Source organism: Nilaparvata lugens, chromosome X (genome assembly GCF_014356525.2).
Source record: "Nilaparvata lugens isolate BPH chromosome X, ASM1435652v1, whole genome shotgun sequence".
NCBI lineage: Eukaryota > Metazoa > Arthropoda > Insecta > Hemiptera > Delphacidae > Nilaparvata > Nilaparvata lugens.
In genome coordinates, this window is record NC_052518.1 from 53,738,918 (window position 1) to 53,811,006 (window position 72,089).

Consider the following 72,089-nt stretch of genomic DNA (forward strand, 5'->3'; position numbering starts at 1 on the left):
TTGTTTCGTAAAGATCCTTCTGATGATATTGTTGTTTATGAGCTCAAAACAATCACATATGGTTTGAAACCGTCTGGTTTTCTTGCTCAACGTGCTCTCATTCAACTGGCGAAAGATGAAGGAGATAAATTTCCGTTGGCAGCAGCAGCTATTCGTGATGATATATATCATGACGATTTTCTCACAGGTGCTAATTCGTTGGAAGAAATCTGTGAAATAAAATCACAACTTTGTAGTCTTCTAAACTGTGCTCTTATCAAGTTGAATAAATGGAGCAGTAATTCTCCTGAGTTTTTGGATATTCGTTCTGAAAACACTCAAGTACCACTTCATATCAGTGATGAGCCTAATTCAAATGTGAAAGTTCTTGGCGTAATGTGGAACCCAACTACTGATTGTTTTCATATTAAAGTCTCCGTTCCAGAGTTTCAAAAGAAAAACTCTAAGCGCACTGTTATGTCCGTTATCGCACGTCTGTATGACCCTCTCGGTTTTATAGCTCCAGTAATATTCAGAATGAAATGTTTTTTACAAGAGCTGTGGAAGTTGGACATCGATTGGGATACGCCGATTCCTGTTGACTACAACGAATGCTGGAACGAGCTGATGAGAGAGCTTCCTGCTCTAAGTTCAATTTCAATTCCTCGATGCGTTTATGGTGATGCTTTTTCTTGTCAAATACTTGGGTTTTCCGACGCATCGCAGAAAGGAATCTGTGCTTGTATCTTCTTGAGAGTTGTGTCGTCAGAATCTACGGTGAAATGCTTCCTGTTGAAAGCTAAAACTAAAGTTGCGTCGTTGAAAACTCTGTCTATTCCTCGATTAGAGCTTCAAGCTGTGTTGTTGCTTTCGCGATTGTATGTTTCAGTCCTTCCTTCACTGGAAAAAATCAATCTTCAATCTACGTTTCTGTTCAGTGATTCAACTATTGTTTTATCTTGGTTGCATATACCTCCTTACAAGTTGCAAACGTTTGTTGCAAATCGTGTTGTGAGAATATTAGAGTTGATATATTTCTAATATTTCTGATTGGAATCACATTGCTACTGATTTCAACATTGCCGACGTTGGATCAAGAGGCCTTTCTCCCCAAAACTTGTGCAATTCGCAAGATTGGTTCAATGCTCCAACGTGGTGTTCTAATTCGTTGTCATGTTGGCCGTTGTCATCTATGACTTACCCTGCTACTGAAATTCTGCCTGATGTGAAACAAAATAAAGGTGTTGTTTTGAATATCACTGAAGAGACTGCTGTTATTCAGATAACACGTTTCTCCTCATACATGAGATTGTTACGTTCCTGTGCTTATGTTTTACGTTTCGTGAATAACTGTAAAGCATCAATTAGTGGTGTCTGTCGTAAATCAGGCACACTTAGTGTTCAAGAGTTGAAATGTGCACAAATTTATTGTGTTAAAATTGTTCAAAAGTGTCATATTAATCGTGAACTCGACCTATTGAAAGAGGGTAAACATTGTGATAAGAGTTTCCAAAAATTGTCTGTATTCTTGGATTGTGATGGTGTGATTCGTGTTGGTGGCAGATTGGTTAATAGTGCTTTAGGATATGAAGTCAAGCATCCTTGTTTGATACATAAAGATAGTCATTTTACTAAACTCCTCCTTGAGTATTATCATATTTCTCATCTTCATGCTGGACCAAGAATAGTGCGTGCTCTTATTCAGCATTATTTTTGGATTGTTGGAGCACACAGTGTTATCAGAAATGTGATTTTCAATTGTACTCGTTGCCGTTTATTCAATGCAACTCCTGTTGCTCCCGTCATGGGTGACCTTCCCAGCTCTCGTGTTGTTCCCAGTGCTCCCTTTCTGAAGGCTGTGGTCGATCTAGCTGGTCCTTTCACTGTCAAAGAGTGTATTCGGCCCAAAGCTCGTACGTACAAGGCATACTTTGCACTGTTTATCTGTCTGGCAACAAAAGCTTGTCACATTGAGGTGCTTACAAGTCTTTCATCCGAAGAGTTCATTAACACTCTCCATCGTTTTGTTTCTAGGCGTGGATTGCCTAAAGAAATATTCTGTGATCAAGGGACGAATTTCAAAGGTGCTGTGCGACAATTGAAGGAAATTGTTGAATTTCTCAGATCATCAGAAAATCAATCCAACGTCTGTGATGCGATGTCATCTAAAAGCATCCAATTTCGTTTTAATATTCCACATGCTCCTTTCATGAATGGAATCTGTGAGTCTAATATTAAAAATGTGAAATTCCATTTGTTTTGTGAAGTGGGAAATTCGGTCCTAACTATTGTTGAGCTTTCCACTCTGTTGGTGAAAATTGAGGCGATACTCAATTCGAGACCGTTGTATGCGCTCTCTTCATCTCCTGATGACTACGAGGCGCTGACTCCCGGACATTTCCTTGTTCATCGCCCTCTGTTGGTGGTTCCTGAAATTGACGTGAGTGATGTCAACGAGCACAGACTGTCTTGTTGGGAAAAGGTTAATCGCTTCACTCAGAGATTGTGGAAGAGGTGGGAGAGTGAATACCTCCACACTCTTCAACAGAAGAATAAGTGGTTTGAGAGTGACACAAACCTTCAGGTAGGGCAGTTAGTATGGATTAAAGAGGACAATTCATCACCCTTGTCATACCCGTTAGGTGGAGTCACCCAAATCATAAGTGATGCTAAGGGTGTTGTGCGCTCAGCTCACGTGAAAACTAACTCTGGTGAGTATGTTAGGCCAGTTAGGAAACTTGCCCCCATACTTCCCTATTAGTTTAACCCACACCCCTAGTTTTCCGTTTTCCTTTCCTATTCCTTTTCCCTTCGTTTTTCCTTTCCTACCGTTCAGTGCATGTTGTTTTGTTTTTCTTTTACCTTTAAATTTTAGTTTTTTTTTTTTTTGAGTTTATGTTCTTGGAAATGGGGCATTCCAAGGCGGGCGGAGATGGTGGATTCACGGAGGCTCGGCAGCCTTGATTGTGGGCTGATTAGTTTGCGCTTTCCTCCCCTTCCCCCTCTCCCAAAGAGGCAAGATAACCTCTCTCCCTCACCCCTCCTTCATCCTTCCCGTTTATCTTTCCACCCAGCACTTCAAGAATAGTGCTCGAGAAGTCAGCATCGTTTTTCGTTTTCGTTCCGTGGCGTTCGAGCTTGAACGCAATTAATTATCTCGTTTCGTTTCGTGATATATGTTCAATATCATATAGGACTACGCATAAAGACTGGATATCGTCAGCAGTAACTTCTACACACGAGATACAGTCCACTTCCTCGCCAGTTCCAAGGTTAGTGCAAATTAAAGACTTACTTTTGGGGCTGTCGACGTTTTCGTGAATTAAATCTTAACTGTACCCTAATCCATAGGTTTGGGGACAGGACGGGATTACCACCTACGTTTTGTTTTACATCATGGAAGGTCTTCCATTTTTTACGTGCATTCATTGTTCATTGTTGTCTGATTCCAGCTATCAGATCGCTATATTTTCATTGGTTCTTAGGCTTTCAGTGTTTCAATAATTGTGTTGAATTATTATTATTAAAAGTAGAAACTTAGAGCCAAGAGTGTAACTTAGTGGAGCTATGGATCCTGAAACACATGTAGTGATCTCTGTGTCTCCATCAAAAGCTCGGAAGAGAAGTCGCCAGCCAGATAAGTGGAAAAAACCATTGTTAAAAAGCAAAGGTAACCGGTCTAGTACTTATATTAATTTGATAATGTAAGAATAATACTAGTTGTACTACTACTTGATACTGTGAAATAATATTATTCAGGGTGCAACACTCCTTCTCTGTAGCTTGATAATACGTTAGAATGGGTTGACCAAGAGAATACTGTTCACACAATCATTCAAAAAATCTATAAGATCACTGAAAATTCATTTACCCAATAGGTACACTCCAATGGATTTGCCAACAGCCCCGAAATGTGAAGAGAAGCATATTATTAAATCGTTTAGATGTGGCACACTCTCAATGAAAGACATTCAACAGTTTCACAGTAGATTCTACAGCAATAGGGATTATAATTCGCAAAGTTCTTTTTTTAATACATTGATACAATTCCTGTAAAAAGGAGACAACCTAATGATAGCTCAATGACAATTCTCTTGATTACAATCTTTTCTTATGAAATTTCGAAGATGTTTGATATTGGAGGTTTTCAGCTATATGTGGTGGAGATTTGAGTAAAAAGGACAATATCCAAGTATGTTGGGACCAAAGAAGACAAGATCCACTATGAAAAATATTTGGTACCAGAAACAGCAATCTCCAATTTTATTTACTAATAATCTAAAATACTACTGTCTTATTTATTGAAATGTTTTTGTAATTGTTAATAACGTATTAAAAAAAAAATCAGATCTTATACTCTGAGAGAACAGAAAATTTACTTCTACTGAAAAATTTACTAAAATGGAGATTGCCCTTTTTGGTTCTAGTGGGCTCAATAGACGTTTATCACATGAAATAATATCCAACCACAGCATATTCCGTCTACAAAGGTAATGTTACATTGGTAGCTGACAGTGTGGATTATATTCAAATCAAAAATCCTTATTTAAAGTAAATTGAAACTCTGGTTCTGTTTTGCTACTCTGTTGATCAACTCGAAAAATAAACATAACTCTAATTCATATTAGAAGAAAAGTGAAGATTTAATTAGTTGAATGATGTAATAAAACTTTTATCATCTTCACCATCTCTGAAATTAAGGGAGTTCATGATAGACTGTGAAACATAAGGCAGATATTTTGGGGGAAGACTGTGGTACCGCTGGAACTGGAACAGGTGACACCAGATACTTGTGGATGAGAAAACTGCGTGAGGTCTACTGTTCACAGAACTACTAGTAATATGATGTCACAATAAATATGCCACATTCTTCATGAAGAAAATGCTACTTTCAGTTCCTTAAACATTTACAATGGAAAATGAGACTGAATCACCAATCGACTGAATCATTTTTAGAAGGAGTCTATCAATCAATATACTTGAATACTATATTCGTTAAAACAATGATATTCCAAGTTAATAATGGATCAATTGGATGTAGGATAGAATCTAGTGACTGGGAAATGGTCTTCTATTCCAGTTAGATAGTCAAGACATAATTTTTTAGGCTTCAGCTAAAATTGTTTAGCAAATGCCAGGTCCGTCAGGGGTCAGGATAAGATTATACAGCTGACTCTAATCCTGGTATTAGCAACTGCTAGCTTCTATCCAATCGATTCAATGAGTTGATAAGTTATAAATATTAAGACATTTATGTATAAAGCAAATAGATGAGGTCTACAGAGCTGAAACTCTATGCTCAAAATACAAGACGATTGCTGCCTTTAGCATACATAGTCCTTATGCAGCAAACCTTCATAGCAAACCAAACGCACGTTTAGAATCTTTCGTATATGGAAGTGATGAATTGGATAAGTATAATTAATAGGCTACATAGAGTACCGAGTACTGTTCTTTTCAAGTGAAAATCTCTTATTTATTCACTAATCGTGAAATTAAGGAGTTTACTATCATAGTTTCAACTATCCAGAGTGTTATTGTTCTAGCCATTCAGTAATAGTTGTCTAGTTGCAGTAGGCCTGTAGGCCTAAATCTATTGTAGACTACAATCCCACCTCACGAACATAGACACAGCATGATCAATGTTCAGTTTCGAGCGATTTCATGCTCACAAAAAGGGCACGCATTCAGATCTTCACAAATATAATAGACGCAACGTAAAAGTGGAACCAGTACTGATAGATTCATACAGTGGTGCCAGTGACTTTCTCAACGTCAAACCATGCAGTATTCATGTTGGATGCTGTTATCATCTGAGATATATTATAGAAAAGATATAGTTTTCGTTCTATAGTATTCGTTTGATACTATGATTTGTTTGCTGAGCTCAATAGGTGGGCAATTGGTTTCATTGTTATTGTTTTTGCTTATTTTTAATAAGTCAGTTTTTTATTTCAGATGATTGTTGCTGTCGAGTAACACTTCTTACTATGAAACATTTTGATTGCTGCAGAAGCTGTTGAAATGTCGTCTTTTTTATGATGATGAATTTGTCATCATCACGATGATCATGGCATGTGAGGGGAATTATGGTTGGGGGGTCGACTTTTGTGTTATCCCTGGGGTGCCGAATAGTTGCAGCAGCTTGGGAAATGTCCCAGGGGTCAGTAAGTCTGTCAGGTGTGTGTGTATGTAATTAGTGTTCTAAGGAAATCGACTCAGCTCAATAAGAGGCCTGAAAAGCACTAGTTCCTGGCTGGTTTGATCATCATTGTCGATTCATTATTGTCTGTTTAAGTCATCAGTCTGTTGTGTCTGTGCTGTAATGTGTCAGAGGTAATTTGGGGCCGGGGTGAATTAGGTCGATTGTAGCCTAATTCAGGTTTTTTGTAGATAAAACTGTAACCTAACTCAAAGGTTTTTGTAAGGTTTTTATAAACCAGACTCGTAGATTCCCGTAAAGTATAATGTGAACCGAACTTGCAGGTTTTCGTAGAGTTTACTATAAATCGCAGACTCGTAGGTTTTTGTAGAGTTACCTGTAAATTGGACTCGAAGATTTCTTAGAGTTAACTGTGAACCCGACTCGTAGGTTTTCGTAGAATTACCTGTAAACCTGACTCGTAGACTTCGTAGAGTTAACTGTAAATTGGACTCGTAGATTTTGTAGAGTTTAACTGTAGGCCCTAACCTAGTTTGATATGTTAGTAGTCTATAACATGGATAAAGGGCGAGCTATTGCATCTCTTCGATCACAACCACTCGACCACAGTTTTTTAACTGGTTAGTTGTAAAACTAGAGCGCGCCTAATTGTAGCGGGATTCGAAGGTGAACTTTGGTGTCACATTGTAAAAATTTCATATCAAAATCCTTAGCATAATCAATCATTCAACTTCAATTTATTTTGTCCATTCAAATAAATTTATTCAACCGTCAAAATATTTACAATTATATTTTTATATGATTTTGTCATTGCCATCTCGATCATACTGTTAACTGTTCCAAGGAGGATAATAAACTGTTCTAATACTCTGTTACAGAATGTAGTATCTGTTCCATTTTTAAATTATCACTATAGAAGTACTGTTTTGATTTGAATAAATTATTATTATACAAGCTTTACTAACTGATCTTCACCTTCCAGTCTTATGTTTTGTTAAGACTTTATTATGAGTTCAAAATGTAATTATATTTAGTATACTGTTGAGTGTTTTTTGAATGTGATAATTGAGTTTCTTATCTAAAATATTTAAAAGTGAATCTCAATATAGAACTATCTTTTTGCAAATATTTCTGTAATAGCCGGTCTTGAGCTGTTCTTGAAGGTAAAACTAGTTTGTTTTTTTAATTTTCTATAATAGAATGTTTATAGTTTATGTAGTCTGTTGAGATTTGATGTATTTATTTTTACACTTATTCTTTCTTAAATGTATTTTTTAAAGGTAGGCTAGTGTATAATACAAATACAGTAAAGCTAAAGTTTATCTAATAAGCTCAATTTTTTATGTTGCATGATTCAATTAAGCCTATTTAAATTGTGCGAGCAATTAAATTTTGTAGAAATTGGGCAGCAAGGATTATAATTTACAACTGAAGCTTTCAGTTAGGTAACTATTGAAATCACGTAACCTATAGAGATTTGGTGAAAGACTCCAATGTTGGCCATAAAATGTATCATTTATTCAGAAGACAAAATATTTCAATAGAGTAGTAAAAGTAAAGAATAGAAATAATGTGATTTTTTATAATAATATACAAAAACCATTTAAAGTAAATGAAAGGTTAGTCAAATTTGTAGGTTAGGATTGGAGTGCAAGGATGCTAATCTATTTAAAACTTTTATTCATTTATTGGATAGAACAAACAATACAATAGTTGGTGGAGAAAAAACAGGCTATTGCCTAAAACTTCTTCAATTTCCTAATTCTCTCTTGAATTGTCCAAATATTATGTTGGTTAGGTATGTCCATTTTAATTTATACACTAAATCATTAATCTGAATATACAAATCAGAATAAAACAAACAATTGATATGATATTCAAGTCAAGTCAACTCCATACAACAAATATTTTTACACGAGTAGGTAACTTGAGCATAAAGAGTAACATAAACTAAATTCTACTTAGAACTGTGCTTTAGTAAACTAGGCCTATATCCTGCTCAATTATAAACTTCCTATTGCTTGAAATTTCTAAAAAAAGTGCCCTATATGGGTGTCTGTCAATAAATCTTCATGATTTAAATAGGTAGTTCTTTTTCAGATGAATATCTTTTCAAATGGCAATAAAATACGGTACACCTTTTTCCAAATGTATGAATCTACAGTACCGTAATCAATTGATCGCTTGGAAAGATCATTAAAATATCATCTGGTTTGTTCATACTAATTTAAAATTCACGTCACTTCTATAAAAGCTCATACACTGCAACCTGTGGGAGTAAAATAATAATATAGGCTACATCGACTTTTGTGATAAACATTGATCAGTACGGTACTGTATGGATTTAAAACCTACACAACCCATACCAAACCTAACTAACTTAATTGTCAGAAGCCCATAAATATAGTGCACTACACCAAAATTGTTGTTTATTATATTACTCATACTATATTATGTCATAAACTATCTTATTACGGGTTGAATCAATTGGCTGTTGACCCTATTTATTCCTATCTCACAAATAGAGTACCATACAGTATGTTTTAAATAAATGGCGAGTATTATAGAGGTGGAATAGTCAAATACGGTGTGCCACAAGGTTTCATTCTTGGTCCACTGTTATTCATTGTTTATATTAATGATTTGCCTAATATTATTGATTCATGTAATGACGATAGTGCTTCGTATTTGTTTGCAGATGACTTAGGTTTGAAAGTGGCTAATAAGAATAAGGATCATTTGTATTCTAACACATTGAATAATACCTCTAAAATTGAAGATTGGTGTGCAGCAAACAATCTGAGCATTAATTCCACAAAAACAGAGGATATAACTTTGAGCTTTGACAGAAAAATTAATGACATAAACTCAATTAAGCCTAAGTTTCTTGGCGTGAGAATTGATACTAACCTGACTTGGAAATGTCATATAGGCTAACTAATTTATAAAAAAATCAACAAGGGCATCTTCCTTTTACGTAGATTATGTAATATTGTAGATATGTCTGTTTTAATGAGTGTTTAGTTTGCCCTTATTCATAGCCTTTTGTTATATGGAATCCAGCTGTGGGGAAATGGCTCAACTACAGACATCTTGTTTAAATGTCAAAAGAAAGCAGTGAGAATAAATTGCCACAAGGCTCCTCGTAGTCCATGCAAATCATTATTTATTGAACTCGGACTATTAACTCTGCCATCTTTGTATGTATTGTCATGCTTGATTTCAGTGAAGAAAACTGAAAATCAATATGATGTTAACTCTAGTATACACCAACATAACACTAGAAATAGGAATAATATAAGAGTCGAGTATTGCCAGTTTACAAGTTCCCAAAAAAACTGGCAATACATGTCAATAAAACTTTATAACTCTTTGCCTGAAAATATCAAAAGAATGAGCTTCAATAGTTACTGTAAATATTTAAAAAAGTATTGGTCAATGAAAGTTGAATACTCTTTGTAATAGATTTTTAAACTGATGTTTCTGTGTTATTAATGATGTTGTTGTAACATTTTAATGTTGTGTGACAATAAATGATTTGATTTTGATATTATTTAACGCATAGCCTAAGTTAAATTGTGTACGGTATATAAAATCATTTTATTTCAATTTACTTCCCAAAGTGCTATTCCCAACAACTCATCGCTAAGGGATTACGCCTTTAGTGAACAATTGTAGAAACCAACTGATTAACAACTTCTAAACTTGAATTATTCTTCTTTATAGAATGAAGTGCAAGAATATTCCGGCTGAGTTCCATCGTGAAAGAGTTGGCGTTGCATCTAGTGCAGATGCTCGATTCACCCATAACAAGATCGAAGGTAAAGGTCTAATTTCTTTTTCATTGAAAATTACCATATAACACAAGCGGCAAATGTCACGTTGAATATTATAAGATACAGTGTAGGCTATAACAAGGTCCTCAAACAATAAGGATCCGACTCGAACAATTTCGATCAACTGCAATTTATGATGGCGGCTAAAATGGCGAAATGTTGTCAAAAACAGGGTTTTTCACGATCAAATTTATACCTAAAATAGTCATCGATAAGCTCTATCAACTGCCACAAGTCCCACATCTGTAGAAATTTCAAGAGCTCCGGCCCATCTATGCAAAGTTTGATTTAAGATTCCCAATCATCAGGCTTCAGATACAATTTAAACACAAAATAAGTGGAAGAGATTGAGAATGAAAATCTTACAATTAATGTTCAGTAAAATGTTCACCTAAAATTGAAAATAAGCTTGAAATTCAAGAAAATGTTATTATTCAATTGCAAACTGTTGGCAACTGTTGATTCTATTAAATCATTCACTATGAAGAGATAGCAGACCTCGTGTGTCTCCAGCGTTATTGTCCTGTCACCAGCTGGCTCAGATCTTTGGATAATAGACCTGAGATGCGCGTGAACACTAGCGTCGGGTGATCAATAATTTTCATAACAGCAAAGAAAAGTTGTGTGAGTGCGCCACACCAGATTTTTACATCAATTTTCACTGGATCCAAACTGCTCTCGTAGATATGAACCACTAGAAGTAAGGAAAAAGTTGAATTTTCTTGGTATTCACATTGTTGAAAAACTGACCCAGGAAGATCATATCAATTACATCACAAATAAAATAAATAGAAATTCCTACATTCTCAAAAGGCTTTCCAAATATTTAACTGAAGATCGGCTTCTTCTGATTTATTATGGAATCATGTAAGCTACTCTCATCTAGCCTATGGTATAATATGGGGAGGAGCTGCCAATAAATACATGAATAGACCTTTTCCCGTTCAAAAAAGAATATTGAGATATATTTTTAGACTAGGATATAGAGACTCTTGTAGAACTACGTTTCAAAACTATAAAATATTGACAGTTTATGCTCTCTACATATATAAAACCATAATCTTCATCCACAAAAATTCACATAAATTGACTGCTTCAAGTGACATACATAGCATGTTTCGGCCAGAGCATTCAAATTGTAGCGCCAAATGCCAGACTGGTTCTGCGAATAGCAGCTGTGTTTGCGCATGCGCAAACCGTCCTGCTTGCTTGGCATTCTGGAAGTTTTTAGTTTCGTCAGTCGTTCTTGTTCAGTCGTCCTTGTTCGTTTTGTCTTGTCTTGTTGTGAAGACCGAGTTCATATTTTGTAATGTAATTTCCATCGGAAATTTCTAGTAATTGATTGTTTAAGTGTCGTGTGTGTGGATTATAAATATAACATCGTAAATAGTGTTAAATTGAATTAATTTGCATCAGTTTTGAATTTATAAAGAATCCAGTTTGAGCTTCGTTCGGAATATAGTACAGTATACGGAGCCTGCAAGTTGAACACGGAAAACCAGCCTGGAAGCGAAAACCTATCTTTTTCCCAGATTTCTTTCCACCCCTGAATCTGACCAAAACACCTAATAAAGGCTTCGAAGGGCAAGTAGACAAAATTGGATTAAATCTGGTGAGTTTTTGCTCTTTTTATTGTTCATTAATGCAGAGTTTAGCTGTACCAATAACCTGGCTCAAATTGAAGATTAAATTTTGCTCCTCGTTTCTATTTGATAAATTGAATAGTAAATTACAGTCCACTGGTAGCTCTAGCCTGAGCTTTGTTCAGATCATAGCAAGAACAGTAGAAACTCTAAATTTTATCACATGATAAGGGTAAATAAGAAACTAACAGAGAATGATTAATTTATTATTAAGGTGTCATATTTTTCAATAAATTGCCAGAGCACATCAAATCCCTGAAAGGCAACCAATCAAAATCTCAGACCAGGAGATTCCTGGTCTCGCAGACCAGGTTCACCGGTTAACTGATCGTAGTAAAAGGGCTCTATTAGTTTTTATTGATCTTGCCAAAGCCTTTGATTCCTTGGATAGGAGCATCCTCCTGAACAAGCTTGAGTGTATTGGGGTTAATGGAAATGCCTTGAGCTGGTTCAGGAGTTACCTCTCTGACAGATTTCAAACGGAATCAGTGAATGGAGTTGAGAGCGATGTCAGACGCATAGATTATGGAGTAATTCAAGGCAGCACTCTGGGACCTCTCCTCTTCCTGATCTATCAGAATAATCTCGGAAGAGTAAACCTCCAGAATGGACAGATGTTCTTGTATGCTGATGACACTGCCCTACTGTTTGAGGGACCTACATGGGCGGATTTCTACAGTGTGGCTGCCCAGGGGCTTAAGAAAGTCAAGCAATGGTTTGACCACAATAAGTTGTCTGTGAATGTTGGTAAAACTAAATACATGGTGCTAGCCCTGCGGACTCAAGGTGATGTTCATGGCAGGGTGCTGCACTTGCATTCCAATACATGTGTTGTTGCAGAGGGCTGCCAGTGTCCAGTTGTTGAGCTGGTCGATAAATACTAGTATTTGGGTGTTGTTTTTGATAACCGGCTCTCCTGGTCGGCTCACACTGCATGCATCAATGGTAGGCTGAGGAAGTTTATTTATGTGTTCACTGTGTTGTCCAAAATCCTCAACCATGGACATTTGAAAATGGTGTATTATGCATTTGTACAATGCATCCTTCAATTTGGCATTATAGTCTGGGGAGGTTCCACAAATGCATCAGTTAAGTATTTGGAAATAACCAAGAAGGCCATTATCAAGGCAGCTCTTTGTGTTCCGATCCGTTACCCCACAGAAGCATTGTTCAATTCATTTAAAGTGCTGGACCTGAGACAACTTTTTATCAAGAACCTACTTTAGTTTGGTTTTAAAAGAAATTTCAATATGTTGCAACCTGTGAACCATGTTTATCCAACTAGATATAGAATTAATGTCGGCATAACTGTCCCCCCTATCATTAGATCTGCATCAGCATCCAACCCCCACCATCTTATCCATATTATCTACCAGAATATCCCAACAGATTTGCGTACAGTTTTACCAAGCACAAATATCTACAAAAGAATGCTTACCTCATGGCTAATTCAAACTGGTAGAGAATCTTCTAAAAATATGTTGAAGTCAGCCCACACCACTTATATTTAAAAATACATTTCACAGTTTCTCCTCCCTTCTGATATATTATCTTCAATGATCTCCAATCTTATTTTTATCTTTGTATTCTCAGTTCTATAATATTATATCTTCTCTTCAGATTTTAGATCCTATTCTATATTAATTTCCTCATCATCCTTATATTTTTTTTTCTCTCTCTCTCTCTCTCTCTCTCTCTCTCTCTCTCTCTATGTATGTACGGTATGCATTTGTATGTGTAGGTCTATACATGCATATGTGAACATAAATGTGTATGTTTATTTTTCTTCTTAAAAATAATAATCAACTATTACACGGTGCAGTACATGATCAAAATCCAATGCAACTCGGTCCCCGCGCACAGGCACAGCCCATGTAGCCCATGCGGGGACCTTCCTCCTATTCAACAGTTATTTGTGTTAACAGCTATAATAGTTATCAATGTTTATTAATTTAACAGTGACAGTTTTGTTAATCATGGTCATGTATTTTTAGAAATTTTATTTTATATACATTATAATACCAACATGGGCTACTAGGCTCATAGTCATGTTATAATTCTGTGTATATTCTGAGTTTTATTGCTGCTATAACATGTATTGTGTTTTTTGTTTTTGAGGAATAAACAGTTTGATTTGATTTGAATACTTTGGGAAAAACTTTGGTCAATTCTGGTGTTCATTGATTGTGCTCGATGATCAAAAATTGCTTTACTGAATACACTCGGTACTTTCGTTCTATTGCCTTTTAACATGTGATGAATTGTCTTATAGCCTATTCATCTGTGACACAAAAACTACATATATATATATATATATATATATATATATATATATATATATATATATATAATGACAAGCCGGCAGGCTCACTTCGCTCGCCTGCAATCTTTGTTTGAGCTTGCTTGCTCCCGTGAAATACTGATATACAGACTTTTAATCTCGAATCAATTACAAGTTGACTGAGACCGCGCAATAGAACACTGGAAAACGCCGATTTCGGTCTTATCGCTGGCATACTTTTAGAGCTCTTTCTATAAGAAATTTTGGACCTATGCTGAGCCCCTGTAACGGATATGATCGTTTCCTATCCATCAGTTCTCGAAAAGGTTGATATCAACAATGTAGCTTGGAGTTGAAAAAATATCTGTCGATTTTGATTATGATTATAATTTTCCACGTAAAGTGATTTGGATGTGACAATTATTATATTTCAATCTAGTTAAAATCAATTAAAATCTAAACTAGAATCAGTATGGTGGATTCAAGATGAAAAGTAGTTTTTTAATTAGAATATGATCCCCAATTAAACATACTGCAAAATTATATTTTGAAAAGAGATACCTAATAAGCTGTTTCACCTGCATGATTTTCACATGCCTGTAGGCCTATGTGAGTCCTAAGAGCTTTATAGTTACTCCGTAAATGGGTAAATAATTCAGAATCAAAATTCAAAATCCCTAAACTAATAATACTAACTAGTACAGGCAATCAATGCTCAAAAAATGGTATAGAAGGAAAAGTCAGGAAGACGATTTTTGACCCCGCAGTTCTGTTTGGGGTAGTATGGAGGTGAACATATCAAAAGTCCCCTCCTCTACCCCCTGTGCTAAGGTGGTGGGGGTGGTTCTCAGGTACCATTTTTTGGTTTCTCGCTTATAGATCTCCAAAACTATTCGTCTTACGGACATTACTATTCTATACAAAATTTAAGCTTGCAAAATTCCCTACAAAATTTATCTCACAACCTTGAAAAATTGTCGAAATTGCATGCGATTGAAAATCCAGCTGACTAAATCACAACATATTTTTTCTTATCTGTTAAAAGGTTTGAAGAATATGTGTTCAGAATTCGAAGCTGTTCAAAACGTTTAAAAGTTATTGCAAAACATACTGACAAACAAACATAATATACATAAGTACAACGATTTTGGTCTTGAGTCAAAAGTGAAAACTCGCTAACGCTCGTTCAAAAAGAGCTGAATTGAAACTAAAGCGATAAATGTAAGGATGATGTCATAAGCGTTGATGTGAATAAAAGTCTTGCGATAAACATTATTTTCAAAATACCTTACAATAAGAACTCACTCGCGCAAACACACTGATCACAATTATTGTTTCTGACGAACTAACTGCATGGATTGAAATGAACTTGAAACACTGCTTCCTTGTGAGTCCTAGATACTCACTAATGCCCAGTTTCACCAAGCTCTGTAAAAACATTTTTTTATTGTGCGTGGGAAATGGAATCAAGTGCGTGGGTGTTTTGGTAAGATGATCAATCGTCCATGCCTTCTGGCGGGATCCGAACCCACTACCGGGTATCGCTAGCAGACTGAAGGGTGCAACACCTTAAGCCAGTTACACACTGCGGTGCTCCTATTTTGTTTGAGATTTTCTTCTCTACAGCACTACTTTCTACCCACTGTTGCCTAAAGATGAGGCATACCACACTTGTATTTGTTAGGAAACACAGTGTGAGATTTAATATAAAAGAAGACAAGTTTTTCTGATATCATATTATATTTCTTCCTAGAACCCATCCTGTGGCATTCATAGGAATTAAAAAACAAAACATTATAAAATTAATTTCAAGCTTTTTCAATATTGTCACAGATATTTCTTGTACAACAAAAATAATTATAAAACAAAATATGACCTTAGAATAGACTAAATACATGATTCTTATCATTGAAATAGCGAATTAGATCGATCTTACCAAATTATTGTAATGTAGGTTTCCTTCAGCATAAGTCATAAACAAATTAATTTCTGGTCAATCATAAATCCCTTATCTGCCTTTAAAAGAGGCTTAATTTACTTATTATCATCCTTTATTATAATTACATTCAACTTTATTCTAACACTCTACCACTCAAAAACTATTCAGCCAAAAGGACAAGTCGTATAACCTAACACTTGCTTTCTTTTAAAGGCAGTTACAAATTTGTTTGGACGGATTTTGCGGGGAGAGTGAGGATTAGATTCAGGGAGGGGGACAGAGCTATTGTTATCAACTCAGAGGACGATCTGCAGAACTTATCAGTGAGTGGACTAGGGCGAAATGAATAAAGTGAAACCTTATCATGATAATTGACTTATGAGTACCTACTATTCTAATACTTATTGGACTTTGCTTACCTACCTTGTATAGTTTTTGATTTGTTTTTTCCTCTTTTCATTCACTCATTTTTCTTTCTCGTTCCTTCTCATTAACATCATTCTTTGTTATGTTGTGATAGTATATAGTCATAGTTGTATTGTTGATGTCATCTCGGGTCAGCTGTTCTGTGAAAACTGGCTTTCATTGCCAATCACTGTAGATTAGTTGAAGTGCACGTCGATCTAGAGATTGTGCTTATCTGTTCTTGTGATAAGGCAGTGGGGCAAGTTCACAGATCTCGGCTTGGTATCGCAATGCTATCCATAGCTGGTTTTACTGCCTTTGTTGCTTGGATCGATGGTGGTACTTTGATAAACCATTCTCGATAGGTACTGTCCGTTTCGAGTTGGTTGATAGTGTATTTTTCTGTCAGCTGAAACGTTTTTGTTTACGTTGTAGCTCTACAGTTACGTTGATGATAATGATTATGATGTTTATGATGATTGTTAATGCAAGTTGATTGTTGAGTGATGTGTGAATGGGATTTACACTCTCTGAATGTGGGTATTATATTTGTATGGTTCAAATTAACCTTATCAATTGACTTATTGTTTCCTGATCGCGGCTGGTTTAGGTTAACTATTATGAGTTTATTTCTTTATATATTTTTTTATTTTACACTGTTTCTTTATTATACGATAGTCATTGTTTTTCATTTTTCAAGTATTTTTGTAGTGAATAGTCTTACTTTTCATTCTTTCTTTTTTTTTTTCTTTTTGCTGTTTGTATTTTCGTCTTTGTTTGAAAGTGGTGGCCTATTTCTCTTAGCAACAATTAGCTTCAGTCATGTCACGGTCTACGATGAATGGTTTAACTGTCTATTACCAGAACGTTAGAGGTCTGAGGACAAAGACTCACATCTTTTCGAGGTCAATTGCTGCATCGAATTATGATGTGATATTGTTGACTGAAACGTGGCTTAACTCTGGCTTCTCCAGCAGTGAACTCTTTGATCGAAGATATGTTGTTTATAGAAGAGATCGTGAAAATAGTGATTCTTGTCGGGGTGGTGGTCTTATTATAGCGGTTCGGAAAAATATCCAGTCTGATGAGTGTGTTGGTATCAACTTATTGCTCACTGATGGGAGATTTGAGAGCTTAATGATTAGAGTTATGTCGCAGGAGGGCCCTGTCTATCTTAACCTTGTGTATTTCTACATTTCTGCAAATGCTAATGATTATGACATCTATTGTGATTGCCTGGAAAGTCAATGTCATTCAGTTAAAGAGAGGTTGTTTATTTTGGGTGACTTCAACTTACCTGAGATCTCTGATAACAATTTTGAGCTCAGGTCAGGTTCGGTGGCCGCTAGAAGACTTGGTGAACTCTCTAGTTTTTATAACTTGCATCTTTTCAATTGTGTTCAAAATGCCAACAATCGTACTCTCGATCTGATTCTATGTAGCCTGCCCGTTGTGGAGGTTGCCCATGACCCTGTGCCCTTGGTACCTGAGGATCGAGATCACCATCCTGCTTTGTGCATGGAACTGATTATTGATTCTCCTAGGGAGCCACGTTTGCAATCCGGAACGCGTTCTATTTTTGATTTCAGAAGGGCTGACTATTTATCACTTTATGTGATGTTGCGAGATGTAGATTGGAGTGGTTTGTATCTGCTGAGAAATGTTGATGATGCTGTCAACTTTTTCTATGGTGAGATATTCAGGTGTTTTGAGGCCACTATACCTAGGAAGACACTAACAAATGAAACATCCAAATACCCCTCATGGTTTACTGCAGAGATTATTCAAAAGCTCAAAAGAAAGAATAGGTGCGCTCGAAAGAAGAATTACTCCAGTTTCCATAACAATCAATATGTCGCCTTACGTAGAGAACTGAAAATTTTAATTTCAACAGCTTATAAGAGTTATGTTGATAGAGTCCAGTCCAATGTCAGTCACGATTCCAAAGAATTCTGGAAATTTATTAATAATAAGCGAGGCTCGGGAGACTTTTGTGAGACCATGCTTTTCAAAGATGAAGAGTTTACTGGCTCGGAAATTCCTTCTGGTTTTGCAAAGTTTTTCAAGTCTGTCTATACCCCAATTACGGCTTGTTACAAGATGGATGAGGACAATGGACTTTATGGTGAGGGCTCCAATAGTGCTCTGAATATTTCTTCAGTATCTGAGGATGACATACGTCAAGCAATCAAGAGCCTCAAGCCGAGAGTAGCTCCGGGTCCTGATGGTATACCAGCTTTCATTATCAAGGGTTGCAGCGAGCTCTTGGTGGCCCCCCTCAAGTATCTGCTTGATTTATCTCTTTGTAAGGGTGTTTTCCCCAGTGAATGGAAAATCTCCAAGATTATCCCTATTTTCAAATCTGGGAAAAGGACTCTAATAGAGAATTATCGTCCAATCTGTTTACTTTCTGTATTTTCTAAGATATTTGAAAAGATACTATATAATAAGATGTTTTGGCATGTAACTCCTATGATTTCTGACTGTCAACATGGTTTTTTAAGGGGTAGGTCTGTGCTGACTAATCTTCTCGAATTTACAATGTTTGTTTCGAGTGTGTTGGACTCAGGTGGAGAGGTTGATGTGGTTTATACCGACTTTGCAAAGGCATTCGATCGAGTAAGCCATAGTGTGTTGCTGTATCGCCTCTCTAGTCTTGGCTTCAGTGATTCTCTGGTCGATTTGTTCAGATCATATTTACTCTACAGGCCAAATATAGTGACTGTCAAGGGGATGGATTCCCCCCATTACTACAGCACCTCTGGGGTTCCTCAGGGAAGTAACTTAGGACCGCTCCTTTTCTTGCTGGTAATCAATGAACTTCCACTACAGTTGTCATCTAAGTGTCTGATTTTTGCTGATGACATGAAGATATTCCGAGAGGTTGGTAGCCAGGATGATAGCTGTCAATTACAGTTGGATATTGATTGCATAGTTGCATGGTGTCATGCTAATAGCTTGGAAATTAATTTTTCTAAATGTAAGTGTATCACCTACTCTAGAAAACGATGTCCTTCTGCTTACACGTACAGGATTGGTGAAGCGGTTCTTAACAGAGTCAACACTTGCAAGGACCTGGGAATCATATTTGATAGTTCACTTACTTTCTCCTCTCACATTGAATTTGTGTCTTCCAAGGCTAACAGATTACTGGGGTTTGTCCTGAGAAATGCAGCTGACTTCAGCAATGTTGTGGCAATACTGAGTGTCTATTATGCCTTGGTAAGAAGCACTTTGGAGTATGGATCCATGGTTTGGAGTCCTCACTCAGACCAAAACATTCGGGTCATTGAAAGGGTACAGAACAAGCTGATGAGGTTCTTATACTTCAGAAGGTTTGGTGGGTCGTGTCCCCTGGGGTTCCCGACTCAGCGATTGAGGGATCTTTTCCTATTGGAGTCTCTACGTCAGCGTCGAGATAAAACATCTGTCTTGTTTGTTTGGGCATTGTTGGATGGTGCTGTAAATTCTCCTACCTTGCTTGCAATGCTGAATATCAGTGTTCCAGCATTCAATAGGCGGAATGCTAACTTGTTTGCGGCTCCAAGGTGCAGAACGGTGCACCATTTTTTTTCACCTTTCATAAGAGTGCAGAGATTGATGAACAAATTGAGTTTGAATGTTCAGCTTGCTGGGTCAGAGAGAGAGGTGAGGAGTGGGTTGCTGAGGTCAATCCCTCGTTGATGGTTGGAGTTTGATTGGAGAAAGTCTTCTGTGACAGTGATCTCTTTGCTTTTTACTACTCCTTAAGTTGTGTGTTTAATTATTTCCTCTTGTTACTATTTTTTTCTCTCTCTTCCTAGAATGACTTCTGTTTAATCATAGAGACTTTTTTTTTCATTTCATTTCATTTTCATATTTTCATTTTATTATTTGCTGTGTTTATTTTTTCTGCTATCAAAAATTGTGTTTAAATTTTCTGTTATGTATATTTTTCAGAAAGACTTTTCGTAAAAATTTCATAAACTTTTCATTTCTTTCAATATTTGTATTAAATATTCATTTTTAAATTGTTTCACTTGTATTATGTGTTAAGAGAGCAATTATGGGATATTATCCTTGTGCTCTCATATGTATCTCAAATAAATTATCATTATCAAATTATCATCATTTGTAAGCCATGGGAAATTTTTCATTGGCAAAATGCTATCATTAAAATAACACTTCACAAAATAACACTTTTGGCGCGAACGGCTGCCCACTTGAGAACTATTTATTTTATGTCAAACTTTTTCTTTTATTGTTATTATTTATAGTCTAATAGCATTAATGTTTTTTTTAATAAAACTTTCCCATTAAATTAATATATAATATTTTATTAAATTAATTCCCTGATCAAAAGGAGATAGAAAGAAGATAGAAATAGAAATATATTTATTAGCTGATAAATACTTGAAATAGTACAGTGGGCCATGTCACATATAAACATCTCAATATAAAAAATACAGGTTCCAACACACTTTTAAACATTAATCAATATAACATAACAATTCTAATCATCATATAAATTTGCCAGTCAGCTTGGAAGAAACTATTTACAATATCACAAGGGAGATCAATGAACTCTCCAACACTGTACAGTGAGTTCTCCAAAAGCATCCTTTTCACAATTGTTTTGAAAACAGATATACTCAGATTCCTGGAACACAACGGTAATCTATTGAAAGCTTTTATTGATGGGACGTCAGATTGACACTGCAACTCTCTCAATTTTACGTAGGGAACATTCAAATAATTACCCTGTCTAGTGCCGTGCCTATGCATTTCTGATCTACACTTCAAAGTATGCAACTCGTTTTTTACTTTTATCAGAAGGAGCCTAACATACAAACTAAACACTGTCATAATCTGTTGTGATTTTAAAAGAGGATGACATTGCGCATAGTAGTTTGAACCAGTCATAATTCTCAGTACTTTTTTATGGAGTAATAGAATTTTTCCGACATTAGCTGCCTCACCCCAGAGAATATGTGTGACACTATCTGTGACACTAGAATGATCGTTAATGGTCTGGTGAAAGACTGGGTTCTATTACTTAGGTAGCTTTTAAATAAGTCAAGGGGTACCCCCCTAATTCCATAGGACTCAAGTTTGTCGAACAATGTATTATGTGGTATTTTGTCAAAAGCTTTGCGGATTTCTAGAAAGACAGCAATCGTTTTCATATTTGTATTTATTTTATCAGAGAGGGGATTCGTAAATTTTATTAAAGCATCATATGCACTTTTACAACTTTGGAAACCAAATTGGTTATTGTTTATCATTCCGTTTTCATTTAAGAAAGAAATAACTCTTGACTTTATAAGTTTTTGTTCTCTCTTTATTGTATAGATAATTAGTTGGATAGTTCAGATATATTCAAATAATTGTATCTGAATGAGTAGTAAAAGTGATCATTTTCAACTATTTACCAAATTTTATAAGTTAAAAAAAATTCTATCTACTCATTGACTTACGTTAGGTATTCATTTTCTATTTAAATTTCATAAAGTTGGAACCTACAAAATTCGGCAATCTCAAACTCACAACAGATTTTAATTATCTACTATGGCTAATTGTATCTTAGTCGACTTGAAATTTTTTGATCAAGATCTTGATACACTAGAAATAATGAGGAGTTCACTATTGTTCTAATATTGCAGCTATTATAACTCAATATCAGGGCACCGAGCTTCGCTCGTTATTTATTTATTGATAAACAAGACACAATTCTTTAAAATGATTGGGGAAGGATTAATATGCACAGCCCAAAACTGTTTCGTCCCCGAATTTTGATTCATATACTATAAATAATCCAAAAAGTAGGTTATGTTCCATACACTTGGATTCAGGTCCAATTTCCAATCCTAACTTTTGAAAACAGAAAAGTTTCAATTTAGATTGTTTACAAACCAAATTGAATAAAAAATAACTCTCACTAATTACTTAAAACTGTAAAATAATGATTAACTTTGAAAACTCTGATATACTTCAATTTAGAATGATATACCATGTTATGTTCAGTTATTTCACCTTTCAAACCCTTAAGGTTTCTTTATCTTTCAGATCGTGATTATATTTTACAGCTGGCTATACGTCAGTCTATGAATTTCGGGGATGAGATATTTTGATTTTCCATAGACGCACTCGCTCACTCACTTCCATTATCCACAGACGACGAAAGTCTCAGCTGTTTTTCCAAGGATGAATTATCCTTTTAATGTCCTTCAGCGAGTTTCCCCAGGAATGAGACCTAGTGCGATCGAATTTTTATATCATAAACCTACTATGTTCCAAATTTTATGAATATCGTTAGAGCCGTTTTCGAGATCCGTTGGACATAAATAACTAACCAAATAACCATATAAATAACCAATAAATATATACAGAAATTGCTCGCTTAAGGCCGTGCAAAGGCTAAAAATAAACTTTCTACTGATGATATTTTTCAAAGTTTTCGATTTGTATACCATCAAGCTATCAAAATGAAATAGTTTTCTCAGGGAAACATTTTTTTCCAATCATTACTTTTCGAGATATGAGCGCCTAAAGTTTGCATTTTTGGGACAGAACATTTCAAATTCGGTAAGAGATAAATCCATGAAATTTAGAGGATGAATTCTTCATGGTAATTTTGATTAAATAAATCAAAAATTTTCTGAAGATATACATTTCTGAGAAAGTTATTCAATTTACTAAAAATGACCTAAAATAACTTCTAGTTGAGTTATTTTTGGTCATTTTTGGGTAATTGAATAACTTTCTCAAAAATTGATATTTTTAAAAGATTTTTGTTTTATTCAATTAACAATACCGTGAAGAATTTATCCTCTGAATCTCATGGATTGAACTCTTACCGAATTTGAAATGTTCTGTTCCAAAAATTTAAACTTTAGGCGCTCATATCTCAAAAAGTAATGATCGGGAAAAAAATGTTTTCTTGAGAAAACTTTTCCATTTTTATACCTTGATGATATACATATCGAAAAAATTGAAAAATATCACCAGTAGAAAGTTTATTTTTAGCCTTTGCACAGCCTTAACATAAAGGATAGGATAGGATTCTGCATTAGTTCTCGAATAAGATGAGAAGAATCGCCAATTTTGGGCGTATGGTTTGCGAAATTTTGATGTCCTTTGACACAAAACTTCTACATCCTATCTGAACCTTTAACCAAATTTTAACGTTTCTTGTTCGTTTGTTCTCAAAAAAGTAAAAAAAATAAAAACACCAAAAATGTTGGGAAAACGCATATCTGGCGTAATTTCAAAGCCATTTTAACACTTTTGCACCTCTAACGCCATTACCTTGTTGTCGCTCTGGTTGTAAAACCACGACTAGTAATGACGCAAGTATGCACCGGGCTTTAGCTGAACCTTTGTATCAAATTTTTAGAATTTCTGTCTATTAGTTCTTGAAAAAGCTGAGAATTCACAAAAACGCTGTTTTTGGGTCTATGTTTTGTCTAAATTTTATTGTAGTGCATATTATATCCTTACAAAAAAAAAAACAATCATAATTTTTTTCTGATTTACTGAGAAATTCAGAAGTTGTAAATGGGAGACATTATATAGCTCTATAATATTATATTTTATATTATATTATAGCTCCATTAACTCCAATACTTATCCAGTCCTTGTAACTTGGCTTTTGTTTATAATATAACATAGCCTATTTTTACTTACTTTTAATCTTTTTTGACAGGTCATCTCATTTTACCGACATTAATGGTTTGGCGGTTGCAATCCGTAAATCGTTCCAAAACTGCATTCTCTACACAAATTGACGAAATTATACTGATAAGATGAATGAACCACCGAAGAGCCTGATTATCATTTGGAAATTCCTAATTAGCTTACGCAATTTATCATGTTCAATGAATTAAACATTTTTTATCGTTTATAAAGTTTAATATGTATCTGTACTTTCTATATAATCCCTTCAAATTCTTTATTTCTAAAAGAAAATTTTTTGGATTGTTAATTGTGTTCAATCGTGTAAGTCTTATTTCGGGCTATTTTTTATCTAAATAAAAAGTTAATAAACAATGACTATGCTATTTTAACTACATATAAATAAAAACGTGCAAAATAAATTTAGAGTGTGGGTGCAAATTCATTGGGCAAGTGAGCTCACATATTGTTCGAAATTATGTTTTCTTTAAGTTTCTGGATATTATGTTTTATGGATGTTTCATATCATTCTTTATTCAATCTACATTGAATATTATTTTTGCAATTTCGAATGTCTCCAAATGCTTCTAAGTTAAGCTATGAGAAAAAGCTATATAGTCTATGTGAACTGAAAATATAGTCTCAATTCTCGAGTATTTCAACCATATGAGTAAACGTAGGCGTTGAACAATAACAACCGTATCAAATAGCTTGTCAAGTTTTTCATGTTTAGAAGGAATAGTCGGACATTTTTCCTGGAATAATGCCTGTGGGTAAATCCACTTCTCTAAACAATGACTGTATAGTTGCATTGTGTGTGTGTTAGGTGTGTGTGTGTGTGTGTGTGTGTGTTCACTGGAGAGTGACTGAACATTTCAAACAGTCCAGGAATTGAGTGTGATAGAGAGAGAGTGTGAAATCGTGAGTGAGAGAGAGAGTGGGCGATCGTGAGTGAGAGAGAGAGAGAGTGTGTGTGTGTGTGTTCACTGGAGAGTGACTGAACATTTCAAACAGTCCAGGAATTGAGTGTGATAGAGAGAGAGTGTGAAATCGTGAGTGAGAGAGAGAGTGGGCGATCGTGAGTGAGAGAGAGAGAGAGAGAGATCGTGAGTGAGAGAGAGAGATAGAGAGAGTGAGTGGGAGATCGTGAGTGACAGAATGAGTGGGCACTCTATTGTAATTTTCTTTCAGGATTGAAGGATCTGTATTTCCTGATAGACTACGATAATAATGTGAACAGTGTAAACATTGCATGTGACAATATTTTATTAAGTATATGAGGCATAAACACCCATGAAATGAGTTGATGGTATAGATACATGTAATCATGTATAGATACATGTGAGGGTACGAGTAAAATTACGTTCATGAACATTTCCTTCTCAAAAAATATTTTAGAACGTAACATTCAACCGTCGATATTACGATCCATTTGCTTAAGAATTTTCTAGAAACTTTAAGCTAGAACTAGTGACTATTGCTATGAGCATCTGCTGATCTGCATTCGTCAGTAACACTAACTTTAACATGACAACTTTAGTAGAAGGGTATATGAAAGCCCACTTTTGACTTTAAATTCAATATTACCGTTTATAATTAAACCAATGAATTGTATGTAGAATATCATTTCCGATATTCTACTGAGACCACATTCAACCAGTAGTGCTAAAAACATTTCAGGATTGAAAGGAAATTAAATTTTAATTCAAGCGTGAAATTTAATCAGAAATAATTAAAATTATTTCTCCTATTGTCAGAATCAGTAGGAGGAAAATTGTTTGGCCTCTGAGGAGTTTCAAAATTAAGGAGAGCGGCTGAATGGGGTGTCAACATACATGCTATTAATAGCTCGGACCACTAGGCTATGACTACTGGAATATCTGATATGGTATTCTACACACAATATTCTGTGGTTAAATTATAAATTTTAAGAAAGTCGCAATTTGACATGATTTGGAAATGCTGTTATTTCATCGAATGGGGTAAAGTCTCAACGTGTTTTATACAATTCTATAGATTCTATAGTGGTTAGGTTTACCTTGTCTGTAAAATAGAACAAACAAAATTCTTAGTAAGACGACACTATCTAGAATGATTTCAGAAATGAATGCGACGAAGGCTATGAAAGGATGACATCTGTCAACACTGGGTGTCTGAAAGAAAGGGTCAGTAATCCTATTCCAGGTAGTATCAACTTTCCCGGAATGAATCTTTTCAGAACTTAGAAGCTTTTGTGAAAGGCTGCTTTTCTCGAAAATGACTAGCGCTAATACAATATGTACTTTTCAAGCTTTTGGGAAAGACCCGCTTTCTCAACAATGACTTTGGCTGAAAGTGAAACATGTGTTTTGAAACCTTCTTTTCGCATGGACACCTCAGTTGGAATTCTACCTTCGTGATTGAATCTTCAACTACCTATTCTAGCTCCAGCTCAAGGCAACTGTTTCAGCGCAGACATATCTAGGCTCAGCTACTATCTACGCTTTATAGCATCCAGTATTTTTTAATACTATTACTTTTAGTGATTCTTAATACTACTCTCATCCAGAATTTCCATAAAGGTAAGATTATTTATGAATAATAATTCTTGTAGTCTAGTGTAAACCCAAAATTTTCATTTGCCAGATTTGCACGTAACCGAAATGAAATTTGTACTTTTTAGTAATATAGGCTAGTAATTTTTCATGAATTAATCAGTAAATAACCTCTGGTTCTATTTTGAAAAAAAACATATTTTGCTACTTATTATCTAGAATATTTCCATTTCATGTACTAAAAAATATTGATTAGCCATGAAAAAGTAAATTTGATCATATGCTTATCGTATTATATATATTCAGCAATAATACTTTTTGAATAATCAAGTAAATAGTTGATGCCTAATCACGCTAGAACTGAATTTAACGAAAATGTTCTTTGCTGATGAATGTTTCATGAGATGGTAATTCTAATAATGTGATCACTATGATTACCGACGAATAATGTCTCGTGTTTTATCTGACTCTTTTTTTTCCTTAAAAAAATGAGGATTCCTTTATTCTTTGCTCTTCTGCTACGTGAAGAGACAATAATAGTTTTCCATTTCCTATAAAAAAATTTTTTCAACTTTCAAGATGTTATAGATACATTTCTTATTTTTACTGTGAAATATGATGAAATTTTTAATATAATTTGAATGTAAACTGTAATTTTCATATACAATGTACATACTAACCAGTTTCACATCAACTTTCATATTCATGGCTTAAATTTATGAAAATCTATTTAAAATCCACATTGTTTATTCTCGTGCAATAATAATTGTACTGTATAAATTCACGGTGTTCTAGTATCGTTTTTTATCACAACCTCAGGAGTTTAATTTATTTGTCACAAACCTAGAAAGGCTCATCGACAAATTCCAGTTTGTTGTGGTTTAACAGTAATGTAAAATGCGGCAGTAATAGGTTTGAATGTTATTGTTTCTTCTAGTAGCCCCGTCAATAAAGGTTTTTTCGGTCCGAAAATTAAATAAAAGCAGAATCTAAGAATCTTTCACCATCCCTAGAACCATTCCATCACCATCATAGAACCCTCCCAGAGGGTCATTCTCCCAATTGAAATCCCCTTGGAGCTTTTACCTCTAGCCCCCATCAAAGTTGTAAAGTGCAGGTAATCACGGGAAATTAATTATCTCTATAACCATTGATCGGAAAGAGTTCTATCATATGTCATTCGATTCGTTGCATTATGGACTACAATATTAGTTAATTCAGTTTTCTCGATAAAATAATATATATGTAACAATTTAGGGGTTTTGCAATTTGATTTTTTTTCGATTAACTTCGAAGCAAATAATTTTAAAGAAAAATGAGTCAAGTAATTAATGTAGCCACTTTCATTGCAAATCCATTGATGTGTATTTTTTGTTATGTATTTGCTATTCGATTTGACGCTAGGAAGGGGAAACAGCCAACGCGTTTTTATATTTTATCTATTGTTTTGACATGCGCTGAATCTAAATTTTCATTTTTCAATACTCTTGAAAATATAATAATTTTCTTGATTTAACCACGCTGTTGATAAAAATCAGGTTTTCGTTGTCTGCTCACAGAACTTATTAATTTGAAGTGTGCCTTCTCAATACGAGTCAAAGGTATCACAATTTGATAATTCTAGTTTCAGATATTCATGTTCTTCAATGAAGTTTGATGATATAAATATTATGTATTCGACTCCCTCATATATTTATTGTATCCACGAAAAAATAAAATAAATAAAAATATATTATCCTTATTTTATAAAAAATGGATACGGTATCCAAAATTTCTTTTCATAGCGTTGTTGTGTTTTTTCTTGTTTGATTACTCTTTATAATTTAAACACTTGATAATGGGATGAGTATCATCAGATCAAGTGAACAAGGAAAATAAAAGGGTAGGCATACTAGTGATACACTATTATGATAACACTACTCCTGATGAGTTGTAAAATTTCAAGCTGAAAAGAGATTAATTTGTTGCTCATTTGGTTCAAATATTTACAAATGTTACCAAATATTAGCAATATATCACATGTAGGTGTGTGAGAACAAATTATTCTAAAGTTTAATATTCTCACTGACCGTGAAAAAGAAATACCAAGCCAGAATCTGTTCCGTTCACAATCATCATTTTATCAGAGCTTCCAAATTAATGCTATTTAAATTTAACTATGGATGTTATCCTCATCTCACAATTCCCTATTTATCCTTTATCGTGATCTAGAATAAAGTAGTTTTAATGTCTATAATCAAAAAAATGAATGTTCAGTACCTATAATAAATATTACAAATAACATTTCTAGTAATAATGCAACTTTTTTAATAGGAAAGAATGTTATGGTTCTCAAAATGACTTCCTCCATCACAGGCCGAGATTAATTGAGCAACTGAAGTGACTATCCACTGTTCAAATTGCACTGTTTTACTTCCAAATGGATTAAATTGATTCTTTGACTCTTCAATGTAACAATTATTGTAAAAAAACGTCATCCAAATAGCATTTAAATTTGAATTTTCAGATCATGAAATTCATATCAAACTAATTCTTGAGAGAATAGTGATGAATTGCAAACAATGCATTTGACATTGATACAAAGCGATACAATGAAAACCAACATCGATTAATTTAATACTGGATTTATCAAATTCATATTACCGTACCTTTAAAACGTTATAAAATGTGAAACCAACATTTTAAATTTTCTCTACTGGAGGAAAACATAGATATGAAATTAAGAAGAGCCTCCATTGACTGCGATATAGTGAATTCTAAATGTAATTGCTAATAATTGGAAATTTTTGAATATTTCAATATTGGGATTTTATTGGAAAGACTCAATTGATGATCGCTCCTCTCAGATTATTTTAGAAAGACAAATTGTAAAGTTGTTTTAAAATGTACAGCCAACTGAATAAATTGAAACTGTTGATACAAATAAATGGCTTGTATATTATATTTTTTTACAATGAGTTTTATAATTGGATCTTTTGTTCACAGTGTTGAAGTGTCTAGTGAAAAATTGACAATGTCGAATGACCAATGCCTGGTCATTGGTGACTCCCAGACAAAATTCTTCGAGTTGTACTTGAAAAAAATCAAATGCGAGTTCAAGGTAATAAACAGTATAAATCAAAATAAACAATAATTATTATAAATTCTTGTAATTTTACAGAATTATCTGAACAATACCGGTTACAAATCACTATAAAAAACTATTGCAACATTTGTTTATTTTATGAATGCTTGTAATTTTACAGCATTATCTGAAGGATACCGTTTACAAATCACTAAATAACAATTACTACATTTGTTTAGTTTCATTGGTTTTACACTAATCTTCAGGTAAAGCATTTGCCTAGTATTGGCATAGATTTTTGTACGAATGTTCAGATCATCCTACTTATATACCTGTACCCTTGGAAAATTACGGTTTTTGACATATCTTTCCCATTATCTCAACTATCACTGAAGCTACTTATTTCATACTACTGGTTTTATTCTAGTTTCCAGCTAGCTGTATATAAGAGGCTGCCACAAATTTATAAAATTAATAATTTGAATATGCATTCTTCCTCCATTATTTTCTTGGCAGCTAAGCATTTTAAAACACATTTTTACCGAAACTTTGTTCTTTATTTTCAAAACTACCTACTCTCGAAGTTTATCGGTCCATTTCAGAAACACTTTGTTTTAATGAAAACACTGGGATGTTGTCGAAACTATCACTAATTTATTGTTAAATTACAAACAGGTTTCAACACCAATGATGTCATCTTCAGTGTAAAAAATACAATTTTTCACTCTGAAGATGACAAATTTTCACACTGAAAAAGTGAACCATCTCTCATCTCACATAATCTCTCAAAATAGGCTCATTTCTCACATCATGATAAATAAACAAAGGGTTTCAGATACTGTTGCTGGTGAGATATCTATCCATAATTAAACAATTTTCACACTGAAAAATTGAACAATTTTTCACACCGAAGATGACAGCTTTTGAGTTGAAAAGAGCAGTAGTCGTACCAATTTTCAAAGGTGGAGATAAACTACTACTGAATAACTATAGACCCATAGCGCTGCTCTCCATCTTCTCAAAAATATTAGAGAAACTGATGAAAACCAGATTATTAAAATTCTTAAACAGATATGATTTTTTCAGTAAAAACCAATATGGCTTTCGTGAAGGTTTCAATACTGAGCGTGCCCTAGTCGACTTTATGAGAATTATATATAACAATGTGAATGATGGTCTCATTGTAAATGCTTTATTTTTAGATGTGAGAAAAGCATATGATACGGTTGAGCATGGTCTTCTCTTAAATAAGTTGGAATCTACGGGGGTAAGGGGCGTGGCCCTACAATGGTTTTAATCTTTTCTAAGCGATAGAGTTCAATGTACAAAAATTAATGATACATGTAGTTCTTTTTCAAATGTAACTTCAGGACTCCCACAGGGATCAGTACTTTCAGCTATTATCTTTATAATATTTGTGAATGACCTATGTGATGCCGATTTCAATGGAAAAATCTTCTGTTATGCGGACGACACGGTATTAGTTAGTTCAGGAAAATCGTGGTCAATTTCTAAATTTCTTGATTCTTTAATAGTTATTTACATTTTTCACCTTAGTTCATACTTAATCAATATAGGAGTATTATTTCATTATTATCAAACTTAATAACACTTTTGTTTTGTTTTTCTAAATCATGTTTTATCATTATTTACTCATTAAAATACACTTGTACCGCAATGGCCGTATAATACTTTGCTTAAGTTTTTAAAATAGCAACTATATAGTATTTAATTTATGTAACTAAGACTCATGACACTGGCAGCGCCTATACACAATTGCTGCCACTTTAATTCTAAGAGAGAGATTCTTTATTGTAAAAATTTTGCTATGCAAAAGGATAATAAATTTCATTTTCATGTTTGTTATTTAAAAATACATTAGAGATGTTTTTTGACAACATCCCAGTGTTTTCATTATGGATAGATATCACAACATCTCACCAGCAACAATATCTGAAACACTTTGTTTATTTATCATGATTATGAGAGATGGATCTACAGTTCTAGGTGGGTTCCGGGAAACGATTTTTAAACTCATAAATGGGATTAAGATGGCTCTTAAAATGGTCACCCTTACAAAGGGAGTATGCACATGCAAAGTATATCAACTTTTCTGTTCGTAACAGACTGTCAATAACAAAATTCATCTTTTGTTGTAGGTTGGTGTGGACTCGAAATCTGGGCGCAAAATACAAGATGTGGATTGTGTTCCTGAGGCAGTTAAGCACAACCAACACATCATTTTACACTTGGGTACAAACAATTTGTCAGATGGAGATGCACCTAGCACTATTGCCGGACGCTTTGAGAAATTGATCGATGACATCAGACGTGTGAATCCCGATAGTAGTATCTACGTGTCATCAATTCTTCCTCGAGCAGTGAGTGGCTTTTCGGGGTCGAAAATGTCTGCTGAGAACATTGTTTTTCTCAATGAGAAAGCGAGAAGGACCAATTATCTCGTCACACTTGCTATTTCAAGGTATGTATTCCGACTCCTTGGTCGGCAGTACTTTATTTATTATTTTATGCTTCTGTAAAGTATTTCTCATAATTTCAGCTAACTAGAAACAAGCACACATTGAGTCTGCTATTGTTGTCTATGGTTGTGGATTTGAATCCTGCCCGGTGTATGATCATCTCATTGCATTTCCGTCGCATAAGCAATGAGTAAAATTCAATTTTACAGATTATCACACTTAGTAGTTCAACTCCAATCTTGGAAGCCCTTGGCGATAGAAAGTCGAAATTTATTATTGGTATTTAATTGTAGAAGAGAAATTTATTTTCAGTAGATGTATTATGCTCTACGTTTAAAGCGATATATGAATTTTACAAAGTAATAATTAGTATCAGCAAATAGCCTGCACGGGCTATTAAGTTGAACCTCTATAAAGTTGACAAAGTATTGGGAAAATAGCCTTAACACTCTGTATGTAGTTGATCAACAGTGAAATTTCTTATTAAGAATGTTTCATATCTGAATAATTATTGTAAGTGAACACTTACAATAACGCGTCATTTGACTGAGCAGTTCAGAGGAGATCGAAGAGGAGAAATTTATCACTATTAGATCAAGTGTCAACTGTTTCACACTTATATTGTACTATTGTCATCTGTGACGTCTGTTTTCCTCATCAACAACTTATAACAAGGCCAATGGTTCTATGACCTCACGCAGTCACGGCTGTGCGACAGACTAGACAAATCTTTTACTGGTAATATTTTTGAAAGCTTTTTTTGGATTTGGACACTATCAAGCAATGAAAATAGAAACGTTTCACACGAAAACTTTTTTCTGAATAACAATGTTTGATGCATGAGCGCTTAAAAATTAAATTTTTGAAACAGATCATTTCAAATTCGGTGAGAAATAAATAAATTGATTGAATTTCGTGGACACATTCAAACTTCTAGGTTTTGTTGAAGTAAAGACATTTTTTCTGAAAATATTAATTTTTGTAGTAGTTTAAAATACTCAAAATACCTTGAACTAAGTTATCTTGATTTTTTTTCATTTAAAAACTTTCTCAAAATTTTACATGTTGAGAAAAAACTTTCATTCAATTAACTATATCGTGCTGAACGTATCCTCAAAAAATTATGATGAAATTTAATTTTTTTCTTATCAAGTATTCAAAACTTGAAATCACATTCTCATTCCATATCATTATAAATTCTATCTTGATCTTGATGAGTAATAAAATAGAAATAATAAGATCTTAATAAGTTATAAAAGTCAATGCATCATCACGAGTTTCCTATTATGTTTATTAGTGTGTTTTAGCAACTAATTATGTAGGCTATTGACTATGAGCAAGGTCTATAGAAACCTTGATAGATCTTGACTTGGTTTTATAGACCTTCTTGAGCATCTACTGATCTACACTCTGTCAAATAATCATTGGAATTTAATTCGTCTCTAAGGCCACAATGAAACGATAAAAACTATTACATTGACTTTTTCGATTTATAAATTGGATTTGTTTGTCCTCAATTTGTTTATTTCATTGATGTTTTATAAATTACAATTTAAAATAGATTTAGAGAATGGGAGAGATAAGATTATATTAGAGTTATTTATCAATGTATGTTACAATTTATTCAGTCTTATACACTAATTTATAATTTATGACAGTATGGCTAATTATTCAACGAATAATTAATAATAATACTCTTTTTTCCCTTTTTTTGTTGAAACATCACCCTTTTATGTACCGTAGTTACATTACAATATTATATTATCAATATTCAAATTGCATTCAATCTTCATTCACATAAATATTTTGAAACAATCGTTGAATAATTAGCTATACTGTCATTTATTGTAAATCCGAGTATAAGTAATCAGAAGATATTGTAATTTACATGAATAAAAAACTCTAATATCTCTCCCTTCTTTCTCTTTCTCTCTTAAACCTCTTAAAAGGATTACAAAAATGCAATCATTTTCATGACTGGAAATGCAGCAAATAGGTCTTTTTGATAATTTTAATGCTATTGTTTGCCACAGAATCGAACGCTGTCACGTCATCAACAACAACTCACTTTTCATGGACTCGTTGAATGTTGTGAAAACAGGTCTCCTTTCCAAAGACGGGCTCCACCTACAAAGAGCAGGGATCATCGCTTTAATAGGTAATGTTATTTCTAGCGTTTGCAGTAGATTAAGGGAGTGTCCACCTCACCTTCCATCTCTCTTTAATTATGAATTGGCTTTTCCTCCTTTGTGTCCGAAACAAATGTCCAGTCTCACGCCCTCCGCTCCACTCCCTCTTGCTACATCAACAATTGATGATGATGCTACATCATACCGTGATGCGCTCATTCTACATGAAGCAGTTGAGGAACCAAAACCTCAACCGAAATCCTCTCATCCTCGAATCCAACCCAAAGTGACCAAACCCAGACCGCCGGTCACTATTGAACCTGTATTTTCATCTCCTTCTCCTGCCAAATTAATCGATCCTGATGGTTACCAACTGGTTACTTGCAGAGGAAGACATCACCGAATTTCCATGTCTCGTCATCGTTCCAGCCAGATCAATTCCATGTATGAAGGTATATATTCAACTCTGCGAAGCTCTTCTCCTTCCTTATCGCATGAGAGCAGTAATGAATCTGCAAGAGATCAAATTCCTGATAAATCACTTGTTCATGATTCATCAGATGCCAGCTGCGCTCAGCCCCTCAATCATTCTCGCTCCTCCAAGCAGAGAAGACGTAGAAGAAGGGGAGCTGGGTCCAAGTGGAATTTGACTGACAATAAGAAAGTGATGAAGAAGGAATCTGACAAGAAGCAGAGAAAATTGAATGCTGTTTATGAGAAAAGAAGGGGAATAACTTTGAAGAATGATAATACTGAATACGACTGGAATGAGGCCAAAGAATGGAATTCTATGGCTATGAAAAAGATCTTGGCTGGAACGATGAAGAGCAAGGGAAAGAAATGTGATGAGACATCACCAAAAATTGCTGGTGTTGAAAGAGTACCTCCTTATGTTCCTTCTCGTGAAGCCTATCCTTTTGCTCCTAATAAATCCTGCGCCTTCCAGCAGCTTCAATTGAAGCAACTTTTGAATGGTGGAGGTGACGGTGGAGACTACCCTAAACAATGTGATAGATGTAAGAAGATTTATAAATCACGTTGCTCTTTTGTAAATCATAAGAAACGTTGCCATACTCCCAATGAACCCCCCGTTTTCACTTGTGAATTGTGCAACAATTCTTACAAACTTCAAAAAATGTTTATTCGACATAGAGAAATTTGTAACGGTTCTTCCTACCATCGCACTTGTGAAGATTGCAAAGTAGTTTTTAAAACACTGTATTCATTCGCAAATCATAAGAAAAGGTATGTTGCAGAACAGAAGAAAACAGAAAAATCCTATTGCAGTTATGCAAATGTTCAGTTTGATAATGAATGTGCTTTCTATCGGCATAAATCATGTTGTGTAGTGTGTGACAATCGACAGGTTACATTAGTTTTTGACTCAATGTTTGAATTCGAAGAGTGGAAGATCAATGAAAGTAGGAGAACGTCATCGCAATTCAAAAAAGTTCGAGGTACATCAACATTGAAAGGAAATGTGAAAAATCATAATTTCAGTTGCATATTTAACAACACCCGTGCTCAAACTCCCAGAAGCACAGTTCGTCGAAGACAATATGGTCAAATCCCAAGAGGACAGTGCCATTCTCGAATAAATGTGATAGAATATGAGAATGGAAAAGTTGAGGCAACATATTCATCTGAACACTCACATCCATGTGGCCCGGAAACGCTGATTTATCATCGATGGTCCCCTGAAACGAGGAAGGCAGTGAAGAGTTCATTAAAGGATGGAGTTGATCCAAATGAAATAAGAAAGAAATTCACTATGAATGATGAAATGGTTGGTGCCGCTATCCAAAAAGAATCATTTATGACTAACCGACAGATATTGCGTTACAAATACAATTTATTACAGGAGAAGAGAGGCTACTGCGATGATGCCACTTTTTTGAAAAATCATGTTGACGGCATGAGTGACAGCGAAAGAAGGTGTATTTTAGCATATAAGCCGCAAAATTGTAAAACTTTAATTGGTGACAAAGGATATGATGAATTACCATACAGCGATGACTTGTTCATTTATGCATTCCAAACCGAACGCCAATTGAGACAGATGGAAGAAGGGGCAAAAACAATTGTTTGTATTGATGCCACCCACGATACTAACCGGTATGGATTCTATTTGGTTAACATACTTGTTCCAGACGAGTTCAAAAAGGGATTTATTGTAGGTCAACTAATTACAAGTCACTTGAGAAAAGAAATTTATGAGATTTTCTTTAAGAGCATCAAAGAGAGGATTCCGAATTTGATAGTTAATGCCGTAATGGCGGATAATGACTCAAGTATATGGAATGCCGTCGAAACTGTTTTCACTAAGGATACAAGACATTTGTTATGTGAGTGGCACGTGAAGAGAGCTCTCAGGTCCAATTGTGTGAAGAAAATCAGTGACCCAAGTCTAAGAGAAATGGTTGAGAAAAATCTAATGGCAATGATAAATAAGAGAAACGAGAACGATTTTAAAGCTGAGTTAGTGAAGTTATTTAATAAATTCGAAAACCCTCAACTTTCAAAGTTTAAAAAATATTTCTTAGATGAATATCTCCCAAAAAAAGAGAAGTGGGCCATGTGCTATCGCAATTTCTATCACGGTAATACCGACACAAATATGTATTTAGAATCATATCACAGCAAATTGAAACGTAGGCTCAATCGTATGTCCAATAAGAGAGTGCATGAATTAATTGAAATTTTATATGACATGGAAAACGAAAGATGGCTTGTTCTACAGCAACAACGTTTCAGTGAGCCACACGTAGACTTCCGTGTTAAGATTGATCACCGTCACAAGAATGGCATGAAAATTTCACCTGATAGTGTTAATAAGATTTCCGATAGGGTTTGGGAGGTTCAAGAATATGGTAGTAAGAAGTTCTTTGTTACGCAGCTTACGCACGAATGCAACATCCCTGACCACTGCTTCTATAAATGTGGAAATATGTCGTGTTCAAACCTTTGTTCCCACCTTTACAGTTGCTCTTGTGACGACATTTCAAATTTATGTGTACATGTACATAGAGTGTTTTCTTTAAGTATTAGTGATTTGCATTGTGATTTAGGCTTTAATGAGTTTTCCGATTTCATTAGTAATGAACAGTCAGGGATTGATGAAGTTACTTCTGAAAAATGTAATGTAGAAATCAGTTGTGATACAATATGCCAAATGCCACCAATGAAGATTCGATTTTCTCCTAATAGGAAGTTAGTACCGCAGCCAAGGTTTTACAGAACTTTGAAAAACCGATCAAAATGTAGGTCAATATTAAAGAAACCTAATATCAGCATTATTAAAAATTCAAAAAGTGAACTGCTGAGCTCAAATCAAGAGTTGCATGCAGAGAATCAACAAACTATTTTCAGAACAACCCAAAACAAATCATATATTGAAAAGAAACCAGAACCATTACTTATTGCTCAAAAAGGAACAATAAATAAAAAAAGTACTTTCACAAATCCCATAACTGATTTTAAAGCAGCGTCAGTTCAGAAAAAAGTCATAGACGATTTCTTTGTTTCTGATCTTGAACTCAAGTCCTTAGATTTTAACATCTCGAAACGTGAGGAGATTGAAATTATGAAATTCACTAAAAACCACTTTACTAGAGGCTATTTATACGATTCGGTTATTGATGCTTTTCTCCGTATTCAAATAACAAATATGAATAATAATAGTTTACTAATAAGAGGATATGAGGTTGACATCATTATGCAACCCAACAATTCCGTTGATGACTGTATAAATAGATTACCTCAAATAGACTATAAAGCTTTCAGCCAAATATTTTTACCTTGTTGTATTAACCAACACTGGTTTCTCATTGCAGTTCAAGTCACTGAGAGAAAAATGTTGTTCATTGATCCTCTTCATTGCAACATGGATAACATGTCGAATCCCCAATTATATCTTTTGAACAAATGTCAAACTGTTCTAAGTAAATTGTTAGGAGACAATCTTCAAGAGTGGACCCCTCCATTCACTCCACCACATGTATTACAAAAAGATGGACATAACTGTGGACCACTCATATGCTTTTATTCCCACAAACTTTTGTTAGGTGAAAGTCTGCAATCTCATTTTGATGCTGATTCATTCAGAAAATTCATCCATGAAGTAATTGTACATAGGCTAAACAACAATATTAAAAATAAAGTAAATGGCATCAAAATAATTAAATGTTGTAAAGTAATAAAATAATGTCTATTTCATGATATATTGATTTAATGATTTCAAGGAGTTTCAAAAAAGAGTTATCGTGATATTATTTTATTGCTAATTAATTGCTAAGCTCTAACAATAACTTTAAAAGTTCTACTCAACCTGAACTTACATTAATGGGAAAAACTTTAATGACTTACAATTGAACATCAGTAATGAGATCGACTACGCAACCCTATAAAATCGGAATTTATATAGAATAACGAAAAATAAGTCGTATTGATAACTTTGCATAGACGGCGTCCTTCCTGTTAACAAAATGTTTTCCACTGTTCTCTGAGGCTACGTTTTCATCACATTATATTGATTGTCGAAATTTTCGTTCATTGTTTTCAAACGACAATACGTCAAAAAATATGTCTGGGATAGTCAAATCATGAGAACGTAGGTGCCAAGGAACTTTCAAAAAATGAGAGATTACCTTTTCAGGGAAAGCTTTTTTTATTGCGGATGATGCTCATATGAGCTTGTCACACACTCCAACAGTGTCGGTTTGTTGGGGTTTAGACATAGTCTGTTTAAAAAACTATTTTTAAAAATTTTAGTCTGTTGCTGACATATTATCTCAAGCTTATTCAAATGAGAATTTACAAATTTACTCATATGTTTTTAGAGATGTCTGCCGAATTTATGTTTGAGGTCCGCTTTCTTAGCGTAATATTCCAATATATCCATACGATCCAAGGGCAAAGCCACATGAGGCGTTTTTCAGACGAGTCGGCAGGGCAGGAAGCTCACCGATTGGCTAATTATCAGCTGATTCCGGAACGCCTACCCAATCAGTCAATCTGAGAGCTTCCTGCCCTGTCGACTCGTCTGAAAAACGCCTCATATGGCTTGGCTCCAAATCTTACGAACGGCACGTTAATCCTCGGTTTCTTTCTCTCTTCAGTGATATTGTTATGTTGGTATTAAGCATCTACTTGATGCAGCCATTATCCCTCACTACTTAACGTATTCAATAGAAACGATACTTTGATTACTCACGTTACTTCATTTAGTACTTGGTACTCAAATGCATCTGATTTCCGGTAACCACACATTATTAAAATAATTTTCAGATTTATGCTGAACTTTTGCATTTTGCTTGCAAAAACTAATAACGCTACGTAACTAGCACTTGGCAGCAGACTCAAGTTAGGCGGCCATGTTTGTGGTTCTATAACTTGACAAAAATTCACGTTCTGGCCGCATGGATCACAGGGCGTTTGGTGGGAATGATATTTAACTGTTGAGCTCTGTGAAAGTTGCCCCCCTATCGCTCGTCTGTGTCTTATGATATGAGATCGGAGGTTAAAAAAGATGACCCTGGTATAATCCTGCTTACAAACAATAATAATTCATTCTCTTCAGCGACCATACAACTTCCTATAGTGAGGTCCACGTTATAATGGCAGTGTTTGATTAGCAATGGTATTGCTATCCTTGTCTATCATTCAATAAAGCAAATAGCGCTATCTCTTTCTCGCTTTACTCTGTTGCCAGATCGTCTTTTAACAATGTAGAATTAATAATAAATTAACAAAATATTTCATCTTCATCATTAAAATTCAGTATGAAATTATTGGAAAATATAATTTCGTGCTTAATAAAATAAAATTGATTATTTCAAACAAGAAATAAGTTAAATATTATATCAATAAACCTGTATTAGCAACCGTCTATAGAAGGCATTGACAAGACAGAGGATCGGCAACGTTGTTTTGCTATCTTTCTCCACTGCCATTATAACGTGGACCTCACTATAGAATGGTTGTGCATATCATAGAAAATATATGAGCAGTGATGAACGAGAGATGATGGGTGAGCTCATTAAGCTTACTACATCCTAACAAGAATTATTTCTTTCCTACTGTGATCACAACTCACAAAATTTCATTCAGTTGGCAGTGTCAAAAGGGAAATCTTTATACAGTTTTTGGATATCTCATATTGTAGTTTTGTAAGTTTTAATTGTCTGTATTGTGAATATTTCATACTCATATTGTTTGAAATGTAATAGTGTGATATTGAGTGGATATAATTGTAGTTATTTTTTTCTGTGTATCTTATATTCTTTTGCAGGTTATTGAACTGAATGAACTTTGATTTTTACCTTATGTTGAACCTTGAGTTTTTAGTGTGAGAATTGACCATGTTTTTATTGAATTTGCTAACTTGTTGCTTAGTTGTCGAAATTAAAGCAATTTTCGTGCATTTTTCAAATACAATTTCAATTTCATGTCGAAAAAGCTTCTTTATTTGGGAATTTTACGAATGTTGACCTTTTTGCAGCTTTGGCTTTTCCACTGAAAGTTATGCTCAACGCTAGTGGAAGGGGAATAATTTTCAGTGAAAAGGCCACAGTCCTAATTGAGACGTTACCGGAAAACATCGTGTAACGGTGTGCAAGCCTCGGTCCTCTGAATGGGTCAATTTCCCATTCAGAGGGACAAATTGACAAATTTCAGTTATCAGTAATTTTTATCTATATAAATAGGAAATCAAATTTTATAGAGTTAGTAAGAGAAGAATCAGGAAATAATTTGTGCGTGTGAGCTCAAGTATAGTGAGTTTTCTTAAATCGTATGTGAGTGTTTCTGAAGAGTCCAAGTTTAAATTGTTAAAATGGTGAGTGCCAAACTCTTGTTGTTTTCTTATAAGCTTATAGCTCAAAATTCAGTTTCATAGAATGACCGAGGCCCAAACCTACAATAGTTGCAGCAAGTTAGCAAGTTCCCAAGTATTGAAATTAAAAATTGAATATGCCTTCTTGACCTGAATTGATTGCTGAATAACTTTGTTTTGTTTGAAAATTTCAAATGTGACATGATTCTATTTATTAGTTTTGATTAGTTTAATAAGCCTGAAGTCGAATTTTATGAATATTTTTCATTGAAGTTCCTGGCTCGTAGTTGCTAGTTGCTTAACTAGGTGACAATTGAATAATGATAATAATCTGTGCATTTGTCACTATAAGCTCCTAAACCAATCAAAAGAGATTTCATAGCAGTATAATTTTAGAAAATATTATTGAAGAGAAGAAACACCCCCTCGATATACCTCGCACAGCAGTAGTATAATGTCTATCGAACCACATGCATTTTTATATATTTCATATTTTGGAAAATTAACTAAGTCATCGTATAGAGAGATTCTCAGCTACATAATTTTATGTACGGTGTGAGTTGAAGAGGCTTATAAATAACCATAGCCACCTCTAATACAAGGCCCCGGCCTACGATATTGCAACGTCGCAGTGTAGGCCTAGAATCTAATACATGATTGGTAAAAAGATTTTTTAAAATACCAGCTGATCTTTTTCACCAATCATGTATTAGATTCTAGGCCTACGCTGCGACGTTGCAAGGCCGGGGCCTTGTATTAGAGGTGGCTATGATAAAACCCTCCACCGGTACAAGAAATATTTATATATTGAATATTTTTCATATTCAATATTTAATAATTTCAGCACTTATATGCCTTGTAATGAAGTAATAACAAATTTCATTAAAAGCTTATTATTCCTTGGTATTTTGCTGTTGTTTCTGCTCGCTTTTTTCTCCTGTTTCAGTTGAACTGGTTTGTCGCCGCTTCAACGGAACTTGCTATTATACCACACAACCAAGAACATCACCATCTATTTCACTTGACTATTCCGTATGGATTGGTGATTTATACACTTTGACTGTTCTGTACTGTATGGAATTTGAGTATTCATAAGAATGACTTGTCTTATACTCCCTGCTGAAGTCTCCAAGACGAAATCTTAAAAAAAATCTAGTCTATACACCAGGCTTCATCATAGATTACTTCTGCTCAGACTTGGATTACCATGCTATAATAAGTCAATTGATAACATCTCCGATATGTCAATAATCCTCATTTTATAGTAAACCCTTGAGATTGAAGTGCTAGATGAATTACTTGAAAAGGTGACGGTCAACCCGAATTTATGTTTCTTGAATTATCTTTGTCCGGTTGTGAATCACCCAGAATTATGCATGGGTTTTTGCCAGATCAATGCGAATGAAGTTTACCATAAAAATATTTTAAGGGACGGTTTCCGAGCTCGGGATTTAGCTAAGTTCTAGACTTTAAACAGCTGGAGTCAGAAAACTGGCTTTCCGAAACGGGGCCTCGTCGTAGTCCACGTTTAAATTAAATTTCCCAAAAACACTTAAGTTGAACACAAAATAAAATAACGACTAAATTGTGTAAAGTTTCAGCTATTTTAATTATTTAGGAATGCTTCATTTTGTCAAGAAAAAACGTTTCCAATATTTTAGAAATGAGAAAATAAATATCTTAAAAACCATGACTACTCTCCATTTCGGAAAGCCAATTTTCTGACTCCAGCTGTTTAAAGTCTAGAACTAAGCTAAATCTCGAGCTCGGAGGCCGGCCCTAAAATTATGTCTCCTAGTTGCTTTACTTTCAAGTTACTTAAACATAAATTTGAATTGAACTTCTAATAATATTTTTTATACAGTGATGAAAAATCGTTAGCGATCCATACCGATATTTCCATCAGTCAATAAATGAAATTAATATTCATGTAATAGGAAAAAAGACTCACCACTTTTGTATTAACTTATTGTTAACAAGATAACTGACAAACAAGGCTCTCTGGGCCGCTTTTGGTAAAGTGAGGAAGTTGTTTTTCAAATTGATAATTTCCCATTCTACTGGAAGCGGCTGGAGAGGTATCTACACGAAGAAACTATTATTCTGCACATATCATATAAGGTAGCTAAGTTAGTTGAGTTGAAAATGTATTTATACAGAGTAAGTCATAATGTATGGGAACCCTTCAATAAGTTGGAGACTGTTGTAGTTATAATACTGTAACTTTCATGATAAGTTATTGGACGAATACTCTACCTTTTGACGTACAACTGAATTTCAACCCCTCATAAGGAAGGGGGTGACTTAGGGGTTGTAACTCTAATATTGTTAACACCCATTTTGTGCTACATCATTTTAAATACTTTTTTAAAACTAGAAATATGGCATCAATAAAAATGTTCTATGATACTTCTACCAAAAATGGCGGCTGATTGAAGTTTTAGTTTGTAAAGAAATGAAACTTAAATCAACACTTTTTTGAATGAATAACGAAACACATTGAAAAACATGGTTATTTATTTAGTAATCTGTCTGCTACTAACATTTCATTTTAAAAGATGCTTGAAATTACTACCTCCTTCTCTCGTTTGACAGTGTGCCAGTCTGTCATAAATGTAAATGAAATGAATATAGTAGTATGTAAAATAAAATGTAAATAGTAGCAGACTGATTACTATATAAATAACCAGTTTTTTCAATGTGTTGCGTTATTCATTCAAAATGTTACTCGTAAATGTGGATCTTCTAGAGCTAGATTAACACTAATTCCACTTCTGTATTGAATTGCAACTAGCATTTCGCTTCTGGATAATCAGTGTGATTTTGACTTATTGAAAATATTGTTCTCAATAAATATCCTAATTTAGTATGGTTGATAATTTATGTTTCTTCCGATGATAAAATTAGTTCCTTATGTGTAATGTGAACGTTGTGTGTTGTTGTAAGATACAGAATGGCCCAAAAAGGATGGTCGGTTTTTAAATTACTATAACTTGAATAATTTCCAACATACATTTAGTTTTCTATATTTCTGTGTTTGTTCAATTGTCAAATTTCAGAAAACGTCATAATTAACATACGTGATACTGTAAAGGAAGAGCGGCAAACAAAGGCCAAAAGATAATCACGCCACCTAATGGAACGTCGACGACTTTGAAGCAGTTTTGTTAATTATGACGTTTTCTGAAATTAGACAATTGAACAAGCTCATAATATATAGAAATAAGATGTATGTTGGAAATTATTCTAGTTATAGTCACTTAAAAGCCGACCATTCTTTTTGGGTCATTCAGTAATAACCTAAATCTCTTGAATTGTATAACCTACAAGTTGATAAAATCTAATATTGGGGCACTCTGTTTGTTGAAGTAGTGTAATGGTGATCTTTTTTAACAATTTGATTATTTTGCCTCTAAAATAAGTGTTTTTGTTTAGAATTATATCGTAAAATTGTAATTGAGTCTATTTTTTACTATTTATGAATTAAACAGCATTATTATTATAATTATTGAATTCATGTCATTTTTTCCGTTTTCTCACTTTAAGTACTCTATTGTTATTATTTAAATCTACTTTTGGCGTCTACTAGACCTGGTAGCGGCTACTGAAAATCGGTTTATTATCCCTGTGAGGAGGGATTCGGACGGGACGTTGCTAATTATATCCTGCCAAGAGGTGGAATCATATTTTTTTAATGGGTCACAATTTATCAACTTCGTTAATTCACTCATACATACAGCTGAATGGAATGAACGGACTGGAATAATTGGAGTGATTTGAAAATATAAAATATTAGGGCCAGTTTCTGAGCTCGGGATTTAGCTAAGTTCTAGAATTTAAACAACTGGAGTCAGAAAATTGGCTTTCCGAAACGGGGCGTCGTCGTAGTCCACGTTTAAATTAAATTTTGAAAAACTATAAAATTGAACACAAAATAAAATAAAGAGAAAATAGTGTAAAGTTTCAGCTACCTATTTTGAATTATTTAGAAATGTATCATTTCGTCAAGGCAATAAACGTCTCCAATAATTATAGAAATGAGAAAATGAAGATTAGCATAAAAACTACGAATACGCCCTTTTTCGGAAAGCCAATTTTCTGGCTCCAGCTGTTTAAAGTCTAGAACTTAGCTAAATCCCGAGCTCGAAAATGAGCCCTTGAATTTACTTGACGAACAAGTGGAAATGTGGCAGCACATCCACCAGAGACGGCACTCTTATTTTAAGGGACGTGAGTTTTTTTGTCTTATTTACAATTGCATAGATATAACTGTGATTAATTATTTTGAATTTGAAGTTGCAATGGGCATTGAGATTTTATTCAATAATTTTATAGATGTCGATATAAAAAACTAAAATATAATTTTTTAAACAATAAATAAAGAGCGCAAATGATTTATACGTTATTAAGAATTAAAAATTTTTATGATAGTCTGTTTTCCTATTTTTGTGGAAGTTTTTTACTGAACGTGTTCCTCGAAAGAGCGGGTACAGTATGTGAAATAATGATGATGTGGATATGGAAAGGATATAATATATCAATATTTTTGATGGATATGATATAATATTATTCCAAGGTGGGGTTCGATTATTAAGCAGAGCCAGTTCAAGTGCGGTCATTGGTTTAAAGGAGTACGGTAGCAGCCTTGAATCTTTCATCGTTTTGAGCGATAAGATACAATATATTGTATAATAACTGCATTCTATATTGTAGGCCCATACAGGTAGGCTATATAATTATGTGCATAATATTTTTTTAAATAGAAATCTAAAAAAGCATAGTTAATTATTTGATACTTGACACAAGAAAGTACCGGAGCTATGCTCCGGGAGGGTATGGAATGCCTCCCATGTGGAAGGGAGTATACTGTAGTCTTCCCCCGGAAATTTTTTTCTTTATTTAATAAAATTGGCCAATTTGTATCAATTTTGATTACTATTCAAACGAAATTTTTCCTGTGTCAGGTTTAAATAAAAATCATCAGCATTAGGTCAATAGTATTTTATATCATGATGACGATTCATTTTCATGTTTCAGTTTTAGTTGAAAGACAGCAAACATAACATATACAGGATTAGAATAGGATTTAAATTCTCTTAAATGTATTAACTGGGATGAAATTAAACTGCTGAATATATGCCTAGGTAGAGGTAGGTACTAATATTGTTCAGCTCTGTTGTGCACCGGTTTAAATCTAGCACTGCTTGGCAGTAATATTCATGAAAAAAATCCTCATAATATTACTGAAAACGGAATGAAATAAAAATTCTCATTGCAAGTAAGTAGTTACCTATATAGCTTTCAAAATGTTTCATCAATTTACCGACTACTGACATGAATCGACTATTTTTCTTTGCCATTTTCAATTAATTAAGTTACTGTAATTGAAAAATTAATCAATATTATAATCAAACATTTCAATAAATTACTTAAGAATTTTCATTGATTCTATCAATTTTGATGGCCATATAAGGAGAAGTGAATATATACGGTAACTTTGTTTCCATATTGCAATTATTATTTTTAAAATGTAATGTTATTTATTTACTTGCTTAGATCTTTCTAATTTTCAATTCAACAATATGCTGGATAAATAAGGAAGGATATTATTTATCTAGGAATTAGTCACCATCATTCAATTTTATTTGATGAAGTAGGCTAAGTTTTGTAGCTTGATGAAAAATAATAATCGAACCTGGCATTTGAAAAATCTCAATAATTATCAAAAGATAAATTTTGTCAGTCAAATCATATTTTTTGTTCATTTCAGCATGGTCGTAACAGCATACTTTATTGCTTGATTTTTCAAATGACAGGTTCGACTATTAATTTTTCATCAAGCTACAAAACTTAGCCTACTTCATCAAATAAAATCTCGTAATTCATCCATCAAACAAATTTATTCCTAGTAAATTAATATAATTCGCAATGTATGAATCTCGTGATTGAAATTAAAAATTCGCGGTTAAGTAGGAATAGGAAGTGATAAAAAGGTAACAGCTAACAATAACTGCTATCCATCCGCTACAGTAGCGGTTACCAGGTTTAGTTGGTAGCTCTGTCTTATCACTGTTTCCGACACCAAAGTCTGCTAGTGAAATCCGCGTTTCTTAGGCGACTCGGTAAAACTAGTGTTAGAAATTCGTTAAGAGGAGTAGCTTTCAGATAACCGTTTTGCAAATCAGACACTATTCTTACTGGGATGGAAAAGAATTGCCTCCACTTCACTACAGTTGTCTGAGTTCTAGGGATTAATCTGAACAGGATTACTCAAAAGAACGGGATGACACAACTGTTTGAAATGGATCGAATGTAGCGTAGCTGCTGGGACAGGTTTGGTCAAGTTATAGCAGCTTCTTGCTCGCTACGACTTGTGAGGATGGATAGGATTATTGATATAACTGTCCGAAAGGATATGATGGAAGTGCGGTAATTTAGTGTCGAACAGAACAACTCAGAGGGGCAAGTATTTGTATTACAAGGATCTGAAACAGTCAAAGGATTCGAAAATTTAGGGAGGAGCTATTGCAGCTATTCGCTCGCAAACACTCGGAAAGACGGAAAGGTTTAGGAAGGAGCTATTACAGCTACTGTATTCGCTTGCAACCACTCGAAAAGACATGAAGGTTTAGGAAGGAGATATTTCAGCTATTCGCTCGCAACCACTCGGAAAGACGGAAAGGTTAAGGAAGGAGATATTCATTGAATGGGTATTATCTAGGGGATCAAATAGAATCAGTTAATCACAATAAGCTTTTATAAAATCGTATGCGGGAGCGAACGGCTAATCACCTACTACTTTAAAGGAGTGAGACTGGGTATTATTTATATAAACAAAATCTATTAAATAATTCAACTAATGTCACCTAAGAACTCTCTCAATTCAAACGGTTCAACAGGAAAATGGTTAAGAGGTTAATAATAAAAAGAAAAGGAATTCATTAACAAATTAAACAATTTAGTATGCAATCGGTTAATGAATCAGTTAAAAATAAACTACTATTTGGCAAAGCAAAAATAATCGGGGACCTATTCTAAAAGCCAAATTAAAACTAACCTGAATCACAAAAGAAGATCAAAGTCGTTGGTTCAACTGTGGGTTCGAAGTCATAGCACAGTCTGTTGTCAGCCACAGCAGTTGAAAGAATTAGAGCTGTTGATTTAATTCTCCTCCCTTTTATAGTCTAGAGTAGGGTTGGACTTTGATCGATTGAAATCAACAAGGATTTCAAGTCAATACTTGCAAAAACAAGATAATCCAAACGATTTGATTCACCTGTAATTAACTGAAAAAGAGAACAGGATACTACCCGTATTACAATATGGAGTTTGGGTTGAAAGGAAGATAAGATACGGCTGGCTGAACGCTGATAACAAAATCTATTTTTTACTCACTATATTATCTTCATGTCTTCATTAAAATAAAATTCCACAGACAAAATAGAATAGGAAGAGCGAAGGAAATGAGACCCTTACTAGCACCCATAAGCATCATAGCACCCACTTGTGGGTGGGAATGAGATTGAGAAAGATACAATAAACGTCAGACGAAACAGGAAGCGATCCAGACTAATGTAGGCAAAGGCGATAGTAGATTTAAGTTGCAAAAGTTGAATTATAGAAATACTGTAAAACAGATAAAATAGGAAGAAGAAAATGGAAGCAAAGACAGAAAAAATGGGTGGAAAGAAGGTGGTGGAAGCAGTCAATTCCATTAAAAACATTTTTTAAAACATTAAATACAAAGGATTGAACTAATTTATTGAAGTGTATTCGAATATAAATCAACTCAATATTACTTGATGCTAAGTTTTTGAGACAAATAATGAAGATATCGATTTGTTTTGATTTATTGACCTGGATTCAGATTTATTAAAATTAGCAATATACACCAAGTATTTATATTATGACTCTGTTTTAAGTCAAACTTCAGAGCTCTCTTATTGAAAGTGATGCAATGAGATGATGATGATGATTATAGTAATAATAATAATATTTTTTTTCTTTTCACTCATATTTCATCTGTCTATTTGGCCCTCCTTGGCTAAACTCTTGTAATTCAAGCCCTGGTCCCTAAGATTGCTAGGGTTCTTATGGGTTTATTTTCAATTTCAATCTTCTTTGAGTAGTGTGGAGTGGAAAGCTGCCTGTTGGGTTTGCAGCCCCCTGGTGGTATAAGAAGAGTTGCACCTAGACAAAACAGGAATAGAACTCGGGAGGTGAGGGGGGATCAGACTGCTCCCCTTCGGACACCTCATGGACAGTCTGGCACGGAGGAAGGTGGACCAAGTGGCACCTCTCTTGTGCAAGGTACCACAAGACCCCGGAGATACAATTTCAGAAATAAGAACCAAATAGCTGAACCTGAGGGAGTTGAAGGAAACTCAAGTAATGAGTCCACTGATCAGGGTTTGGAGGAGGTACGGCCTCCTCCCGCCCTAATCAGGGTGCCGCAGCCAGAGAATAGGCCAAGAAGGGGGAGATAGAGCAGAGAAATGAATGCAGCTGTCATCCGAGCCTACTACCTGGCAACAAAAATTGAAACAGACCGAACTCAATATAGGGACAGATTGATGCACTATTGGAAGCGCATTATGCCACAGTCGGAGCTGACAGCCCAACAGATTGCTGATCAGGTGAGAGTCATAAAGCAAAGGAGATTTCTCACTGAGGCAGAACTGGCTTTTATAAGAGAGAAGGTTCATAATCAGCTGTCTGGCACTGCAGATAATGAGGCTTTGGAAAATGAAGAAGCAGCACATGCAAGAGAAGAAGCTGAAATAGAAAGAGACATCCCATTACTAGATGGAGGGGCTGGGACTGCATTGGTGTCAGAGGAAAGGGATAACAGGGCTGGGACTGCATTGGTGTCAGAGGGAAGGGATAACAACCTTGAATCGAAAATTGAAAATGTCTTGCTTGAAAATGTTTTCAAATACAAGGAAGTAGCTGTTGAGTGTAGGCCTATGCTTAAAAAGTTCCATATAACAGGAAACCCCTTCTTACTGTTGAGGCAGTGAATAAAACACTTGCCAAGCACATAAATGAAATGAATAGTATTGCTGATCAATAGATTGCAGACTGGATCTATTGTGGGGCTGTAACTGTCTTTCAGGAGTTGGGGATGAAGATCTCATTCAGAAAAGCAAGGAAAGGAAACACCAATAACAGTGGAGCTAAGAAAAAATCGAAGTGGAAAATAAGGATTGAAGGTAAGATTGGAGACATAAGAAGAAAAATAGGTATATTGACAAGCTATTTGAGAGATCCTGAAAAAGCATCACTGAGGCAGAAGAGGTTGGTGGATGAAATAGTAGTACAGCATATTGGCTTTGCTCAACAGAATAAATTCAATGAAACACTCGCACTCCAGATGGATAAATTCAAGCAGAGACTTGCAGCACTTGCTAATCTGTGTCGCAGATATACAGAGGCTGAGTCGAGAAGACATCAGGCAACGTTATTCTCCAACGATGAAAGGAAATATTACAAACTTTTAAATAGGAATGAACACAGTGTAGTGCAACATCCTGGTGTTGAAGATATGGAAAAATGTTGGAAGGCTATTAAGCAGGAGCCAGTTATGCACAATGAAAATGCATACTGGATAGATCAGGTGGAAAGCAAGATGAGAGACCTTGCTGGAATGCCACAATGTGTAATCTCTACAGAGGATGTTTCTATTGCAGTGAAGAAGAGTCACAATTGGAAAGCACCAGGGCCAGATGGTATCCAAAACTATTGGCTGAAGAATTTTTTAAGCTTGCAATCTAAGATTGCAGGCTGCTTCAATGACCTACTACAACAGAGATCAGAAATACCAGTGGGTTTTGCATCTGGACTTATTTTCATGATTCCGAAGAAAGAGGGGAATCTGAGCCCTGGAGATTATAGACCAATCACATGCCTGAACAGTACTTACAAGCTAATGACATCCACGCTCGCTTCCAAGATTGATAGCCACATCACTCTAAATAAGATCATGGCAACAGAGCAGCTTGGATGTAGGAAGGGTGCTAAAGGCTGTAAGGAGCTTTTGATTCTGGACTCTTTTATTGCAGGGCAAGCAAGTGCAAAGCAAAGGAATGTATCAATAGCTTGGATAGATTATGCTAAAGTATTTGACTCGGTTCCACATAGCTGGCTGTTGTATGTTCTCCAGCTCTACAAGGTGGATGAAGCTCTTGTGAACCTCATGAGGATGATAATGAGCCAGTGGAGTGTAAAACTGAAAATAAGAAGTGGAGAAACACAAATTCAGACTGAATCAATCCAGATCTGCCAAGGAATCTATCAAGGAGATAGCTTGAGCTCACTATGGTTCTGCCTTGCATTGAATCCTCTTAGCCTGATGCTCGAAGAATCTACATATGGGTATAAAATAGAAGTTTCTAGGAGTCTTAGAGTTTCTCATAGCTTCTATATGGTATGGATGATCTGAAGCTTTATGCCAGATCCCCAGAGCAACTGCAGGGTATGATTGAGCTAGTCTCTGCCTTCAGTCAGAGCATTTGCATGAAGTTTGGATTAAGTAAGTGTGCTGTGCTGCATGTGGAGAAGGGTCAAATGAAAATGCAGAGGGATGAACTGAGAGCACTGGATAGTGAGATATCAGAGCTCAAGCAAGGACAGTCATATGAGTACTTGGGACTTTATCAGCATCTGAAAATCTCCAAAACAGAAGTGCTCACGAAAGTGGAAGGTGAATTCCGCAGCAGACTTGATAGGGTTCTAAAAGGTAAACTATCTGCAAAGAATTGCATCAAGGCTGTGAATACTTGGGTGATCCCAGCATTGACCTACACCTTTGGAATTCTGAAGTGGTCAGATACTCGATTGGAGCAGATTAATAGGTATGTCAGGACAAGGATGACTAAATCCAGGATACATCATCCACGTGCCTCGGTTGCTCGACTGTACCTACGAAGGAGTATGGGAGGTCGCGGTTTGATGAGTAAGTCAGGAAACGAAGTTAAGATCTTACTTCCAGAATGCTGATTCAGATTTGTTTGTGAAGGTATGCCAGCTGGATCATGGTTACACAGCCCTTGATTTAAGAAACCAAAGAAGTAGTGAGCTGCTATCTGCTCAAGACCTAACAGAAGAATGGAGGACAAAAGAGTTACATGGACGGTTTTATGGGCATCTTAATTCAGAGCCAATAAGTCAAGAGCTGTCTTGTATGTGGCTGACAGTGGGAAGTTTGTTTCCAGAGACTGAGGGCTTTGTACAGGCGATTCAAGATCAAGTGATAGCAACAAATGCTTATAGGAGGCATGTAATGGGAGACAGGACCATAAGTGACAAATGCAGGATGTGTGCCAGTGCAGTAGAAAGTATCCAACATATTGTATCCGGCTACTCAGTGCTAGCCCCAAGAGAGTATATGTTGCGCCATAACAATGTGGCAAAAATTGTGCACTTGGAGATGCAGATCAAGTTTGGGAATATTGCAGAGGTCCCCCCTTACTATAACTATCAGCCTCCTCCTCTGGTTGAGTTCAATCACGTCAAGGTCTACTAGGATGTCCAAATGATTACAGACAGGCGAGTAGTACACAACAAGCCTGACATCCTAGTATTGGATCAGCTGGAGAAGAGGGCTTATATAATTGATATTGCTGTACCTTCAGATGAGAATTCTCAGAAGACCAGAGGCGAGAAAATCAGAAAATACCAAGAGCTATCATTTGAGCTGAAGGAAATGTATGGGCTGAATACAGTGAGAGTACTTCCAATTGTAATAACAGTCAATGGCCTGATACTCAAGTCGGTTGTGGAAATATGTCGAAGTATTGACTTGGTAGACGAGGTGCTGAAGAGAATGCAAAAATCTGTCCTCCTTGACACTGCACGTATTGTGCGCAAGTTCATAAAATAGTCAAACAGTGTTATAAAGATGAAAGGAAGGTTGCATTAAAGTGCCCCTACTTTGAAAATATTTCCACAAGAGCGTGCTTATAAAAGGGATAATAATAATAATAATAATAATAATTTTAATTTATCTCACATTACATGAATGATTGGTTTTACAAATTGAATTAGTCATTATACATATATCATCTTATATCTATCATACATGAAGTGAGAATCTATTAAAATTTCCTATTATAATTTTGTGGCTACCCCATGAAGCTAATTTCAGCTTATATTGGGGCATTGTACATACTCAGAGATATTTTTGCAAGATTTGAATTTATAGATGGAAATGTTTTAGGAAATACAAATTTGTAGATGCGTTTATTACGTGGTAATAATGTAACAATGATTTTTTCATCTATTGAATTGTGGAGTAGTAATTTTTTATTTCTATTTTCACTTGTCTGTAAGTGTCTAGATGTTGTAGATGATTCGGTAGACTATTGAGAATGCATGGTACAAAATATTCTGGTGCAGCTTTTCCTATTTCAGTGAAGTATTCTGTTGTTCTATATTTTGTGTGTCTGGTGTTGTATCTGTTTTCATTGGTACGTCGATAAGCATTTTCAAAATAGTATTTTAGCAGTATTATATAATTGTACAGGTTTCTGAATGAGAGCAATTTTAAAGTGTTTGTATCCACTCCTTGGAAAAATATCCTTTTGATTCTGTTGATCAGCTGACTTACTGGGTTCAATATATAATTGGGTGCATGTCCGTAGACAGTTATACCATATCATATTTGAGATTAAACCAAGCTGAAGTAGACTGTTCGTTTTGCTTTCAGAGGCAGTAATTCTCTCATTTGGTAACACCTATGTGCTATGTACCTCAGTTTTCTTGCCAGCATCTGGGAATGGGTGTGCCACCATGTTTGAGTCAAAATTCAGTCCAAGATATTTAACTGTATCTGAGTGTTGAATTTTCTTACAGTTGCATGGATTTAAAGTGGTGAAGCATTTATAGTTATGACTTTTAACTCTATTGTTTGGGTCAAGGATGTTTATACTCATTTTTGGGTTTTTAAATACTATTGTTTTTGTCTTTGTACTGTTGATGTGTATATAGTTGTTGTGGAAGTATTTTGTTATTGTGTTCAAATCTTTTTGTAAATTTTCAGCTGCAGTTGTTAAACTTTTACTTGCAAATAATAGCTCAATGGTATCATCCGCATAGTTGTATACTTCTCCCTTGAAGTTGCAGTTTTTAAGATCACTTATATATAAATTGAAGAGTAGTGGGGATAGAGGGGAGCCCTGAATGACTCCAAATGGTTGGGTTTTTGGCTTACTGATATTGTTTCCCATTTTCACCATTGTTCCTCTGTCACTGAAATAATTCTTCAATAACGCTAGATCCATTCCCAATACTCCCATCTTGCTTAACTTCTCTATCAGTATTTCATGCTGGATAGTATCAAATGCTTTGCTAAGGTCCAGTAGTACTGCGAGGATTGTTACTCTTTTATCTATATTCTTATTTATTTTGTATGATACTTTCTCTAGCAGTTGTGTTGTAGATTTGCCGGGTACAAAGCCATATTGGTTTTCATTCAGCAGATTGTTTTGTGTTGAATAGCTGAGTAGGTCTTTGTGTATAATAAACTCCAGTATTTTCATTATAATGGAGATTGCACCTATGGGTCTATAGTTTTGTATATATTTTTTCTGTCCATTTTTATAGATAGGTTTGAGGATAGTTGTCTTCATTTTTGATGGCATTTTTCCTGTTTTTATTATGGTGTTGTATAAGTGTAATAGGATTCCTTTCAAGTTTTCAAAGTGATCTTTTATATGTTTTGGTTTAATATTGTCTATGCCGGGTGATGCTATTGTATTCAGTTTTTTTACTATTCTTTGTAATTTATCATGTTTATTGTTTTGACTATTGCTGTGTATGGTTCAGTTGTATGGTTTTCATCAGTTTCTGAAATTGATACATCAAGAATATATGTTGATATGTTTCTATTCATTTCTTCTATTTTATTTTTAAAGTGTTTATTGAAGTCTTCACATAATTTTTCAAGTTCTTCTCCTTCTCTGACTTTGAAGTTTCTGATTATTGTTGACTGTATTGATTTTTGCTTCACATTTAGAATTTCATTAACAGTATTCCATGTCGTTTTAGCATCTCCCATGTAGTTGTTTATTCTATTGTAATAATATTTTCTTTTCTCTTTCCTTATCATATCGGTTAGCTTATTTTTATGTCTTCTGTATTCGTCTTTCAGATAATTATTATTAGGTTGTCTTTTCAATTTGCTCAATAATTTGTCTTTCAAGTTGATATGGTTTTTTATTATCTCTGTAATCCATGGCTGTTTGTGTTTATTACTTCTACTGTTGACTGTTATTGTTGCTTTTTCATAAATACTATTGAATTTGTTGACTATAGACTCATATATTTTTGTTGGGTTGTTTGATGTTAAGTGGTCATTCCAGTTTGTATTATGTATCATACTTTCTACTATTCAGTCAGAAATGATTTTCTTCTCATCTATTCTTGCCTCTTCTTTATTATTTTGAATGTTAAATCCCACCATGTAGTGATCTGCTATCTTTGATTTAATGACTATAGTTTCTATTTCAGTTGGGCGCATTCTCGTATTGATATGATCTATGCATGTTGATGTTATTTGATCACCATATAGTTCTTCTCTGGTTGGATCGTTTATTCCAGTTTGTATTCCTGCTGTATACAGTATGCTTAGATAGTTTTGTGCTTGTACAGTGATATTTTGCTCCTGTATATCAATATTCATATCTCCCAGGATAAGAAGATTTTTTATCTTTAATATGTCGATTGTTTAGCCATTCTTCTAGTTCTGTGTTAAATTGGGATACACTATTAGATGGTGGTCTATAGAATACGGCAATGAAATATTGTTTTTCATTCATTGTAATTTCAAATAATATGGACTCACTAACTGTAAAGCTATGAGGTATGGAATTGATGCTCAACTCTTTTCTGTAATAGACTAATATACCACCACCCGCTCTTGTCTCTCTACTATAATTGAGATAGTCAAAATCTGGGATATTAAAGGACTCTATCTCATCTTCTTTTGTGTTTGTTTCAATTAGAACAAGTATTTTTATTCTATCCAATACTCTGCTCAAGGTTGCCATTAGAGTATTCCAGTGCTCCTTAATACTTCTAATATTCAGCATAATACATTCAAATGATTTTGTATCGGGTATTGAGTTTTTGGAGTCTTGAATAGAATTGTAGGTTTTTGTGAGTATTTGTTCGATATCAAACTGTTCCATCTTTATTGATGAGCTGAACAAGCTTTGAGTATTCTAGTCAATGTGGGTTGTAAGAGAATGTATGATGTATGCAGGTTTATGTTATAATCTAATTTGAATTTTGGTTTATAGAAATTAGTTTTGATTATGGGCATTTGTGTGTGCTGATGTGAGTAAAATATTTTCAATCTAATATTTTTAAATTTATAATCAAATTATTCGTGAATTTCAGGTTATTAAGTACGTCATTCTATTTATTTTTCCAATTTTCGATTTCAATAGACTAATAAATGGAAAGTAAAGGTGTGATACCGTCTTTCCATTTTGTTGTGATTTATTAAGTCTGCGTTATTTGTTATGATAATGATAGATAGTGCTTATCTCTATGGACCTTCTGTTCAATTTATTGAATGTTTCTGTCAGTTCGACTGAAGTAGGCCTAGTATTATGTTGAGATCATAACCAGATGGAATATTATTGCTTGTGGAATGGTGTGCTCCTTATTTACTTCTCATTTTATTGCTTTTGATCACTCATTATTTGTTGGAGTTCGAAACAGATTGTTTTATATGTGGAATTTATGAGTTTATCATTTCAATTTTTAGTGAATTAATATTGGATACTGTGTTATTGATATCAGCAAAATGTGAATATTTTCTAGGTTTATGCTTCTCCAATTCAGTAATAAATTAATATTATAGGTCCTTGTTTTGAATATGCTCTAGTATATTGCACACCATTACACATGCAATTCAATGTCAATATCAAATCAAAGATTAAACATATAACACACCTATATCCCTTAACCTTAACCTAAGTTTTTGGTAAGTATTGTCCATGTTTTCTATTTTAATATGAAATAAAGAGTCATTTATTGTTCTTCTGTTATGTGGTTTATCACTTTTTTGTTCACTGATTGTCCTATAATATCCTCCTTCGATTGCACTCTTATTTTCTTTTCGTCTGTTGATCGTTTGATGAATATTTTTCCTTCTCTGCTCCATATGAATTGAAATCCACGTTGAGTAGCTTCTTGTTTGATTTTCCAGAACAGTTTCTTGGATTCTTTGGATTGATTTTCTGCCAGGTGAATTTTCTCTTCATTGTCGACCTGCAGGATGTCCTTATTTGTGAGTTTGATCTTTCTTTTTTGTAGTAGAATGGTGTCTCGTTCCTTCTTATTTTTCATTGTGATGATTATATTTGTGTTTTCTGGTTTTTTTCATTGAATTTGGTAATCTGTAGATAGATTCAACATCTTTTGATGATATATCAGCGATATTCAGATTAGTTGTGAGAGTATCGAAGATTGTGTTCAAGTTCTCATTTGGTAGCTTTTTTAGTCCCATTACTTCGATGTTTCTTCTTCGGGAGTGTTGTTCCAAATCTAGTAGTCTGCCTTCTAACAAATTGATTTTTTCATCTTTCTCTTTGTTCTCTTTTTCCAGTTCATCCACTTTTCCTTTGTATAGATCGAGTTCTTTTGTGATACCGGTGATAGATATTGTGAGTTTTTCCATCTTTTTTCTTTATTTCTGGCATCATATCCAATCTCTCGTAGATTTGGTTCAGTATAGTCTTGAATTCAGTGTTTTCCATTGATGATGTGGAGTCATTTCTCGATTTGGGTTTTCCACGGCAATCAGTGCAACGCCAATCTGTTTTTTTCTGACCGGATATCCCTCTATAAGTTGTTTCTCGAAGTCCGAAGCATTCAGAATGCATCCGTTGTTGATGCATTCAAAATGCATCCATTGCAATTGACCGATTCTCCATCATTGGGGAATTCATCATCGCATTTAGTACAATTTTTCATATTTCAGTCTAGTAGTTAATAACTGTATTTCAATAATGTCTATGACTTTGATGATTGTTTGGATTTAATATTTGACACTACCTGTCTCATCAACAGCACACACTAGCCCACGTTATAGTTTAATTGTTCATGTTCATGATCTATGTATATAATGCGGTAACCTTCTCTATTTGTATTTGATAAATAGTTATAACTATTTGTAAAGTTCAAATTAATAATAATAATAATAATAAAAATAATAATAATAATAAAAATAATAATAATAATAATAATATTACCACATAACAGGCCAGATTCAATCCTGATGAATAAGCTGACCAGGGAAACAGTCTTAATAGATGTAGGCATTCCATGCTGCCATAACATGGAACACTACTACAGTGGAAAGATTTCCAAGTATCTCCCCCTAGAAGCTGAGATAAAGGATATCTGGCATCAAGAGAAAGTGGAAACTTTTCCAGTCATAATATCTGCAGTTGGATTGATGGAGAAAAAATTGAGTGCAAACCTAAGTCATCTGGGTGCCTCGAGAAACAAGATCTACTTGATGCAGAAGGCAGTCATAATATCTGCAGTTGGATTGATGGAGAAAAAATTGAGTGCAAACCTAAGTCATCTGGGTGCCTCGAGAAACAAGATCTACTTGATGCAGAAGGCAGTGATGCTCACTGTATCAATAGTAGGGCATTCTTAGACCTAGCAGCAGAATAATTCATCAAAGTCTTGTCATAGACCGATTTTTATGGAAAACTCACATAGTAATGTGATGAAAAATGAAAATGATAATAATAATAATAATCCTTTTTCCTTCGTCCTGGTACCCCCAGAAGAAGGGAGTTTATTATAGAAAATATAATAAACAAAAATGAAAAATACACTTATAAAAATAAATCTTACAAACAAAACAAATGGAGAATAATAAAAAAAAGCAAGAATGACAAAAGATAAGAAGATTCCCTTTCAGTGGAAAATTTCAAATATTATAAACCAGACGAAATATAAATTCTCCAAAATCTTCTAAAGAAGGTTTGACTGGAGGAGTCAAGTTTTACATTATATTAAAAAAAACCATAGAAATAGTACATTGATATAATCAATCAGTGATCCCAAAATAAATAATTTTCAATTCAAATCATATCAAAAGAAAAATATTTGTCAATCTTGTGTAGAAAAAAAATTAATTGATAATAATTCAATAATAATATTTAATTGTATTGTGTAGCAATAAAATAATAAAACAATGGGATTTCAGTTGTTGCTTATCACAAAAAAAAAACATACACAAGAGAAAAAATATAAAAAAAGAAATAATTTATGAAGATCATTCAAATTCACTCAAATTATTTAACAGAAAGTGTTTCATCTTATTTTTAACAATTGAAATTCTATCCAGACCAATTAAATCATCTGGCAACTTATTGAAAATAGTTATTACAAGATAACTAAGTTCACATTTACCATGATAATTATTGTATTCGGGCACAACAAACCTCTTTTATGCAGCACCTTGTCTTCGCTCATGCAAAATTCTACTTGACATTTTATAGTTATTAGAAAAATAATTATTTAATAAGATATCATATTTGAAAAGCTCGTTTACAGGAAGAATGAATGCTATATTCTTTAAACAAATTTGGCTTATGGTAACTCTCTTGTTTTGAATGAACTATTTTAAGCAAGGAATTTTGTAATCTCTTAACTCTATCAATTTCATAGCCTTTTTGTGTAGTTGAGAAGTTGATATTGTGGTAATCATTCATATTGAATGAAAAAGACCAAGAAATTGTCAAAAAACCACTGATTTATTGATAATTAGAAAGACCGGTTTCGGTTATTACACCATTGTCAATCTCTGATAAACTTATAAGTTATACTGATGGTTTGACGTGGCGGTCTTATATGCATACAAGTGTTTTTTTTTTTAAATTCAAAGTCAAGCCATTATCATGGATCCATCTTTGCATTCTATCAAAGTCTCTTTGTAGCAATATTCTTGCTTCATCAAAACTAGTGTGGCTGGCTACCATAACTGTGTCATCAGCATACTGAAATATTTTAGTTTCCTTTGAAACACCAACCATTGTGATTACTGACACCAAATAATAAAGCAATGGTCCAAGATTGGAGCCTTGTGGCACACCAGAGGTGACAAATTCATGGCGACTGTAGGATTTTCCTACTTTAACAGTAACCTTTCAGTTATTCAAATAATCTATTAACCAGTTAATACCTCGTCTTGACAAACCAATTTCACTCATGGACTGTACAATTTCATGAAAAGATAAAGCGTCAAACGCTTTCTTGAAATCTAGAAATAATATTAAAACATGATAATTTTTATTTAATTTATTATTTATATAGTTACATAATTGGGATAAAAGCTGACCAGTTGATTTGTCGTGTTGGAATCCAAATTGAGCTGAATGGATTAAATTGTGATTTTTTAAATGTGTAACTGATTCATTACAAATATACTTTTCAACTATCTTATCAGGTGAAGAAAGTATTGAAATAGGCCGATAGTTAGAAATTTCTGATCTGGATCCATTTTTGAAAATCGGTCTTATTATGGAAGTTTTCAATTTATTTGGAACTTTACCTTCCTCTAATGATAAATTGAATTATCTTGTGATAATCGGTATGAACTTGATACTGTGATCTTTTATATCAGACATCAAAATATTATCAATCCCTGGAGATTTATTTGAGCTCATACTTCTGATGATATTACCTATTTTTAATTCATCTGCATCAGGTAAGTCAAAGCTAGGGACATCAACATTGGTATCATTATCATTTTCCAAATAAGTAGTAATATTACACTCATGTCTGGCAGCTCTAACACCTTCTGTGAATTCACTGCAGAAATGTTCCACAACCTCCTCAACCTGCCTATCACCAACCACTATGTGTTTCATTATATTATCATCAACTGACAGCTTTTTTGTCTACCCATGACAACGTTGATAAATGACCAAGTATTTATTATGCTATTAATGTTTGTCTGGAATTCATTTTTTAGAAAATGACACTTTGCCTTTTTAATATCTTTATTTAATTTGCTACAATATTTCTTATATGCTTCCATGCCCTCTGGTGTACCAGAGTGTCTATACAAATTATCCCTTTCTATCAATCTCCTATGCAACTCTAGAGTCATCCAATTCTTTTTAAGTTTAACTTGAGATTTGTGATCATAATCATAATCATAATCATAATCATAATAATAATCCTTTTTTCTTTTTCCTTTGTCCTAGTACCCCCAGAAGAAGAGTGTTTATTATAGAAAATATAACAAACAAAAATGAAAAATACACTTATAAAAAGAAATCTTACAAACAAAACAAATGAAGAATAATAAAAAAAGCAAGAATGACAAAAGATAAGAAGATTCCTTTTTAGTGGAAAATTTCAAATATTATAAACCAGATGAATTATAAATTCTCCAAAACCTTCTAAAGAAGGTTTGACTGGAGGAGTCAAGTTTTACATTATATTAAAAAAAAAAACATAGAAATAGTATATTGATATAATCAATCAGTGATCCCAAAATAATAATTTTCAATTCAAATCATATCAAAAGAAAAATAGTTGTCAATCTTGAGTAGAAAAGAAAATTATTGATACATTGATAATAATTAATTTAATTGTATTGTGTAGCAATAAAATAATAAAACAATGGGATTTCAGTTGTTGCATATCACAAACAATAATACAATAATAATAATAATAATAATAATAATAATAATAAAATAATAATAATAATAAAATTGAGAAAGTATCAAGACGAGCTAGCATTTGAGCTCAAAGATATGTATGGGCTCAAGAATGTCAGAATAATCCTAATTGTAATATCTGTGAATGGTTTGATTCTTAATTCAACAGTGGAGAGCTGTAAGGTTATTGATGTCTTAGAAACTCTGGTAGAGAAAACGCAGAAGTCTGTTCTGCTTGATACAGCTCGCATAGTATGCCAAACGCTCCAACATACTTGTTAAAATACTTTATCAATAATAGAAAATAATGCCAAGAGGTTACATAAATTTTTCCCCTCTTCACATAAGCTATCTGCAATTGTGTGAAGAAGAGAATAATAATAATAATAGAAGTAAGGCCAAAAAATGCTCGCTGTGCCAGGTCTTTCCTACTCATTTGGAGTGGTCAAGTGGAACAGAAATGTGCTCCAGGACCTGGACAGGGGGACCCAAAAAAAGATGCACATGGAGAGGAGTCTGCATCCCCGCTCTTCTGTTGACAGAATATACCTGCCAAGGAATGAGGGAGGCAGAGGTTCACTTGGTTTGGAGAATCTGCACAACAGGGTGTCCCTAGAGTTTGCCTGCAGCATAAAAAGATGTTCTGACCCCCTGATGCATTTGGTCCACAATCATGAAGTTGCAGGGGTGGAGGCCTTCCTATATATGACAGCACAGCATGCAGCAGATACCCTTGGTCTCGATTTTAACACTGAGAGGGAGGAAGAGCTCCAGCCTAATCAATTAAGGGCTAGAATAAAGACTGCTGAGTTCAGACTTCTTTTGAAGCAGCATAAGGACAAGTCCTTGCATGGTGTCTTCTATAGAAATATCGAGGAGAAGGACTTGTTCAAAATGCTGACCTTTGCCTCTATGAAGTCAGCAGCCCTGAAATCTGAGGCTGAGGGTTTCATACTGGCATGCCAAAGTGGTGTTATCAACACCTTGTCATACCGTAGCAGATGGATGCACATGGATGTCTCAGATATCAGTTTCACAGTGTGTAATAGAGCACCAGAGACAATCATGCACATCTTATCTTCATGCTTTGTTCATGCAGCTGTGGGCTACATCCATAGGCATAATGCTGCTCTGTGAGTGCTCTATTACCATCTTAGACAATCATATGGTATCAAACACCATTGCTGCCTTATGTCCCAGGGGAGATTGAGTCTGTTGTGGGGGATGGAAGGTGCCGAGTGTATTGGAATTACTCATTCTCCACCACCAGGCTTTTAAGAGCCACAAAGCCTGATGTTGTCCTCCTTGACATAGTGGCAAAGACAATATATGTAATCGAGTTCTCAGCACCAGCTGAAGGCAACATTGTTAGCAAGGAGGAGGAAAAACAGGCAAAATATCAAGAACTATTAATAGAGCTGCGCAGGCTCAACCCAGGCTACTCCATAAGAATGGAGGCATTGATTATAGGAGTTTTGGGTGGCATGAGACCCTCGTTTTTGGTCAACATTAAAACCATTGCCACCTGTGAGAAAGCTGCTACTGCACTTGCAGGTCAAATGCAGAAGGCTGTCATCCTTGGTTCATCACGTCTACTCAGGGCAAACGATTTAATGGTAATGGACCCAGTATGATTGTTTACCACATGGACATGTGAAGCAATCACTCTGGTAAAATCGCTTGTCACTCTCCTTTGGGGGTCGGAGCCCAGGGGAAGAGTGGTCAAGCAAAACCTCAAACAGGATAAAAATAATAATACAACATTCATTATAAATAAAATACAATATACAATGTCAGCTTTTAGAAAGTCCAGTGTCTAATTGTCTTTTTGTGATGACTATTTTCACTATGTCCAATGTATATTAATAATTAATATAATGAGAAATATAATATGTTCACTTCTATTACCAATATAATATCATAATATTTTATGTTTAATTCAATGAATGTTACAAAGTAATAAAGTAATAAAGTATTGGCTATCAAATAGCATCAACAAACAAGTAAAGTACATCCCATAGAATGGCAAATTACATCCCAGAAGTCACTCCCCACTATGTTCAACAATGTAACCCTCACAGCCACTCATTTCAAAAAACTCACTAATTTTATAAAGAGGGGTATCCAAGAGTCATTTTTTGACCGTGCTGGCAAATAAGCTACTTGGCGAGGACCAAACTCTCTCAGGTAGGTAGTTATAGAATTTCACACCTGAAACAGGGAAACAAGATGAAATATTGTGTAGTCCATTTCTATAGACATGCAGATCCGCACGATGTCTGGTATTATAATATTATGTATATCCTCATTTCTGGCCAAATTGAATTCATCCTCTTTTATTGCTAACAGACATTGGAAAATGTACACATTAAAAACATAATAATTTCACAATGCCAAAAAAGAGGTTTACAGTGCTCAAGATAAGGAGCACCACACAACACACAAATGGCTCTCTTCTGGAGGATCAATAATTTGTCTACCTCGCTTGAGTGACCCCATAGTTTCACACCATAAATGACAAGAGAATGAAAAAAAGCATGGTAGGCCATCCTTGTGAATTCAAATGTCATTTCCATTTTGAGGCGCCTTAGCAGAAATATTACTCTGCTAAGCTTAGAGCACAAAACGTCTATATGTTTTCTCCAACATAGCTTGGGATCAAGAACAAAGCCCAGAAGTCCAACACAAGCTTCACTACCAAGAGTACCTTTAGCTAGGCTGAAAGTTATAGCCTGTGTTTTCTCGTTATTCAATGTCAACCTATTTTCTACAAACCACCTAGCAGACACCTCCAGCTAATCATTTACCTGCGCTCTAGCCATATCAGCATACACAAGTTGTCTTTGCCAGACAACTCAAAATTCGCACACCGTGCTTCACAGCTTTGGGAGATGAAACCCTGCCATTCCAACTGACCACCTGTTTCCTGCCTGACAGATAGGAGCCAAGCATTCTCAGTGGACCAGGCTCTAGTCCATATCTTTCGAATTTTTTTCAGCAAAATGCTATGTGAAATACAATCTCTTGAGAGATCACACAGCAGAACAGAGGTGGATTGTCTCAACTCAAAAGACCTAAGAATCACCCGAAGAAGAGTCTCCACTGCTAAACTTGTAGACTTACCCTTTCTGAACCCAAACTGAGTAGAAACCAAAAGCTCATGTCTCTCAAAGTGGTCAACTAGTTGCTCCAGCATGGCAGCCTCATAAACCTTGCCGAATATTCTAATTATGGATACAGGTCTGAAACTGCCTACCTCATTATGAGGGCCTTTCTTGTAAATGGGAACTGTTTTTGAGGTTTTGAGCACATCTGGGAAAACTCCTCCACTAAAGCAAACATTAATAAGGAATGCCAGCAATGGTGCCAAAATATCTATTACTCTTTTAAAAAATATACCTGACATATTGTAGACATCACTGCTTGTGGTAGACTTAAAGCCCTTGACCAATCTCAGAACATCCTTCACACCCACCTGTCTCCACTGAAATGATTGATTGGTCTGAGGGAACACTCTCTCACTATACCATTCAGTGGGACCCATGACATCATTCACAAGATTATCAACTGAGCCCAAAAGATACTGATTAAAATCCTCAGCTGTTGCAAAATCAGTGGAGGGGAGAGAGGACCAAGGCCTTCTTCCATTAATCAAGTCCCAAGCAGCCTTACAGGGATTTGCAGAGTTAGCCACAAACAATCCAAGTGCCTCCCGTTTGGCATTTCTTAATTTCTGTCTGTAATGCCTTCTTATCTCAGACAAAATAGGATGAAAATGAGGCCAATACTTACAGATGTCACTTACCAACAGCATATACTCCTTGAGTTGAGCCAATTCCGCAGTGTACCAAGTCCCAAGTTTCAGCTTGACTTGATGATCTTTTTTAGAGCTGGACACCACTTTACTTCGAACTGGAAAAGACAAGTTGAAAATTTGCAGGAATCGATAAAAGAAATAGGAGAATGCATCATTGGCCGGAAGTCCCAGTATTTCATTCTGCCAAACTCCAATTTGTGACTCCAAGACTCCCATAAAATCACAAAAATTACGATCACTGAAGACTCTAAAACTTACATTCCTCACATTACTATGGTTATCATTGCCATTTGCATTTCAGTCTCAGAAACACATGATCGTGGTCAGAGATCTGTTCCATGCTAACATTAACATCATAATCCCAGCAATCAATGTTTGTGAGAAAGGAATCCAGGCAAGCACTGCCTCTTGTTGGCTCTATTACACTTGGAAAGAGATTGAAACTATGCAACAGGTTGAGAAAATCATGTATTACTGGTCTGTTGGATGAGATTTATGTTGTGATCTGTGCCTATCAGAATAGCTAGATCATGTGTGGACAGGTAGCCCAGACACTGTTCAAGCAGGTCAATAAATCTTCTAAAACTTCTACTTGGGGATCGGTACATGGACACAACAATCAATGACAATTCAGGGATCACAACTCCAGCAAACTCACCCTCCATCTCCTCACAGAAAGCGCTCAAATCCAACACACAACTGTCAAAAGACCTTTTTACATAGACAGCAACTCCTCCAAAGCTAGTTCTGCGACAAAAGAAAGAAGCCAGATTAAGACAACTGAGACTACTGTAAAATTGCAATTCCGGTTCAGTAAGCCAGTGCTCACAAACACAAAGTATATCGATATTGTTTTCCTCACAAAGTAGTTCAAGGTCGACCACTTTGTTTCTCATACTTTGAGCGTTGATATTACACAAATTCAATGTTCTAATATTACGGGGCACACTATCCTCTGCAGAACACTCAACTAAGCAGCTCTGAATTGATCGATCTCTCCTTCTAAAAAACTCTTTTGCCTGTTTGAAGCAATAATTGGTATTTCCTGACCATAATCCTGATCACTAATACTGTTGAGAGAATAATCAATACCATTAGTCATACGTTCGACAGGTGAGTGTGGACTTGGAGACCGATTGTTGAAGCTCTCATCAACAGCGCTTTCGAGTAAAGATAGTATTTTTTGGAAACCATCCTCTTATCTCTATGATTCAAGTGGAGGCCATGTGTCGTATGACAGGTTCTTGGCAGCTCAAACAAATCAACTACACTCAAATTCGATCTCTTTTCCATACTTAAAATTGCATTGTTGAACTTATAGATCCATTTGTGTACAATCGATAATTTCGGGAGGTCATGTCTGTAAGGGAGAGTGCACAGAATGATATTAGTTTGTTTGAAGAGAGACCTGACATTTTGTTCTATTTTCGACAATAAGCTTTGCACGTCCTCCCATTGAAAGGTTGACTTTATATTATTGGTACCACCCAGCAATACTATGAAATCACTCTTTGTAAATCTTTCTACCTCATTGCATGACAGCAGTGAATTCAGCACAAATTCTATTGGAGCACCTGGAAATACGTTGCCACACACCTCAAAGTCTGGCCCTATTAGATAGCTGAAAATAGAAGAGAGTTGTCTTCCATGACTCGCTGAAAAGATCCTTACTCTGCTACGTCTTTTCATACTAGTGTTAATCTTATTAGCTTGATAGTAAGAATCAATGATAGCATTAGATTGTCGATTTGTAATGTCATTCGATAATAAGTGATTATCAATCATGTCATTGTTTTTTGTCATTCGGGAAGAACCTGTGTTTACTGATTTGGAATTTAGCTCACGTAGATCATGCCTCATTGTCGCGATTGTGTTCTGAAGACATAAATTGTCCGCTTCAATTGTCTCTATTTTAATCAGCATCTCCTTAATTTGTTTATTCAAATTTATTATTCCAGAATTTTGATATTTTATCTTATCATTCAGAGAAGCAAGGCTGTTTGGTGTGTGGCTTTCATCAGTTTGAGTGTCAACATTATTCATTATTTTTCCATCTTTCAATTCCATGATGAGTCTATCATTCACTATTGAGCGGCCTATCGCCGCGTTCCATTCAATTTTTAATTTGCAGTTTTCTTCTATTAACGCTTCATTCTCGGTAACCAACCTCTCAATAAGACTGAAGCATTTATAGCAAGAGCTGTCATCGAGAGAATTTAATTTGTCATTTTGCAGCATCTGAGAGCTTGCCGAAGCATTACAATCCAATTCCAAAGCGGTTAAAGATCTTCTATTTGATTCCACTACTGGGGTGGAACAAGTCAGGTTTTGAGAATCATTGTTATTGGTTGAGTGATCAAGATCAGGGTGGGCATGTGAATTAGAAAATGCAACTATTTTAGTAATCGCCTGGTCTGTCTTGAGAGTAGCCTTACACGATTTTACCGGACAGTGCCAATGAATCAATTCTCCGGACGTATTGCCTGTGGTTTTCCTATATGCGAATTTCTGGTAGACTAATTTTAGGTTGCCCTTATTCGTTATACCAATGGTAAAATCACCCATTTTTATTCTATCAAAGTGAATTAAAATATTAATTGATCAATTAACACCTATCAAAACTCAATAAAAACATTAATCATCCATAACACTATCAATACAATGACAATCATTAAATAAACCAGTTATCGATTCAGATCTACTACTAAATAGTGCTAATCAATTTGAATACAACATTAATAAAACGTATTCAATTCAGCAAACACCTAAAATGAATCAGTTCAGTGAGACCATTGTTATTTATTATCAAATGTACTAATCCTATCATATGTAGTTGCCTTTGGCACTGAATAACTTCACAGTATCAGAGCAATGATAAAAAAGGAATGCCTATTGACATTAAATTTTATATACGCTGTTTACCGAACAATCGCTTGCCGAGAAATCCTTCAATAGTCTGTGAAATACGTTGAGATAAAGCTAAAATTCTCTAGAGTAAGATTTCGAAAAAATCTGAAGAATGTCCTTATCATAGATTGGATAGTGAGAAATTGAGAAGTCTGCTAAGTTTTTGACTCCTTGATTAGAAAATAGTACAAAAAACTAGCTATCCATAGAAGTGACACTTGCTACAGACGATGGTATGTTGCAAAGACAGGTGTTGTAGTTTTGGATTCAGTATCACACTAGATACGCAGCAACAGCGACGGACACACCTGTAGAGCCAGAGCAGAGAAGAGCAACGGTTGTCAAGTGTAGAGGAGCTTCCTGTCTCCTGTAATCTTCAGCTTCAGTGTCCTCTCAGGCCGATCGAGAAAGGGATGAGTATCTTCGTGGGAAAATTCCAATTGTTAAGTTTTATTCAAGACGGTCAAAGTCCAAAAATGACGAAGAAACTATGATTTTAACAGTAATTCTTCGTTTTGACTTGTAGGTTAGTTATGTTTAAACATTCAATGCTACGATGTAACTCACAATAATGAAGTCCAGGTACACTAAGAAGATGACAAACACTTATGTGAACTGATAACTGCAAGTCCATGACATCTCACTTTGAAATAATCACAAGAAAATTAGAAAAACTGCCGACCGTAATTCTGGTCAACCCAATGCAGCTGTCAGTGCTGCCACCAAATGATAATCATAATATGAATTGGTAGAAAAGTTTCTGTGCAAGTCATATCTGCTATCTTTTGTCTTGATAATGTAAAGAAGAATATTTGGGGAAACAGGAAACATTACATGCTGCTGCTGTAATTACTACATGCATTTCATGAAAATATCATAGTTTTGAATTATTTCATTACAGTGAATGGCCTGAAACTCAAGTCAGTTGTGGAACTCAGTCTGTTGACTTGGTAGACGTGGTACTGGAGAGAATGGAAAAATATTTCCTCCTTGACACTACACATATTATACGTATGTTCATAAAATAACATACAGTGAAAAAATGAAATGACGGTTTCATGAAAGTGCCCCTTCTTTGAAAATATATCCGCAAAAGCGTGCTTATGCATGAAATAATGATAATTTCGTTACATCTGTATGAGAAGAAGACTTCAGAGCACAAATAAATTAATCTCTATTATTTGAGAAGGATATCAGATGATCGGAAGATTTCCTTCCCTGCATATCAGGATGATATATCAAGAGAATGAGAAGTAGAGAATAAAAATTGGATAGTTTAGTAGAGTTGAGGAATACAAACTACGGAGTGTGCATAGGAGAAGTCGATTTTTTATTTGTAAAAAATATATAAATTTAATTACGATTTATAATGAATAGATATAAAAAATAGGTGTTTAATGAGTGAAAGTCGAAGTAAGTAAATGAGAGGAATAATTAATAGAATTATGAAGGAGTGGACGTGCAGATTTGAATCGAATAGAAGTTCTGAGAGGAAAACTAAAAGTTGCTGTGGAACAGAGACCAGGGCCAAGGCCAACCCAATAGAAGTGGGCCGGTGACCCTCTTGCCTCACCACTTCCACCAGCAACACTCTCTCATCATCATTCTCTCTCATCTCACTCACTCATCCTTTCTCACTCATTCTCTCTCACTCACTCATCCTTTCTCACTCATTCTCACTCTTACTCACTCTCTCACTTACTCTCTCTGTCTCTCTCACTCTCTCTTTCTCCCTCTGTCTCTCTCCCTCGCCTCTGATGGTCAGTGAGTGAACACGTGTGCAGTTCGGCTCCGTTGATAAGCGTTATTTTGTAGGGTTATCTTGTTAAAATCGATTCGAGCGTTACATTAGTTGATTAAGTTTTTCACATAGTTTAATAACATATTTTTAAAAGTCTGATTTTCATTGTAATTACGCAGTAATTACAATAAATAGTATTACATAACCTCCAATTAGTTTGACCACAGTTTGGTTTATCTATTGCAACATGGTGAAGAACAACGGCAAGAAGCAGGAAACTCCCACACAAAAGGCAGGTAGGCGTGCAACGGTACATGTGTCAACGACCCCTCCCTGTCAAGACACACCGCAACTGGCCGACGAAATTCTACAGAGGATAAACAAGGAAGTAAACCAAGCTGTCGCAGAGGCTTTCTCCTTCTTCCAATCCGAATTGGATCGATTGCAGGGTGAGAATAATCAACTTCGGCAGAGGATGGCAGCAATTGAGAAGGAGACAGAATTAAAAATCGACGATCTTGAACAATATGGTCGCCGTACCTGCCTGCGATTCTTTGGAATTCCGGAGACCAAGGGGGAGTCCACCGACCAGATTGTTCAGCGAGTCTGCAAGGAGAAGCTGAACGTGGAGTTGAAGATCGACGACATTCATCTTTCGCATCGAGTGGGACCAATCCAGCAGCCAGGTCAGGACATGGGCAGAGCAGCAGGCAAGGAGCGTCATCGTCCCATCATCGTGAGGTTCGACGGCTACCGGACGAGGCAGAGGGTGTTCGCAGCCAAGCGGATGCTCAAGAACACTGGCATCACCGTGAGGGAGGACTTGACGAAACACCGACTGGCACTCTTGAACGCAGCAGCAAACAAGTACGGGATAAGGAACACGTGGACAGTCGATGGCCGCATCAAGTACGCCGTCGGAGAGGGACCTGGACGACGCATCTACACCGCCGAGCGTCTTGCCGACCTCCAGTAAACACTTCACGGTGTTGGCACGTCATATCTTCCTACTAAAGGTGAGCTCTCATTATTTCAATTGTGCCTCTTCATGTAATCATCACTCTTCTCTCTTTTCATTTTTTCAGTCTTTTATTTTTTGTTGGACAATTGCCCTATAGATACTATTTTTACCAAATTAATTTTTGCTATTTGAACATATATAATACTGTTTTCATGGAAAAAATATAACTGGATTCTATGTTTACAAATCTTAAAATTAATTTTTGCTTTTTTGAACATATATAATACTGTTTTCATGGAAAAAATATAACTGGAATAAAGCTATATCAATTTAGTTATAGCAATTATTCATCTAGTATACTGAAACGTTTTACTGATTGAATCATCCAATACTCAATCAGGAAACTAGTTTTCCATTAGACATAACCGAATGATGTTTCCAGCTAATCCAATGTGTCACTTTTTATCTAACGATAGCTTAGTACAAAAATAGAACCTTTTCCACTGCTGATAAAATTATGAAAATTGCTCCGAAACCTAAGTTCACTTTAATAATACATTTATAACCTATTTCGAATTGCTGAGTTTATAACGCTTCTTCCTCATCTCAGTTCATTGTCAATCCATAATCTATTAAATCCATTTCTGTTTATCAACAAAGCCTGAATCCAGTCTCCACATGTATATTACTAGTGTGTATAGTCTTAATGATTTTCATATACTTTCTGTACTTTTTTCTGCTGTGTTTCTGCTGGAGTTTTCTTCCTGTTTTCAGACCTGGTTCCTGTGACTTCTTGCACGCGCTCTCTCTTGCCGCCGCCTGGCTCTCTCTCGCTCCCCCACCTGCTCGCTCCCATCAGCATCTACCACTGCAAACTGCCCACCACATTGGATTATCTGCTGGACTCTGAAATGAATAAAGGAATCTGAATCTGAATCTGAATCTGAATCTCGCTCTACCTCCACTTGGACCCGATTCTTCCACTACCGGATACCTACTCGCTCTATCTCCACTTGGACTAGATCT

At 35.0% G+C, this 72,089-nt stretch overlaps 3 protein-coding genes across 11 annotated transcripts; all 3 read left to right on the forward strand.

Annotated features, from left to right (window-relative positions):
• Positions 1-6,786: 6,786 nt before the first annotated feature.
• Positions 6,787-42,475, forward strand: LOC111051939. 9 transcript variants are annotated; one of them, XM_039443330.1, is made up of 6 exons: positions 7,573-7,587; positions 9,869-9,963; positions 29,419-29,533; positions 31,657-31,979; positions 34,011-34,135; positions 41,885-42,475. In XM_039443330.1, the coding sequence occupies exons 3-6, from the start codon at positions 29,447-29,449 to the stop codon at positions 42,031-42,033; spliced, it is 684 nt and encodes a 227-aa protein (XP_039299264.1). In that variant the 5' UTR covers positions 7,573-7,587; positions 9,869-9,963; positions 29,419-29,446; the 3' UTR covers positions 42,034-42,475. The 9 variants fall into 9 exon arrangements, 4 of the variants coding, with proteins under 4 accessions (XP_039299265.1, XP_039299266.1, XP_039299264.1 ...); XM_039443331.1 differs by lacking the exons at positions 7,573-7,587; positions 29,419-29,533 and adding an exon at positions 6,787-7,305; XM_039443332.1 differs by lacking the exon at positions 29,419-29,533 and having other exon boundaries at positions 7,333-7,587.
• A 7,587-nt stretch (positions 42,476-50,062) lies between these two features.
• On the forward strand, positions 50,063-51,379 carry LOC120354622. Its single transcript, XM_039441985.1, has one exon. The coding sequence runs from the start codon at positions 50,063-50,065 to the stop codon at positions 51,377-51,379; it is 1,317 nt and encodes a 438-aa protein (XP_039297919.1).
• A 1,092-nt stretch (positions 51,380-52,471) lies between these two features.
• On the forward strand, positions 52,472-52,819 carry LOC120354623. Its single transcript, XM_039441986.1, has one exon. The coding sequence runs from the start codon at positions 52,472-52,474 to the stop codon at positions 52,817-52,819; it is 348 nt and encodes a 115-aa protein (XP_039297920.1).
• The last annotated feature ends 19,270 nt before the right edge of the window (positions 52,820-72,089 follow it).

What these genes read in the sequence shown, in the direction of transcription:
- LOC120354623 (XM_039441986.1), top strand. Translation starts at nt 52,472, where the DNA reads ATGATTACAGACAGGCGAGTAGTACACAACAAGCCTGACATCCTAGTA.
- LOC111051939 (XM_039443330.1), top strand. Translation starts at nt 29,447, where the DNA reads ATGTCGAATGACCAATGCCTGGTCATTGGTGACTCCCAGACAAAATTC. An exon ending in AAATCAAATGCGAGTTCAAG is followed by an intron (nt 29,534 to 31,656) that starts GTAATAAACAGT and finishes CTTTTGTTGTAG; the next exon opens with GTTGGTGTGGACTCGAAATC. An exon ending in GTCACACTTGCTATTTCAAG is followed by an intron (nt 31,980 to 34,010) that starts GTATGTATTCCG and finishes TGTTTGCCACAG; the next exon opens with AATCGAACGCTGTCACGTCA.
- LOC120354622 (XM_039441985.1), top strand. Translation starts at nt 50,063, where the DNA reads ATGAAGATCTCATTCAGAAAAGCAAGGAAAGGAAACACCAATAACAGT.